At 49.8% G+C, this 69,121-nt stretch overlaps 6 protein-coding genes and 1 long non-coding RNA gene across 9 annotated transcripts in view; 5 read left to right on the top strand and 2 right to left on the bottom strand.

Moving 5' to 3' along the window:
* Positions 1-2,650: 2,650 nt before the first annotated feature.
* LOC100824754 (binding partner of ACD11 1) lies at positions 2,651-6,490 on the top strand. Its single transcript, XM_003560591.4, has 5 exons — positions 2,651-3,007; positions 4,551-4,654; positions 4,737-4,812; positions 4,958-5,041; positions 5,614-6,490. The coding sequence occupies exons 1-5, from the start codon at positions 3,002-3,004 to the stop codon at positions 6,196-6,198; spliced, it is 855 nt and encodes a 284-aa protein (XP_003560639.1). The 5' UTR covers positions 2,651-3,001; the 3' UTR covers positions 6,199-6,490.
* LOC112270104 lies at positions 6,334-7,110 on the bottom strand. Its single transcript, XR_002962431.1, has 2 exons — positions 6,976-7,110; positions 6,334-6,810 (listed from the first exon to the last, which is right to left on the bottom strand). It is a non-coding gene; the product is annotated as an uncharacterized LOC112270104 (long non-coding RNA).
* Positions 7,111-8,607: 1,497 nt separating this feature from the next.
* On the top strand, positions 8,608-9,916 carry LOC100826594 (mitogen-activated protein kinase kinase 9). The gene has a single exon (XM_003559450.3). It carries the CDS (start codon positions 8,783-8,785, stop codon positions 9,806-9,808), a length of 1,026 nt encoding a protein of 341 aa, XP_003559498.1. The 5' UTR covers positions 8,608-8,782; the 3' UTR covers positions 9,809-9,916.
* A 2,023-nt stretch (positions 9,917-11,939) lies between these two features.
* LOC100829053 (6,7-dimethyl-8-ribityllumazine synthase, chloroplastic) lies at positions 11,940-16,188 on the top strand. 2 transcript variants are annotated; one of them, XR_730328.3, is made up of 9 exons: positions 11,940-12,433; positions 12,515-12,639; positions 12,908-13,003; positions 13,555-13,650; positions 14,332-14,410; positions 14,867-14,913; positions 15,383-15,442; positions 15,523-15,710; positions 15,873-16,188. XR_730328.3 is itself a non-coding variant. In XM_003560599.4 (8 exons), the coding sequence occupies exons 1-8, from the start codon at positions 12,313-12,315 to the stop codon at positions 15,559-15,561; spliced, it is 663 nt and encodes a 220-aa protein (XP_003560647.1). In that variant the 5' UTR covers positions 11,940-12,312; the 3' UTR covers positions 15,562-15,756. The 2 variants fall into 2 exon arrangements, 1 of the variants encoding a protein (XP_003560647.1); XM_003560599.4 differs by lacking the exon at positions 15,873-16,188 and having other exon boundaries at positions 15,523-15,756.
* An 18,665-nt stretch (positions 16,189-34,853) lies between these two features.
* LOC100832095 (mitogen-activated protein kinase kinase 9) lies at positions 34,854-36,294 on the bottom strand. Its single transcript, XM_003560606.3, has one exon. The coding sequence runs from the start codon at positions 36,047-36,049 to the stop codon at positions 35,051-35,053; it is 999 nt and encodes a 332-aa protein (XP_003560654.1). The 5' UTR covers positions 36,050-36,294; the 3' UTR covers positions 34,854-35,050.
* A 28,367-nt stretch (positions 36,295-64,661) lies between these two features.
* Positions 64,662-65,817, top strand: LOC100827211 (mitogen-activated protein kinase kinase 9). The gene has a single exon (XM_003559451.2). The coding sequence runs from the start codon at positions 64,694-64,696 to the stop codon at positions 65,726-65,728; it is 1,035 nt and encodes a 344-aa protein (XP_003559499.1). The 5' UTR covers positions 64,662-64,693; the 3' UTR covers positions 65,729-65,817.
* A 322-nt stretch (positions 65,818-66,139) lies between these two features.
* Positions 66,140-69,121, top strand: part of LOC100834865 (pinin) — a 4,621-nt gene continuing 1,639 nt past the window's right edge. Inside the window, exons 1-9 of one of the 2 annotated variants that reach the window (XM_024457417.1) lie at positions 66,140-66,299; positions 66,399-66,494; positions 66,575-66,634; positions 66,731-66,880; positions 66,985-67,101; positions 67,748-67,819; positions 68,577-68,660; positions 68,768-68,868; positions 69,019-69,088. In XM_024457417.1, coding sequence (XP_024313185.1) covers positions 66,225-66,299; positions 66,399-66,494; positions 66,575-66,634; positions 66,731-66,880; positions 66,985-67,101; positions 67,748-67,819; positions 68,577-68,660; positions 68,768-68,868; positions 69,019-69,055 — 792 coding nt within the window. In that variant the 5' untranslated portion in view covers positions 66,140-66,224 and the 3' untranslated portion in view covers positions 69,056-69,088. Of the gene's footprint in view, positions 66,300-66,398; positions 66,495-66,574; positions 66,635-66,730; positions 66,881-66,984; positions 67,102-67,747; positions 67,820-68,576; positions 68,661-68,767; positions 68,869-69,018; positions 69,089-69,121 lie in introns of those variants that run through there. The other variant, XM_003560612.4, reaches the window with a different exon arrangement.

The raw sequence follows: 69,121 nt of genomic DNA on the forward strand, positions 1-69,121 counted from the left end.
TCAAATATGTAGTATCGAATGAGATGCAATCAGAATAAGCGTCTTCATATGCTTTGCGGGCTGCACCATCTACCCATAATAAGTTCTGAACCCTTTGTTCCTCGTCCAACAAAACACTAAAGTAAAAGTCTGGATCATCAAGTCGCTTCTACGTAAAATAGGATATTGTTTCAGCCATATCACCACCATGGGTTTGTGTACGCATCCTAGACCGGTAGTTACTTATCGCCTTTGTTGTATAGGGAACAAGAAGGCTAGATCCATAAAAAGATGACATTAGTTGCATCATTCGCCCTGCAAAAGGAATCAATATCATGCATAAGAGAAGGCATTTTTTCTGACAAAGTAGCTAATGTTAACCAACAAATTAGAGATAAAAGCAACTAGCGCACACCTGTTTCCAAGTTAGAATCGTGCAGTATTCTCAAGAAGTTTTCTTCCTCTTTGGGGATACCCTGGTGTGATCTCAGGTATTTAGTCAAGGATGGTCTGGTAATCAAGGGGTGGTTGTGTTTTGCAATAAAATACACCACTTGCCATCTGCTATCCATCAGCTTGACAATCAATCTTGCCTTGCAATTTGTGCCCTTAATTGTCTCACGTCTTCTTTGCTTTGGAGCTTTTTTACCTATAGGAAAATCCTCCTCTCGACCAGTTTCCTCTCCACTGCCTACCTCAGAATCTGAGCTAAGATCATGAGCAACTTTAGATTTCTTAGTCATTTCACCATCAACTTTAGGCTTCCTGAACTTATTGCAAACAAAAAGCTGCTTCTCCACTTCATTTGTGTACAACGATCTCCTAGAAGTGCTTGATCTTATCGAGAACCCATTCACTAGCGCGTAAGCATTGTAGTGATCTTTAGCGCATGATAGCGTGTCAAATCTCATCCCTAAATAAGGCTCATGTGGCTGTGACAAAACTTCATCTTCTGGGAATTGCTCATCAGTGTTGTCATTGTCAGGTATAGTTGTTGTCTGCAGATTTAAGTCAGTTGACTCACATTGCCCAATCTGGTCCTCATGCCCAACAAAATGCATGCTTCCATTATGCGAGGAGCCAGCATTGGCTTCACTGTGTATCACTTCTCTTACTTCTTTGCTAGGGGCGGGCTGAGTGCAATACGATGGGTACACAGTCGTGGCAATTCCTTCAACAACTTCATCAGTAGGCAACTCATTAAGCTCCAGTAAATCCATCTGCAATTAATAACAACCAACAAAGCTAATTAGGCAATATCCAGTCAACAAATCTATCTGCAGGTTCATCGGTAGTTTTTATGTTCTTTTTTTTTCATTTTTGAACTGCCATTTGCAGCAGCATATTCGAATTCGACAATTTTTTTGTCTCCTGACATGTTGTCTATGTGTATTTTTAAACTGCAGGTGGAGTCTTTTTCCTTAAGAGATGCTTTTGTACATATGGCACAAGGGAGGCAAATCAAAAGAAGGGGGGAACTATCCTATTTTGTTCTGTACATGGGAGAAATAATCGTCTGATGCTGCTAACTAGGGAATACTACTACTGGGGGTGGGCTGAAGCTTTTTGTTGCCAGAGATTCAGTCGTTTGCTTCTGCTTTTTTTAGGGGAGCACCACTGTAATTCTACACTATTTGTTGCTTCCTAAAACACTATCAACTGTTGTTTCTTTGCTTGGAACTTGGGGGAGAGAAGCATTGAAATCAGCCACGGGGGAAAACCACTATGAATAAACTGTGAAGTTTGTTGCTTAAACCTGTCCAGTTTCAAAGGTGCCTGAACTACCAGCACTTGTGCTTTGCGACAATATAGGTGCTGTTTTTTTAACCTGTTTAAATTCAGAGTTGTCTAGGTTCAGAGTTGCCCTGAACTACTTTGTGCTTACTGTTCAAACACAGAGGCATGTGCCCAAATTCTTAACCCTTGCCAGATTTGCAATTCTGGACATGGGGATCATGGCAGCATGCAATATTTTTCTGGTGTGTGGTTTTCAGGGATTTGATTCATGCTGAAATCAATTCTATCCTAATTCTGCCTACTTATGCAGATTTCTTGCCTCTGCCTCTCTTAAACATGATCAGAAATTTGCTTTGTTTATACTGAATTTTGCCAAAAAATCTAGGGGGGGGGGGGGTTGGGATTGATGCGTTTGTGATAAGGAGATAGGGAATACCTTCAGATGGAGAGGCAAGGCAACTTCAATTTATTGCTTTGTAATGCTCCTGGTTCTTTTTTGCTTCTGGGATGGCTTCCATGGGAGGTCCAAACAATGGGGAAAGTTGGGGAAGAAGAAGGCATCTGGGAGAGGAACGAGATCGGATCTAGGTTGGGGTCTCCTTTTTGCTTGCCTTTTTTTTCTTCTTTTTTTTGCTTTTTGCCCCTGTGTTTTTGCTTGCATGGGGGGCAATCCTTCGCAAAGGCAGCCGGGGCGAGGGTGAGCGAAGCACGGGTTGGGACCACAGCGCGCGCGAATTGGGGTCGGGGGTGTCGGGGGGACAGCAATTTCCTTTTTTGGAAACCGGATCTGGGACTTTTCATATTGGGATGTGCACCCTGCACCTCTAATACACATGTACCCTCTGGTCCCGTAAAAAAAACAACAACAGAGAGAGTAAAAAGAAAATCCCAGATCCGAGGCGATCCAGGCAAATGGCAGCCGAAGGTCGTGCGTACGAGCCGACCAGATCTCCTACTGTGCGGTCGGTCCACCCCCACTGCCGTGCAGCGCCCGCGCCGACGCGCATCGCCGTCCGGCCGGGCGCCGGTCGTTTTAAGATACAACCCGCACGATTCGTCGCCAAAACTTGATGAGTTGAGCCCAAAGAGAGAGCACCTACCGCTACCGGAGCCAACTCCTCGTCTCCCGGCCAAGTCCACTTCTCCTCTTCATCGCCACGCGCTCCCTCGCCGACACACGCGCAGGCGTAGCGCCAGATTCCCCCAATCCCCTATCCTCCTCGAGATTCCCGGCCGCGAGGCGGGCGAGCCAGCGAGCGAGCTTTGCTCCCCGCGAGATCCCGCAATGGAGGTGCGTGAGTTTTCTTCTTCTAGTTTCATCTATGTACTTCTTCGTGGAAGCGCTATGCTCTGTAGTGCTCCATGGCGTCGGTGCTCGCGTGGTGCCTCGGGGCTCGGATGTGGTTGGGTCGGCCGTCTCTCGTCGGGGTTAACCACCGTGCGTGCGTACCAAAACGCCGGGGTGGGAGTCATGGGAGATTTGTCTCTGCGACGATTTTTGCTTGACTTCGGTTGAATTGCTGGTTTCTGCTAGATTTCGTGCGCTCCCTCGAACAAGGCTACCACCGGCTTAGCGTAATGCAGGTCAACGGTAAGCTACCTCGGTAAGGCCGCTGCAATGCTGAGGGACTCTGATGCAGAAGAGGACATGTGCTCCAATCGGCGCTTTGTTCCAAATTCTGCTGCTTTTGGTGCAATCGGTTGGTGGAGAATGTGGATTGGGTGCCTTTTGTTCGGATCGTTAGGTTCTGAATCGAATTGCGCATCTGATTTCGTGCTAGTATTAACTTTTGAGGGGCCCGGCTTAAAAATAGACTGCTGGATCTGGTCTTCAAGTTTTTTGTGTTTAATTTCTGGTTTCGAATTTGCTGCCGTGATGTTTCTTTCAAGCAATAGATGATCTGTGTAATGGTGTTGGATACCAAACTACGGATTGCTACATTTCCTAGTTGCAGAAGGGCGTCATATGCTATTTTCTATCGGACAATGTCATACTATTGCTTAGTGTGCCCTGACTTGTGTTCGTTTGTTTGTTGAGAGAATTCCATATTTGCCACTGAGAATTTGCTCATATGCCCAAATGCCACTGAGAATTTACCTGTTCCAAATATGCCACTCAAATTTTACATGGGGTACAAATATGCCACTGCCGTTAGTTGACTGCTAGTTGACCGTTAAGTCAATTTTATATTGACAGAAATACCCCTGGTCCACAGGTCAGAAAAAAACAAAAAGAAACAAGAAAACTAAAACACCCTCTCGGTCTTTCTCTCCACAAATTATGATGAGTTTTAGTCTATTAATTTGCTGAATCTATTATGACTTTTGTGATGTTAATTAAAATCAAGGGAAGTGCTGTTGAAATTTTCCAGTTTTTCATGCTAAAATCATTATTGCTGAAACTTACTCAGAAATGGTATTACGGGTATCTTAAAAACCTTGAAAAGCTAAGTTTTCTAAAATGAGTAATTTGTTGTTAACGGAACATCAACATACTACATAGGGGCAAAATTGTTTTTTCATCTTCTACTTAACGGTCAACTAATGGTAGTGGCATATTTGTACTTATATTGTTACTTTGAGTCATTTTGTATTTTTTAGATGAACAGGGATTAATGAAACGAACTGCCCCCAGGTTCAGAATCTGGTCATTTTTTGACCATAATGAGCTTGTTCTGTAAAACCTGGAATTTCAGGCATGCTGAAGTGACTCGACTCTGTTATCAATGAATGCACAATTACTCAATTACTACAATCGTGCTCCTTATCCCCTCCTCTGTTAAATTATCCTAGCAATCTCATCCCATTTGCTCATCTTTGATATTCTTTTGCAGGTGAGAACAGTAAAAGTTGGCAATATATCGTTGAGTGCCTTGAAAAGAGAAATCACAGAGTTCTTTTCTTTCTCTGGGGATATAGAATATGTTGAAATGCAAAGGTAATTTTTCATTACTTGTTGCACTGCCTGTTTGTGTAGGAGTTGAAGAGTATTAGTTAAATATTTTCTTGTTTTTCATCAGTGAATCTGAATGGTCACAACTTGCTTACGTCACATTTAAGGATTCACAAGGAGCAGACACTGCAGTGCTTCTGTCGGTACGTTCAAGCTCCTGTAACTCATTTCTTACCCTTAGTAATTAGGGTTTCATTAGGAGGACTCAACCATTTGTTGCATGCTATTTCTGTCCCATATTCTTTATCTGAGATATGGCTTATAGTCATTTTGATTGCTAATCTGCAGGGAGCAACAATTGTTGACCGTTCTGTAATCATAACTCCAGTCGAGAACTATCAGTTGCCTCCTGAAGCTTGCAAACAATTATCGGTAAGAATGTTTTAGAGTACCCATTATTCAAGTTCCAACATGCCTGGTGTTTCTTTAGTCTTTTAAACTGAAGAAGAGCTTGATGAATATTATAATTGCTATACAGTCAAATTATTCCTGTGAGGAAAGCATTTGGATTTTAGACTAATTGTTCACGTCCTTCTTGTTAGCAATAGTATTTTGTTTTTATGGTTAGTAGTGCTTACTTGGAGTAAAAGGATTGACTTTTTATTCCTTTTACTGTTGACTTTCTATAGACGTTGTTTCCCCACCAGATTGGTGTTTGTCCATTTTAGCAATTTAACTATAAATTCTTCTGCTTCTTACCATTGTAAGTACATTACAAAACTAGGAATTCAATTTGAATCAGGTCGTTAGGTCAATGACAAGAGAAATATAGATGCATGCATTGCCTCTTAAATCAGCGTGCTGCAGTTATCTTACAGTCAATTGGATGATCATTTTATCTACAAAATTAGTCTCTGTGCTGATTACTTTTGATATTTATATATTACTGATATTTCATATTTCACTCCTATGGTTTGTGTGCATATCATCATTGGTACAAAAAGGGAGAAAAATCTCTCTCTACTGAATCTGCAGTCAGGAAGGCAGAAGATGTCGTGAGCAGCATGATAGCCAAGGGTTTTGTCCTCAGCAAGGATGCTCTCAACCTGGCAAGATCTTTTGATGAGCGTCACAACATCCTCTCCAATGCTACGGCCACTGTTGCATCTCTAGACCGGCAGTATGGCCTGAGCGAAAAGATCACCCTGGGCCGGGCTGTTGTTGGCAGCAAGTGCAAAGAAGTGGATGAGCGTTATCAGGTTTCAGAACTCACGAAGTCTGCTCTGGCTGTTGCTGAGCAGAAAGCCAGCATTGCAGGCTCTGCTATCATGGGTAATCAATATGTCTCAGCTGGTGCTTCCTGGCTAACTAGTGCATTTGGCATGGTAACCAAGGCAGCAGGTGACATGAGCACAATGACCAAAGACAAGGTAGACAGGGCTGAAGAGGAGAGGAAAGAAATCATGTGGGAAGAGAGGAATGGCCTGGTGAGTGAGTATGCAAAGATACATCTTGATGAACACTCTTCATGGGAGCCCGCAGTTCTTCCTTTGGAATCGGTCGATGAGCAGAAGCTCCAAGCTGTCTGATCCAGCAAATGGAGTATGGCCGCTTCGTCCTATGTGCGTCATTTGTTAATTCTTTACTCATCCAATATATAGAAGATCGTGTTTAGCCCCTGTGCTGGGGCAAAACAAGGTGTTTATGGCCAATAGTAATGTAAATTTTAGAGTGCTGTCCTTGCTTTCGTGTCAGCTTTGTTATACTAGAACACTGAAAGGTTTTCTTGTTTTCTGCTATCCTATCATAGAATGTGACTTTACTCGTTGGATATACTTTCTGAGAGATGAATTGTGGCAATTGAAGTTGCTTTTTCATTAAGCCCTGTTGCAGTTTGAGAACATAATTCCATGGTTTACCTGTTTAGAGTCTGCTTGAAAGAGAAATGCAGTAAACTATGTACTCCGTATTAGAGTTCTGTGTGTTGTCTTCAAGCAGAAGTCTGAAACCCTGTGGCACTGAGAAAAGATGAATAGATGATAGCCCGAGTGGTTGCATTTATAATTTCCTTTGGAACCTGCTACCATTCATACTGCTGGGAGAATTAAGCCCAGACAAAATTGATGCACGACGGCTAGGCAAAGGCAACTGCTGAATCCTCTGTGTACTGCACCCTGGCAGATTGTACGTCCTCCCTTGTGCTGCACACAAGGGCGATTGACCATTAACTTGTGGCAGCTGGCTGTTCGATGATCATAACTGAATGCCTTGGTGCTGTCGATGCCGGTGGGCTATGCTATTGGCTAGAATGCGATGACGATGTGGATTGACTCAAGGGAAATGCAAAGCATCAGAACAAAGCGTACCTTGCACTATAAGCTTCCTGTGCACACAAATGAATGGAAATTGACTATCCAATTGCATTTCTCGAAGATTGCAGCTGGCCATCTTCGCTTCCGGTCACTTTAGATTGTTGAAACCGTACTTATCGTTGACCTGCCATATATAAAATTAATGGTCAATTTTACAGTTTTTTTACACCACGTTTAATACCTAAAGCGCCCTCCGTAATCGCAGCATCCTAACACGTGCGACGAACACAACCATGATTACTAAAACAAAAACAAAAAATAGATCAAAACCATGACCTGACTCACAACCCAGCTGATGATCTCGGGCCAACATGGTGTGCTAAATTAAGTGTGGGACAGTCGTGAGCGATGGCCTACGGCACGCGCACGCACCACAGCGTTCTTCAAGGTTGTGCTGAGCCCGATACGATCTGCTGACTGCCTTGACTCCATGATGGTCCAACAACACCGGCTTCTGTCAGTATATCCTCTATCTCAGTCTTATGATCTTATCTATCATGGTCTTATTTATTTATCCCTGTCTGTCTCTCTCTCCAGCAGTCTGCATCTTACTCGTAAATATCTCCCGCATTTCCCTGAAAAATATCCCCGGCATTCCGTCTATATTTTTCTACAATGCTTACCGATCAAGAAGTACAAAGCCACGTCACACCAAATTAAAATGCCAAATGTTCGTTAGCGACGGCGGTACTTCCAGCTCCCCAAGGGCCTTGGGTTAATATCGAATCAGATTTCAGTTCGTTAATTAATCCAAGTGTGCCGCACTCCAAAGATACAGTGCTAACTTAACAGAGTGGATAACCGTCTAGCCTCGCTTGATTCTAGTCTAGCCCCACACTTGATACCAGTGAGTCAGTGACTCGTTTGGAGCACATCAACCAACTTTTCCTTTTGAAACCAGCAACATGTCCTTACTGATCAGGTAAATACGCTGGAAAAAAAAATATAAACACGAACAACAATAAATCTAAAATTTACACCAGAGCCCTCTAAATTAGCTCTTTTGTTTGTACATTGTGTTTATTAATACTTCCAATGAAAATACTGCAGAATGCAGATGGCCAATCTTATACAATCTGAACCCAGATCCTTAAGATTTTGAATAGCCGCATCAGTCGTTTATTCCAAGAAATAGAACAGCTAAGAACGTTCAACATTTTGTTGCATAAACATACACGCCCTGACAACGAAGACCATCAATTCACTGATTCGTCATCGTACTCTCGACGGAGGACCAAAATCACGAAAAGAAGAAACGGGTGAACCTAAAGCCAAAACATACTCGGCTTAACCAACAACATCACTACCGCCAAACAGGCCGAGACACCATGGCGACCATCTACCACATTAGTAGTAGTCATTCCACGGAATCAGAATATCACTTGTACATAATTTGCTCTCTTAATCCAAAATGTAACGATGGTGCTCCTGACTTTTTGTTGTAGTCCTCAACAAGTAGTCTCCGTCATTCCGTCCTTCTGAATTTCTATCAAACTTTCGAACTGTCAAGTCCCAACTCAAGTTTCAGAGTATCAATTTCCCGAATATTCACTCCTTGCACCGGGTAATTAAGAAGATTTTAACAACGTTTTCCTAAGAAAGATTTTAAAAGAAGGGAGGAGGTTACACATCAAAATCCCTGCGCAGTCAGCCAAGATTAAGGTACTTGCATGCGCCGCCACATCGCAGTATAAAGCAAAACTTCTCATTCACAGAAAAAACATCATCAATCGGCTCACACACGATCAATCCGCTCAGCTGTACAAATTAAAAGCTTAAAACACACAAGGCGACCAATATAATGGCGTCTGCCAAAGAGAGGAGACTACCCCAGCTTCACCTGAAGCTCGACGTTCCCACCTGCGCCTTCCGTTGCGCTGCCCCGGCGCCGGCGCCGGCCACAGCGGCGACGCCGGCCACGTCGGCATCCCGGCCGCCGCACGGCGAATTCCGGCTGAACGACTTCGACAGGCTGTCCGTCCTCGGCCGCGGCAACGGCGGCTCCGTGTACAAGGTCTCGCACCGCCGCACGTCGGCGCTCTACGCGCTGAAGATCATCCACGGCGCCCACGCCCGCCCTGGCGCCGCCGACGAGGAAGCGGACATCGTCCGCCGCGTCGTCGACTCGCCGAACGTCGTCCGCTGCCACTCGGTCCTCCCCACGGCGTCTGGCGACGCCGCCGCCTTGCTCCTCGAGCTCGTCGACGGCGGCTCGCTCGATTCGCTCGTCGGCGGCGGCGGATTCCTCCCGGAAGCGGCGGTGGCGGATGTGGCGGCGCAGGCGCTCTCCGGCCTGGCGCACCTCCGCGCCCGTCGCGTAGCGCACCGCGACATCAAGCCGGCGAATCTCCTCTTGAGCGCCGCCGGCGAGGTCAAGATCGCCGACTTCGGCATCGCCAAGGTCGTCGTCTCCGGCGCCGGCGGCCGCGCCCGCGCCTTGGCCTACGAGGGCACCGTGGCCTACATGAGCCCCGAGCGGTTCGACTCGGAGCGGCACGCCGACGCCGACCCCTACGCCGCCGACGTGTGGGGCCTGGGCGTGACGCTCCTGGAGCTCCTCATGGGCCGCTACCCGCTGCTCCCCGCGGGCCAGAAGCCGACCTGGGCCGCGCTCATGTGCGCGATCTGTTTCGGCGAGCTGCCGGCTCTGCCCGAAGGCGCGGCGTCCCTGGAGTTCCGGGGCTTCGTGGCCGCCTGCCTGCGGAAGGACCACCGGAAGCGGGCGTCCGTCGTGGAGCTGCTCGCGCACCCGTTCGTCGCCGGGAGGGACGTGGCGGCGTCGAGGCGTGCGCTCCGTGAGGCTATCGAGCGGCGGTGTTCGTGCTAGCGAAGCACGTGCGTGTAAATGTTGAACTGTCGCATCTGACGTAGGCACCTAGGCATTTGAACATGAATATACACCGGAAGATATCCCCCACTTGGAGGGTTTGGTAAATACAACTGCTAGTACGGTGAAAATACGGAAGAGCTACACAGTGAACTTTTCTGTTACAGGTCCCCGTCGGAAAAAAAAACTCTTCTGTTACAGGAAAGATGTTTTTACACTCGCAGAACACGTACCATAACAAACATCAACGTAAGCAGCTTTCTCATCACAAAGCAGAATTCACGAGGACCAAAGCAAATACTCCTACATTAGCCTCATTACAAAAGAAAATCTCCGAGAAAAAAAATCTTTATTAGAAGGTGTGCCTATTTTTCAGCTGTTTGATTTTTTAAGTAAAAGCTTAAATCAGATTAATATCAAGGCTCATCTCCATTCTTCTCTCTTTCACGTGCCACCGTGGGATTAAGATCCGACGGCCAAACAGTTAACTGATATCTAACTTAAAAAACATGCAACTTCTCAATAGTAAAACCGTTAGTAAAAAGCTACTAGTCATCCCTTGGGAGTACTTGCTACAAGAAAAGTAACCTCACTGACAAAACACACCCAGGACAGAATATAACGAAGCCAAAATAAGGTTCGAGATGTAAAACTATCCTTTTGGTTAATTTGATACATGTCACTGCCTTTTTTTCAAAGGGAGAGAATTGCCGTGACGTTTTCCGAATCCACCAAAATTGCAGTGACATATATCAAATTAATCCTTCTTCCTACATCTCTTGAATGCTTGTCATCGGTTTAATGTCTTATTTTTACATCGCCTGGTGCACAATTATTTTTTATATACACAGGCAATAACTTGATCATGGTCCTCTTCTTTTCAATTTTTGTACAAGCTTCTAGGTCCCTTGAAACCATTTAGGTTGATTTTCACAAATCTTCATAATAACACCCTCTCAGACGCAAGCCAAACCGACTGATTCTCAGTTTTGGAAGGGTCTTATGCGGGTTAAAGATGACTTTTTAATCGCGGTGATTTTATCCTAGGGGATGGGACCGGAATTCGTTTCTGGGAAGATACCTGGCTTGGAGATTCGCCACTTGCTCATCAATATCCATCCTTATTCCATATTGTGCAACTTAAAAACATTTCTGTTGCCACGGCTTTTGCGACAGTTCCTCTAAATATTCGTTTTAGACGGAATCTAACTGGTGCCAATTGGACGAGATGGTTGCATTTGGTACAACGCTTAATGATGGTTGATTTAACGAATGAACCCGATAGATTTGTTTGGAGTTTTACTTCCTCGGGTGTCTTTTCTGTAAAGTCTATGTATGCTGACTTTATGAAGGAGCAAACGGTTTTTCATCGAAAATACATTTGGAAGTTAAAAGTCCCATCCAAAGTCAAGATTTTTATGTGGTTCCTCGATCGCCAAGTCATTTTATTGGCGCATCATTTTTGTTTATTTCAACCTTCCACCTCCGAGTTCAGTCAACTAATATGTTTGGTAACTGGCTTAATGGGATGGAAAAAAATTTAAAAGCTCATGTTCGAATGGGAGTTTTGGCTTTCTGTTTGGGCTATCTGGTATTGCAGAAATGATGTTATTTTTAATCGATCAAGAGTCCCTCATTTTTTGCAGGTTATCTTCAAAGCCACACACTGGATTCGACTATGGGCTTTTATGCTCCCTGCGCACCTGCGGGATCTTTTGGCTACTGGATGCAACCGGCTGGAGATGGTATTTCGGGATATATTCAACCGGGCTGGCTGGCAGTGTACTAGACGCCTCGTAGCATAGAGTCGCTATGTTTATTTTTTTTCGCTGGCTTATTCTTGTATCCACGATTGCCGATCAGTGAACTGTACGACTTGATATTTTAAAATCTGCAATAAAAGTTGGCTGTGTGCATCGATCGATGCAGATGCGGGGATCTTTTTCCTTTTTCGAAAAAAAAGGTTGATTTTCACAAACAAACTACGGTAGAACAGTTTCCCAATCTTCTAAGCTCGAATTTATGAAAATTCCCCTCAATTTCGGTTCAAATCACCCCGTTCCGTTCATCGCCGCCCATCATCGGATCACCTCGCTCCCGTCGTTCCCCATCACTCCTTCTGCAGCCGGACGACCTACCTGGATGGCTGGATCCGCCTCCCGTTGGATCTGAAATTCTGAACCTTCCCTAGCTCCCCGTCCGCCGCCATCTTCCTCCGTCCAGGAAGCTGCCTCCCACCGGACTACATCGCCCTACCGCCAGCAAGGTCGGGGGCTGCGAGCCTGTGACAAGGTCAAGGCGGGACGCCGAACCACCTCGCGAGTTGGACTGCCTTCTATAGCTCGTCTGCACCGCTTTAGACTTAAGGAGCGCACTGCACCGAGCAAAATAGGCAAAGCCGGTCTGGTCTATCTGTACAAAAGTGACAAAAGGCACACATCTTTGACATCCCCACGACCGCACTTGAGGTAGCAGCAGTCAGATCTTCCTTGGCGGCGACGGCGATGGCGGCTTCACCAGCGACTTCATCCGCGACCTTGAGGGCCTCCTCCTACGCAGGGTTTTCCGACGCCCGTCTGCGTGCGCCGAGAGCTTCCGCCGTCTCGTTCCCTTCGTCCCACTCCGGTGCGCGCCCGTTACCATCTCGACCGCTGCTGCTCTTTCGGCGCCACGCGGCTTCTGATTTCTCCTCTTCGATTCGTGCAGCTCATCCGACTGCGCTGGTGGCGGATGCTCGGGCTCCTCGACTCCCCGTCGTGGCAGCAGCCGCTGCAGGGCACCAGCGGCTGATGGGGTCGCTGACGAACACCGAGGGGCTCAGGTTCGCTGTGGTGAGTGATTGTTCCTATTGTTGCTACTTCTTAGTTTATGCGCAATCAATCAGGCCTGCTCGCAGTTATGCCTAATCGGAAACAGTGGTTAGTGGTTCCCTAGCTATGGAATCATTCGAGATGCAATTTTACTGCTTTCCCGTGGCAGTGCTAATTGCTGAATGTGATGCTTTTTCACTGGAAGGGTCTTGCTGACTTGCTTCCCTGTTTTTTCAACAATATTTAGCTTTGAACTGTTCTAACTCTCTGGTTCCTTGTCAACCTGCAGGTTGTGGCACGGTTCAATGAGATAGTGACAAACTTGCTTCTGCAGGGGGCTCTAGAGGCATTCGAGCGATACTCCATCAAGGGAGAAAATATAACAGTGCGCAATTTTATTCATCTTCTGAAGTTACTTCACTCTTGTTCGATGACTTACCTACTTGAGTCGGTTAATTTGTTTTCTAGACTAATTATTCATTTTCTTGTTCTTTCTTGGACAACATATATAGGGTTACCTGTTTATGCATTATATTGAATTCTTGATCAAAGCTTTCACTTTATATGAACTTTTGACATGTGGCATGTATAATGGTAGAGGGTCACTAATATAACTAATTCTTACTCTCTAGTACTCCCTCCGATCCATAAAAAGTGTTGCCCATTTTGTACTAAATTAGTACAAATTTTGTACTAAGTGGGCGACACTTTTTATGGATTGGAGGGAGTAGAATTTTTAGGAAATACTTGTATGCAAATAGGAATGTTTTCCGTGCAAAACCCCTGTTAGTCCATTACAACTCTCAAACATAAAAGAATCTATATCATATACAGTACATTGATACTTCATCTGCCCAGTGATTGAAAATAACCTTACTCGTCGAGAAGTTTTACAACCAATTTTCCATGCATAACTCTAATTTGATTTCTCTTTAGGTTGTCAGTGTTCCTGGCAGCTTTGAAATTCCTGTTGCAGCACAGAAGCTTGGGAAGTCTGGAAAGTTTGATGCAATTTTGTGCATTGGGGCTGTGGTAAGGCTTTTCTTTCGTATAACCTCCATATTAGATATTCGTTTTATCAGGTTTTACATTCCTTTTGCTTCTATTGGTAATGTAGCTTGTGCATGCCCCCGAGGCAGTCTTTGCGCTACAGTTGTTTTCAAGATATGACATGTAGGTCCCCATGTAGTTCTATACTGTCAACCTGGTGAACTTTGTCAGATGAGTAATTATCAAAAGCTTAAGAGACATGTATTTTTGTATATTGTGCTTAAAACAATATAATTTACCCTTTTCTCTTCTACTTTTAATCAGTTACATAATATCATATTTATCTGTAGTTTACAAATGAGAAAACTTCGATAAGAAGCTGGATAGCTATATGCAGCTGAAAACATGCTTCTTGCTTGTATAACCATCGTTAAGGGTGGAGGCTTCCACATATATCTTCTTGTCTTTAACATATGTTACCTTGGTTCTGTGCACTCTAACTTGTGTGTAGTTTTCTATCAAACAACAGAAGGCTTAGATTATGCTGCTCATGTTGCTAAGTATGTGCCATTTTTAACCCGGGCAATTTTTTCGCCCCTTTTAACCCTAATCGTTGTGATGCTGTTAGCATAGTACCTATGAGAACCCATACCTTGCAAACCCATAGTTATCAGTAGCTGATGCTATTTGATTTTGAAGGTCTTCTTTCATATTTATTTGCAGATTAGAGGTGACACAACCCACTATGATGCTGTTGCAAATTCTGCTGCGTCAGGTGTACTTAATGCTGGATTGTCTGCCGGTATGTTGCTTTCATCTCTTAGCCTCCGGATCACGCCTGTAGAGCTGTGGATAACTTATTCTCAAAGGCCATTTGGGGTAATTCTTTTTAATAGCTATCATAGGCTTATTTAGAGTGGAAACTTTTTGATAATCTTTGATGCTCAATGAACATACAAAGCTAAGTGGTTACAGATAACTACTCGCAAAAAAAAAGTAGTTACAGATACCTATGCACTTCTCATATAACTTACAGCATTGTACTTCCAGTGACTAGCGAGAGTAGGTTATTGGGTTCAAAATGGCTATAATATACCCCTATATTACTTCATTTCGTGTTCCTGGAAGTGCTGCAACATCATACAGAACTTTCTGATATTCCCATCTTGTTTTATCTTATTGTTTTCTGGTGACTACAATTTACAGCTAGTTAAAATCCATATTTCGGCAGATTGATTTTGTAAAATTGTTGCCACAGGTGTCCCCTGTGTATTTGGTGTTCTGACCTGTGATGACATGGACCAGGTAATTCTTGATTCAGTAACATATATGTCTTGCCAAATGTTCCGTAAGACCATACTTCTGGATCCTGCTTGGTCATCATTTTCCACCCATTTCTTTAGGTTCTCGAGGTTAGCTAATTAATACGTACCATGAATAGTAGTACCATCAGAAGCATTACTCTCATTATTTTTTTTGCGGGGAATCAGAAGCATAACTCTAATGTTATTGTTCATGTTCCCAAGCCATATGCCAAAACTCAAATTGAAGATGCCTCTCCATTCAATTGCCATGCACGTCCCATAAAGTAATCTCAGCTTTGGTCCAGCAAACGTGGACTAGTGATGCAGAAGTGTGAAGTGTCATACTTGCTTTGTGATGAAATTGCGGTCCACATAATGCGATCGTTTGTGGATTATCTGTCTACTTCACAAAAGCTTCCAATATATGCTTCCCTGCTGTGAAAATAAATGCAAAAATCACACCCTTGCAGGCACTAAATCGTGCTGGTGGCAAGGCTGGAAACAAAGGTGCTGAAACTGCTATAACAGCTGTAAGTACCATCTATTTGGCAAGTGAACTTGACCTGGGTCTGCTTTTACACTTCACCTGACAAACTCCCATTCCCTGCAGATTGAGATGGCATCGTTGTTTCGCCATCACTTAGGCTGACACGGAGTACTAGCCAACAAGATTTCCTCCCATCTATGGCTATTGGAGTTTTTTTTGTTACTGCAGGCTAGTGCTTGATTGTTACAAATTATTTGGATCTGTACTCTGATTGCATGCTCAACTGGGACACACTTGCCTGAAATAAACTTGTAAGTCTAGAGCATGAATAAAACTGCATTCCACTTTTTTCTTCAATCTGATTATTACTATATAGTGTCCTTTCTATTAGATTAGCTGCCGCTAATTTTGAAGAGGTAATTTATTGACATCTGATTTGGTGAAAATCTCACTTAGTTTCTTTGTTTGTAAAGCAAATAAAGGGTTCTCTATTCAAGATTGTGGGAGGTCATAACAACCATAGTTGATAGTCATACCATGAAGCAAAGCATGCTAACTGTTGGATCTGTTCGCCTTCCCCACCATAGTGGCAGATGCATTCGTTATTTTTATAGTAATCTGATTGCATATGCATAACAATTCTTATCTGAGTATTCCATTTTGCAATAATCAGTGTAAAAGTAAAGAGAATAGTTGATTTTGTTCTTGGTGAATGCTTCTATCTGTAGCCTCTTATATGAGCATGCCTCTTTTGAGCTTACAGCCTTACACGCTGTTTATTTGATCCAATTTGCACAATTAGCCATATGTTACTTTCTTGTTTTGTTCCTAAGATATTATTTGCTTATATCAGATAAAGAATTTCCATTTTTTAGGTCCCTTGATTATTATTGTGATGGCTAACAATGATATCCTTCTCAATAATTATGTATTGATAGTCTTCTCAAATGACGTTTTTTGCATATCTAAGTTCATAAATTAGGGTAGGGGGGTTTGCCCCCTTTCTTTTTTTAGAGAGAGACATTTATGCCTGATTTTAAGTTAATAAAGTTCCAAACAGTCGAAACAGAGTTTTAAAGTGCTGGGGTTACCGGTTTACAAGACTTGACTTGGTACTTTCTCTGATCCATATTACTTGTCTCAAATTTGTCTAAATATGAATGTATATATGTTTAAAGAGCGTGTAGATACATGTAATATTTCGACAAGTAATTTCGGCGACCATGAAAACATAAATCCAAAAGGGGAGAACCGAAGCGAAGCTCTACTCCGACGGGAAAGCGAACTCCGAGGAAACGAACAGGGCACCTGCTAGTTCCAATTCTCGTCCACCAAGTTCTTGGCTCGTCTATGTACCATTTTTTATTTTACTAACTGAACAATTCTCTCCTGCTAATTAATAAATCGAGACGATTTTCACCTTCAGAAAAGAAATCCAGAATTCGAGATACTCCACGGCCTCGCAAGTCGCCCAGATTTTCCGGGAAAAGTTTCTCGGCAGAGCCGAGGCTGCAATCCTAGGAATATAGTTGGATACCACCGACTAAACCTCTCCCTAACGAGTCATACGAGAGTCTATATCACCGCATAGTACGCATCGTTTCGCCGTTGATAGGTTGTGTGCTGCTCTCCCGTTTCATAATTCTTGTATCAAATTTGTCTAAAAATGATATATCTATTCTTAAAAAGTGTCTAGATACATGTAAGATTTCGACAAAAATTACGAAAGAGAGGGAGTACTTAAATTAACTGCTAATTACGTACGTACTTCATGTCGAGTTCTTCAGGTAAGCAGCATAGGTTTTAACAAGCATCAGTAGAATATGGAGCTAAAATTAAGGCGATGCGTGTGTGCAAAGTATCTTGCAAGTTCCTAATATATTATGACAATTTTGTAGTGCCTGCAGAGAAATGTACATTCAAGTAACATGCATGCTCAGTTCAAGGCTGCTATCTCAGTATACCATGCATGATTAACGATCTGAACATTAAGATTCTATCTACTCTTGTCTCGGTTGTTTGAATTAACCGGTGAGGCAAAACCAATGTTATGTACGCGTGGATAGCGACAGTGCGGGCCGAACAAGTTAATAATCAACAGCTTTGACGGCTAGGATCTATCAACAATGTCGCAGTCGATCGGAAGACAACGTATCGACGGCCGCCAGCGACAAATCCGTACGTCTGTGCAGGTCTCCCAGGAGAGTGAGATGTGCGTATACATCGGGCTATCGGCTTAGCCGTCGATGACGCATAGTAGTACGTGTCGACAGCGACGGTAAAAACGGCTCTGTCAGAGAGCGTCTAAATCAGTTCCGTTGGGGGTCGTCAAATGGAGTATCTATAGTTGCATTGGTCTCTGCGTCATCCTTGGCTCATCTACCGGATTACTCGGAGTTGGCGGCCAGCAATTGCCGAGAAGGCGAGGATCAGTGCTATCCAATGCATTGCGTTGCGGTGAATTACAACTGTTATTGATGTTGTTTCTCTGGCTTCCTGATGAAAGGCAGGAATTTCCCCGAAATCTGCAAGAGTTTTGCTAGATATTTAAGTATAGTTCAATACCTTCCAAAATACCTTCATGAATTATCTTATGTTACCGCGGACGCCCCAGATGGTCCGTCCATGAAGTGCTCTCTCCGATCCATAGTAAGTTTCCTTGTGTTATACTAAATCAGTGACATTTATTATGGATCGGAGAGAGTAGGAAACACGCATAATCACGTCATAATCGTAGGTACCTTTGACTATCGTACGTAGATGACGCATTGTTTGATACGAGGGCTTAGGGCGTGTACAGCCTTTTCTTAGCGATGCCACATAGGATAAAATCTGATGTGGAAGAGAGAGAAACTGTTGTTGTTCTAGAAAACAACAGGAGTATGGGGTGTCAATGCTCGATGGCACAAATGCGAGAATAATATGTAGGGGGTGTACGCCGGCCATATAGCGAAGGTCGCCGTACACTTGGGACAAGTTGACACGTCGATATTTTTTGAATAGGTTCGGTCGATCCTGCGGGTACGACTTAGTCCTATGTTAGGAGAGACTTCGAGGGGGTCGTTACCCAAGTGTTTGGCCGAACTGGTCTTCCCAAATCACCTACGGCGAGAGATCTCTAGGGGCCGCCTCGGACTTGGGCCGAACTTGTCTTCCCAAGTAGCGAGGTTGTGATACCCTCGAGACTCTAACCCGATCCCTCTACTTCGAGTCGGGGTCGTACTAGACGGCCCAGAACCTCGAAACTAGGCTTCCCAAGTCGCGTCCCCGAGGTCGAGTCAAGACTAGGCTCGACCCAAGCACTCGAGAGCGGGCTCCTTAGGTTGCTCTAGCTCTCTCCCCTTTGATCTTATTCCAATGGAGAGTGAATGATACATGCCCCTATGGGAGGGTATTTATAGCCTAGGGGTCCATGACAAAAGACCATGGCTACCCTTGAGGGAGAGTGAAAGTAAGGCCAAATTGGTAAACTCATCCCTACATTTTTCTTGGTCCCTACTCAAGCTCCTCTTCTTCTTTGACCATGGCATGAGAGGTTTAACTTGTTGACTCCTTTGACCGGCGCGTAGTTGGCATGGCTGTGCCTTGTTGGCAACTTGACCGGTCTTTGCGATTTGTTGACTTGGTCGTCGCCACGTAGGATTAGGGCCCGGCCCATGTAAGGATTTTATTATATTACAACAGTAGCCCCCTTGACTCGGAGGCATTGGGAATGCTTTCGGGTCAACTTTGACGTCGATGGCGTGCTGAGATTCTTCTTCCGACACCTGGATCCTAACTCTCCTTGGGACGAGCCACCGGCTAGGTAGGTTTCACGAGGAAACCGGGCCTAGGTGTGCTGCCTGGTGAGATACTTGTAGCTCCGGAAGTTTTCCTAGTTGACTTGAGACCTTCGAGGCATTGCATTGGGGGTGCCACCGGGTAGGTAAATTTCCTTCGAGGAGGAAGATAGACCTAGGTGGGCTTGTCGCACAAAACTCGAGGTTTTGAGATTTTTGGCGCATCCAAGTGCTCCTGGGAGTTTTCATTTTTTGGGTTCTTCCTCGAAAAACCATGGCTACAGGGACCTTTTTCGCAAAATCGTGGGTCCGAGGGATCCCTTCTGCAAAATGGCGAGGTCGCGAAGGCTCGCTTGTGGAGCTCCGGTCTCCCGAGGGTTTTGGCGCGAAACTCCTGCACGGCGGACGACTGGTGCGGAATTTCCCGCAACTCCAGGGGGCTTTCTGTAAAAAGGGGCAGAACCCTGGGTTTTTTCCCGCGTGTGCGAGCGTCGTGCGGGGCGAATCGGCCTTGTGGGCCTCCCAGACTCGCGGGTGGAGCTCGACCAGGCCCAAGAGGCCTTTCCTCCCCCTTTTTTTTTCTCGGGCGGGGAGTGGGCCGAGGCCCACCTAGCCTGGTTAAGCCCGCGTAACGGTTTGCGCTTTAAGTGATCGAACGAACGATTGTGGGTGTGCCAGAACCCTAGATCCGACGACGCGTGGTCGTCTTCTTCCTTTGTACGGGATGAAAAAGGAGGGCGTTCTCCTTTCCTCTTCTTGGGGCGGCACCGTCACCGGGGTGATGCCGGCGGCCGTGCAGCGCGGCCAGAACGGCTAGGGGCTGGTCCCTTGGCCTGGGCTGCCTCCTTTTCCCCTTTTCCTCCTCTCTTTTCCCCTTTGCCCTTCACCCTTCGTCCTTTGGTTGGTTGACCCTTGTCTTGTTGCTATGACTAGGTCAACTAGCAAGGGGACGGGCCCGGACGCCGAGGGAGGCTTTGTGCCTATAAAAAAGGAACCATGGAGCACGGGAGGGGCATAGCCCACTCTCGTTTTCCTCCCCTCTGGTGCCGAAGACGTGCTTTGGCGACACCCGAGGACGGAGACAAGACCGGTGGCTCGTAGGTGCCCATTGGGGGTGTTTAGCCAAACCGATTCGTCGCTGCAGGTGTTGAGGGTCGTTCGGTCTTCGTGGGGGACGAGATTCCGGCGAGCTCTGGGTTTCGATAGGTGTCGCCGTTGCTTGCAGTTTGAGCCGAGGTAGGGCGGCGCCCGAGAACTCCATTGTCCCTGTCGAGGTGAGCCGCGGTCGTCGCTCTTCCTGTGCCCTTGTTCGTCGAGCATGTGAGGTGGCGCGGGCGCGTTTATGGTGCGCGCGGCGTCGGCGGGTAACAGGTGCGCCGCGTTAGGCGCGGCGGGGCGTGGTTGTTGCCACAGCACGTGCGGTGATGGCGGGTAGCGCGTCGGGAGCGGCTCCGCCCGGCCTTAGCGTGCGGCGATGGCGCGGTGACAGGAGCGGCACGGGCACGCCCATGGTCTGTGCGGCGATGGTGGATGACCGGTGCGTCGGGAGCGGCATGGCACGGCTAGGGTGCGCGGGGCGACGGCAGGTGACCGGTGCATTGGGAGCGGCATGGCGCGGCGATGGTGTGTGATCAGTCGAGGCGAGGGCGCGACGGGGACGGCGTGTGCGGCGCGGTTGGAGCGGACGCAAGGGGCTGGTCATAGGACCGAACACCTTGCGTGCACGCGCCCCACCCTCTCCTCTCTCTTTTTTTTTGTTTGGACCAGACCGGCATCGGGGTCGCGGGCCTTGGACTGCTCCCTGGGAGTTGGGCTCCCTCTTCTTTGTTGTTTGGGCGTCTCGGGTCGGCGGTCGTGTGCACAGGGCTTTCGGGCCTGTCTCTCCGTGGGCCAAAGTAGACCAGAGGTTGGCGGGCCACGGGTGACGGGGGGAGATGGGCTCCCCTTTTTTTTTTCTGTTGAGGCGGATTTGTCGGGCTGGGCCGTTTCTGGGGGGATTCCCCATTTCTCCTTTGTTTTACCGACGGTTGTGCATGACCTCGCGACTTAGATTTTCCCTAGTTGCTTCCTTAGGGATTTTTTGCAACTTGTACTAATCTTTTGGCGTCTTTCTTGTAGGCGAGATGACGGGATCCGACGTGGAGCGTCGCGACGGTGCCAGCGGGAGCGTCGAGAGGGAGGCTTCCCACGGGAGCGGGGGCGAGGCGCGGACGTCGGGAGGCAAGCCGCGGAGGTCGAAGAAGGTCACCCGCCTGGAGAGAGGACCTCGGCCTGAGCCGTGTCCGGCCGTGCCGGGACAGGTTCCCGACATTATTCCGGCGTCGGTGACGACCGAGAAGGACCTGTCAGACCTCGTGGAGGCGGGCTACTTCCGCAAGGGCCTTGCCTCGCTTCCTGATGAGGGTGAGCTTCGACTGGAGCCGCAGAGGCGCCGAGGGCACATCGTCGTGTTCACCAGGTGGTTCCACGCCGGACTGTGCTTGCCTGTGCACCCGTTCTTGCTGGAGTTCCTGGATACCTATTGTATCGAGTTGGCGCAGTTGCTTCCTTCGGTGATCCTGCGCATGAATGTGTTCAGGTGGCTTTGCGAGACCGCCTTGAGGGAGCCTCCGACCATGAGATTGTTCTTGTTGCTGTTCACCGTCCACGTGGAGGAGCGTCGCACCCCCGACGAGAGCACTTGGAGTGCTTTTGGGTCGATTGCCGTGAGGCTCCATCCCGGCTTTCACGACGAGTTCCCTTGATGCCGGCGAAGAGCGCGGTGTGTCTGTTCGACGGGTGGGACTCACAGTGGTTCTTACTCGACATTTTGGAGACGAGCGTGCGTCACTCCGGCAGGCTCCCTCGACACTCTGGGCCTGGGGGGCTTCGGGATGTCGTCCGTCCCACAGGCACGTCCTTGGTTGAGAAGTGGGAGCTTGCCGGGATCAAGTCGGCTCGTTCGGAGCGTAGCTTCCGCGACCTTCTCGAGGAGATGGTGATGGCGGGCCGCTTCATGATGAGGGCGCGACCACAGGCAGAGCTGGGGATCCCCTTGGCCTTCTGTCACCCACGCCGCGCGGCTAAGCGTGAGTTTTGTGATACTTGAGTCGTTGCTTGAAGTATTCTTGTTTGCTTGACACTAACCCTGGCTAGTGCTTGTGCTTGTTTTTCAGCGGCTTTTTCTCGAGAGAAGGCGGCCGAGTGGGCTTCCCAGATGGTTGGGCCGTACAACTCGGTGGAGCATCGGGCTTACGTCGATACCATCAGCGAGGGAGGATGCCACAACGTTGTAGCGGCGTGCTTCGACGACTCTGTACCGATACGCCCGGATCCCAAGTTCGGGAAGCTCATCAAGGCCGACAAGTGGTACTCTCGTCTTGCGACTCCGTCGATGATCGCCATTGGTTCTCACCTCAGAGATACTTGTGGGAAGGTGAAGCCTCAGGTCGTGCTTAGGTTGGGTGTACCGGTGGCCCCAATGCCCAAGATCCCTTGTTCTCCGAGTTCACGCAAGAGGAAGCTCATAGGGCTTGGCAACCTTCTCCCATATGGCGTGGCTTTGTGCCATGATGTATGCCTATATCTTCGCCTTCCAAAACTGAAAATCAACACTATCGAACACACAGGGTTTGGTAAAATACCTATCCATATCTAGCAAATCTAATCAATCGGTTAAGATAAATTAAAGAGACCTTGCTCTGATACCAATTGTGAGATCAAGATAGGCAATCAGAGGGGGGGGGGGTGAATGATTGCGCGGAAGCAAATTAAAACTTTTCCCGAAAGTTCAAACCCTAAATCACCTTTCTGTCCGTGGTAGTAAAGAGACGTAACTTTTGATTAGATGAACTAAAAAATACGTACGAGTATGCAAAAGAAAGGTATTGAAATTATCTAACCAACGCAACAAGAATCAGCTCAATCGGACGTACCAATCAAACGATACGATGAAAACAGTAACAACTGATAGAAAGTTACGAGAATTAATCTATAATCAATTTCGAGGAAGAACAAGAAAGATGAAGTAATCACGATCTTTCCTTGATCTCGTGATAAACCTGCAGCAAAGTATTATGAACTCGTGGTAAATCTGCAGCAAAGTGTTAGAAAAATTTAGCATGAATAATCCACGAAGATCCGAAAAGAGCAAAAATGACACCGCCAACGAATCTCTTAATTGCAACGATGTCGATCAATTTTAAAAGATGCAACCATGCATCCAAGAACTCTCCAAAAATTGATTTAGATCCAAAGCTCTGAGTTCCCTCACGTCCTTGCTAAAACCCTAACTAGGACGCCCTCTATTTATAAGGGAAAATTCGCGACTCTAAACCGAGTCCAAATCCAACACCAACTCCTCTGTCACGGTCAGTATTCTGCCCGTGGGGCCCGCATACAACATCGGATTGAGATGAATCCAAAAGAAAAATTGTTCGTCTCGACGACGCGCACAACTTTCATGTGTACCACTTTTCCATCAGATGCAATCTTGATGACGCTACTGTTTAATCTTTAAACAGCTCTCAACCAGCCACGGCTGGATCTACATGTGTTCACGTCGGTGACAGTCGATGCCACTCCATGACATCAACTCTTCTTGTGATGTCTTCAAAACTTGACCATCACGTGTCAAATATCTCCAATACCGTACATCTTCGGTATAAACAACGTACGACAAACCGGTGCCCTCCCGGATCATCGTAGCCTTCACTTTCATTGTTCTTTCGCACGAACGTCCCGCATGAACTTGATCCCTCGACCTTAGCTTCTCCCAAACTTTGTCCCTCGATCCCGTCATTGACTACGTTCCTCTAGCTCCGGCAACTCCTGAAAGCGAACACACAAATAACTAGTACAAGCACAAGTCCACGACTTGACTCAGGGTAAGTTCCAACACAAGATACATGTCATGTTTCCACGTAAAAAACTAATGGATCAGCACACCACTAGCAAAACACTAAGTCCAAACAAGATACAAGTCATCATATAAGTATCCATATTATCCAAAGTATCCACATTAATGTTTCACCTAAAACACTTGCCAATGTTACACATCACCTATGATTTCACAAGAGTCCATGGACATGCACCTAGCCGGGAAGATCGACATTGAGAAGATCCTGCCTCCGTCGCCTCACGAGCGTGCGGTTTTCACCCAGAGGACCGGGCTTCAGCTTGTGGTGGATACCTCCTCGGAAGCCAACGGCGCGGGTGTTCCTGTGTTCTCTTTGGCTCGTGGGCCTGCGGAGGAGGAGCTTCCCGTCACCGGTGAGTGCACGCGTGTTGAGCGTTTTAATTCCCTTTCGGGAATGTTCTCACGGGGTTTTCTTGTCTTGTTTCAGGTACGGAGCCTGCGGCGCCTGATGCTCCCGTGGCCGAGCCCCCGATTCCGGAGGAGGGAGAGACGCTTCCGAGGACCGAGCGAGGAGTGAGAGATCCGCTCGAGGCGTTGGAGCTTGTGAGTCCACTTTCCTCGTCTCCCTTCTTGCTAGGTCCATTTTGCCGGCCAGCGCTCACAGTTTTTCTTCCTTTGCCAGGTGAGAGGCTTGGTCGAGGCCGTGGCCACCCTTCCTGCTCTCAAGGCTCAGGTTGGGGTGCTTTCGGTGGCCTTGGATGCCGAGACCTCGAAGGCCACCCTTGCCCTGAGTGAGTTGGCTCCGGAGAAGGCGCGGCGGGAGGCCGTCGAGACCGAGCTTTCTCGGGTGTCGGCGGAGCTTGCGACCATGGAGGCGAGGGCTCGCCTTGTCGAGGAGGGCTAGAAGGATGCGATCGCGAAGACCCGTCGTGCCAAGGAGGACTTGGTGGTGGCTAGCCTCAACGTGGAGCACGCTCGAGCGGAGATTTCCTCCCTCAAGGTGGAGTTGGAGGATGCTGGGTTCGGACCGGTGTTCGCCCCTCGTGCTGGCGCCCCCTCGGTTAGCTGTCCGGAGGTGGTCTCGCTCCTGCTCGCCCAGGCTTCGGAGATTCGAGAGATGATACTCTGTTTGAAGGGCTCTCCTCAGCCGGATCTTTCCCAGTGTCGTACGACGGATGAGGTGAGTAGGGTGCTTACTTCATAGCTGGAGCTCCTTGAGCCCGTCGTGAAGAGGTGTCTCCTGAGTACGGGTGCTCGACTTGTTTCGTCGGCAGTCACGGCTGTCCTGGACGGCGGTGCCGAGACGAGTGGACTTGAGGGTGAGATGACTCACGGGGCGAAGAAGTTTCTGGCGGACCAGGGAGCTTCTCTTCGCGCCGTGGCTTGAAGCTTCATGCGTATCCTTGAGCCCGCTCTTCAGGAGAGCGACGGTGGGGCTTGAGTCTTGTTGCCTTTCGAGGCGACAAGGTACCCCAGCTGCTTACTTATGCGATGTTGCATATCCACTTATGACATAGCCTCATGACTTGCACGTTCTAGGCTTAGACATAGAGGTTGTAAGGCATCTTTTTTGATGTGTTTCATGCTTCGCTATGTAGTCAATATTGTCGGAAATGTCAACTTAGCCCGGCATGTATTTTCTTATGTTTTCACCATGTAGTCAACATTATCGGAAATGTTAACCTGGCTCAACATGTGTTCTTTGGAGTACTATATTTCCTTCTTGGCGAAGTACTATATTTCCTCAGTTTATACAGCACGCGATCGTTCGCTATGATCACACTTTTGCGTAATCAATTGCTGTCGCCGTTGGGATACGACTTGGCTTCGGTGCCTTAGGCCATGGTTATGAGCCACGAATCCTAGTACCCTTGTGGGGGTCGCTATCGATACGCCGGTAGTGATCCGGACATTTCGACGTGCCATTCGAGGAAATTCATGCGGAATTTTTCCTCTTCGGAATTCAGGAAGCTATGCTTTCCCGCGATTATTATGGAGCCTTAACTCGGTACTATCATGCAGGCCCATGCGTGACGTCTCGCATGCGGGTAGCATGGTTCTCCGAGGCAAGTAAGCTCATGCATAACTCGCTTATTTACGTTTCTCCTTAAATGCGTTTTAAGGAGCTTCCGGCCCTCGGGGGACTTGGTTCTCCTTGGCGGATGGCCTCGAGGCACGCTAGGATCCACCAAGAAACGGGTCCCTGGTGGCGACTTATGTCTGAGGACATTTTTAGGTGATGCCTGAGCCAACGTAGGCCTTTCGACGTCCCTTGGTGAGCGGCACTAGGGCAGCGACTCGGTTTTGGGGATCGTCCCTTCGTGACATGGCTGCTCGACGGGGTTCCCTTTACGACGGTGGGTTGTATGAGTGTCTCGTGTCACTCTTTATCAAGGACTTGTTTTTATTGATCCCTCGCTTGCTTGTCTTAAGGTATGGCCCGATGGGCACTTACAAGCCTTATGTAGACGTGGCCTCGTTGGCGCTTACGATCCCCCGAAGTTTCGTAGAGAAGTGGCCGGTTGGGCGCTGATAGTCTTCTTTCTGGAGTGGCGAGGGTCGTCCTTGAGGTTCCTCCTTAGGCGTAGAAAAGTCGGAGTTTGTCGCCATTCCAGGCATGGACGAGGTTTTTCCCTTCCATGTTCTCGAGGTGGTATGCACCATTGCCCAACACCGTGGCGATGCGGTATGGTCCTTCCCATTTAGGGTCGAGTTTGCGCTGGAGTTTTGGGTCGACGTTCTTTTTCAGCACGAGTTCTCCTTGGGAGAAAGCTCGTTCCCGCACCCTCGTGTTGTAGAAGCGTGCGACGCTCTGCTCGTAGATGGCGTGCCTCATGAGGGCTTTGTCACGAGCTTCTTCCACAAGATCGATGGCCGTCTTGTGATGCTCTTCATTTTTGATGAAAGCGAGTGGAGTAGCTTCTTGGAGTCTTTCGACCCGAGGTGAGCGGAACTCTACCTCGGCGGGAAGAATTGATTCGGCGCCATGCACCAAAGAGAATGGTGTTCGGCCCGTGGAACGGCTTACGGAGGTGCGTATGCCCCAAACCACGCTGGCGAGTTTGCCCCCCCATGCTCCTCTTGCCTTGCTGGCCGTGTGTTCTACCCTTCGGCGGAGTCCTTGGAGGATTAGTCCATTGGCTCTCTTGCATGCGCCGTTGCTCTTAGGGTAGGCCACTGATGCGAACTGCAACTTGATCTCGAGGCATTCGCATAATTTAATGAATTCCGCACAGTCGAACTGTTTGCCGTTGTCCACGGTTAGCTCTCGTGGGACACCATATCGACATATGATGTTTTCCCAGAAAAAATTCTGGATGGCCTGTAACGTGATCTTGCCGAGTGGCGCAGCTTCTATCCATTTGGAGAAGTAATCAATCGTCACCACGAGGTATTTGCAGCCCCCGATGCATGCGGGGAAAGGCCCGAGAAGGTCCATTCCCCAGCGTGCAAATGGCGAAATTATTGGGATATTCTTCAGGGTCGTCACCGGCGCGTGGATTGACTTAGCCATTTTTTGGCAGGCTTCGCATCTTCGCAGTATTGTGATTGCGTCTTGCACTATGGTGGGCCAATAGAATCCCTGTCGTAAAGCCTTCGCCGTGGTGTCTCTTGGCGCAAGATGATGGCCGCATACTCCGGAGTGGATCTCCTGGATGAGCTCAGCCCCCCTGTCGGGGGTTATGCACTTGAGTAGCGCGGCCGCACCCTTCTTGTAAAGGATGCCGTCGAGGAGGACGTACATCTTTGCTTTTCCAAGCAAAGTTTTGGTGCTTGGGCCTTCCGCCTCCTCATCCACCTCTCCTTTCAAGGCGCGGATGATTGGTGTCATGCAAGAGTGTGGATTGTCGATGATCATGCTGGTATTTGAAGTTTCGTCGGAGTCATCGTGTCGACGCACGGTGCTCCGACACCGGGGGCGTGCGGCCACGGCCCCCTTTTAGGTTCGGTAGGGGCGTCTGGGCAGAGCCCCGGCGATCGCCGGCACGGCCGATGAGGCCCTGCGGGGCGGACGATATGAAGCGCTAGGAGTGCGCGCTAACCCAAGAACAGAGGCGCGCACGTTTTTACCCAGGTTCGGGCCACCCGGAGGTGTAAAACCCTACGTCCTGCTTGTCTGAGCTGATATTAATTGCGGATCAAATATTTACAAGTTGCCGGGCAAGCTCCCAGGTTTCCTCTCAGTGGCTAGGTACTCCCCACTGCTCTCTGTTAGCTGTCTACTGGAGCCAACTAAGCTTCTGTTGAGCCAGATTGAGTGAACTTACTGAACTGAGCCAAAGAAAAATGTGGAACCGAACCACCGTCCAACCCCCTGACCTTTGGCATGGGTCCTCCTTTTATACTCAAGGGGATGCCACAGGTGCCACGGTGCATGGGCTACAAGTGTCCAACGGGGAGTCATACAACTCCCCCCGGTGAGCTGGTGGCGTGCATGGGTGCCACCTCCGCTGCTAGGGGCCTAAAACCCTAGGGTAGGATTGGACAACCACTGTTCCTTTGATTGGACGGGTAACTACCCCGGGAAGCACCTGAGCCCAGCGCACCCGGGAACCTCCCCCGGGAAGCAGCTTCCCGGGAGGTGCCCAGGCGAGAATGTTCACCGAAGCCCCACTAGCCCCTTCTGGGCTGGTAGCTTGCCGGGGAGCTCATAGACGCTCCCCGGGACGAGACCTTCCCGAGAACTTGGGAACGGGGCCCACACATCGCGCAGCGGTGGTACCCCGGGTGCCGCTGGTGCGACACATCGGCTTCTTCTCCTATGGATGGGGCACGGATCACCTCGAAGAATGCACCGGGTGGCAGAGGCTCCTCGGAACCTGCCGTTCGGGCCGATCTGTCGGCGAGGTGATTTTCTCCTCGTGGGATGCGTCGCGCCTCCATGCCCAGGAAGTACCGTTCCATCTTGCGAACTTCTTCAATATACTTGTTCATCCTTTCATCAAGGCATTGATATGATTTATCCATTTGGTTTATCACCAGCTGGGAGTCACCTTGGATGAGAAGGCGTCGAACACTCATGGCCTTAGCCAACCGTAGTCCGAGAAGGAGTGCTTCGTACTCCGCCATGCTGTTGGTTGCGTTGAAGTCGAGGTGGGCGGCATACTCCAAGATCTTCCCTTCGGGGCTGACGAGTACGACTCCAGCCCCGGCACCGTTGAGGCGCTTGGAGCCGTCAAACCTCATTATCCAATGCGGTTCGGGGGGCCCGGCCTTGGGTGACGCCTCTTCGGGCGGGGCTTGCGGCGCATGCTACTCGGCCACGAAGTCAACGAGGACCTGGGATTTTATAGTCGTTCTCGCGGTAAGCTCTAGCGAGAAGGGAGCCAGTTCCGTTGCCCATTTGGCGATCCTCCCGGTGGCTTCCTTGTTGTCGAAGACTTCTTTGAGGGGAAACGTCGTCGGCACCATGATGGTGTGGCCCATGAAATAATGACGGAGCTTTTGAGAGGCCATGAGGAGGGCGTACGCGATCTTTTCGATCTGGGTGTATCGACCCTTTGCTCCTCCCAAAGCTTCGCTTACGTAATACACCGGACGTTGCGACCCATTTTCTTCCTTCACAAGGGCTGCACTCACGGCGAACGGAGTCGCGGCGAGGTACAACAGCAAAGGTTCTCCCTGCTTCGGGTTCGTGAGGAGTGGAGGAGTGGACAAATAGGTCTTGGGTTCCTCGAAAGCCTTTTGAGCTTCGCCGGTCCACTCAAAGTTGTTGAGGCCCTTTAGGACTTTGAGAAAAGGAAGACCCTTCTCGACTGATCGGGCGACGAATCGTCCTAATGTCGCCATCCTCCCTGCTAGGCGTTGCACATCTTTGACGTAGCGAGGAGGCTCCATCTCTAGGATGGCCCAGATTTTTTTCGGGTTGGCCTCGATCCCCCGTTGGGAGACGAGGAAACCCAAGAGTTTTCCTCCTCGAACTCTGAACGTGCACTTCTCGGGATTGAGCTTCACGCCCTATTTGCAGAGGTTGTTGAAGGTTTTATTGCAGGTCTTCGGGATGGGTACTCGCCGCTTGACTCTTGATGACGGCGTCATGAACATAGACTTTGGCGTTTCTCCCCAATTGCCCTTTGAGGATAAGGCTGACGAGGCGTTGGAAGGTCGCACCGGCGTTCCTCAAACCAAAAGGCATTCTGCGATAGCAGAAGGTGCCAATGGGAGTGATGAAGCTAGTCTTCTCCTCGTCTTCCTTGGCCATGGGGACTTGGTGATACTCTGAATAGGCGTCCAAGAAGCCTAACCTCTCGCATCCCACCTTGGAGTCGACTAGTTGGTCGATCCGCGGGAGAGGGTAGTCGTTCTTGGGGCATGCCTTGTTCAGGTCGGTGAAGTCGACACACATCCGCCACTTCCCGTTGGCTTTCTTCACCAAGACCGGATTGGCCAACCACTCGGTGTGCCAAACTTCTCGGATGAGTCCGGCCTCGGAGAGCTTTGCAATTTCTTGCTTGATGACCTCGCTTCGCTCCGTGGAGAGTTTCCGAAGTTTTTGCTTCACGGGCGCCTTGTCGGGTATTACGGCGAGCCGATGCTCCATGACGCCGCGTGAGACTCCTCCCATGTCGGAGGGAGACCAAGCAAAAAGGTCAGAGTTCTCCCGGAGTAGGTCGATGAGCTTCTTCTCGAGTTTGATCGAGAGGTCGGCTCCGATCTTCACGATGCGCGTGGCGTCGTTGTCGGAGACGCGTATCTCCTTAAGCTCTCCCTCGGGAAGGGGCTTAGGGATGTAGCATTCCGGGTGATTGGTCTTGGACTCCCCTGTGCCCGAGAGCATGTGGACGCTTTTGGACGCTTCTCCCTTCTCGGCGCACTTAGTCACGTGGCGGTATAGCGTCTTCCTATCGGAGGATTGCTCACCACGGACCGTGATCACGCCTTTTGGGCCTGGGATCTTCATGCAAAGGAAGTTGTGGTGGATGGCAACGCAGAGGCGGTTCAGGGTCGTCCTGCCAAGGATGGCGTTGAAGGAGGCCCCCATGTCCACCACGTCGAAGCGCACTCGGAAGGTCGTGAGGAGCTCAATTTGGCCGAGCGGCTGGATGGACTTGTCTGGGGTGAAGCCGGTCAGGGGGTAAAGCGACGGTTGCAAGGAACCGTTCTTGTATCCTCCTCGCGGCTCCATCATCTTCTTTAGCGTGCTCAGGTACAAGATGTTGGCGGAGCTTCCGCCATCCACAAGTATTTTCTTGAGCTTGCAATTTGAGACGATGGCTGTCACGAAGAGGGCATCGTCGTGTGGGAAGTGTATCCCCTTAGCGTCTTCCTCGGTGAAGGAAATGGGTACACTTGCCCACTTGGGCAGTGTTGTTGGAGTGAAGGTTCCAACGACGTTGACTTCGCGCGCATACTCCTTGCGTTGCCTCTTTGACCCCCGGCCTATGGCGGAGCCCTCGAGTATCACCCCGATATGGTGAGCAGGTTCTTGAAATGTGAAGTTCTCTTCCTTGGGCGCAGGGTCGGCAAGGATGACGTTGGCGGGGCGCGGGGCCTCGGGCGCCTTCTCGTCCTTGCGTCGGGCCTGCATTCGTGCTTGGAACACTTCACGAGCTGCGATGAGGGTATTGCATTCTTCGGTGCTGTGGCTTGCCGAGTTGTGTATGATGCATCTCCCGGCGCCTCCCTCGGCGGGTCGAGGAGGCTTCTTGGGCTGCCAAGTCTTTTGGGACGAGTTTTGCCTTCGACGGCAAAGATGTTTCGAGCTTGATCGCCGGGCGCCTTCTTCCCTCGCCTCCTCTTCCTCTTGGAAGATGGTGCGGATGCCTGGGGCTGATCCGATGCAGGAGTCCCTTCGGGCATGCCGCGTGGCGTGTCCTTCTTGGCGATGTCTCCATCTTCGCCCCGAACGTATTCTTGCAAGATCCGGTAGAGCTCTTCGATCGTCTTTGGCGGGTTTCGACTTAAGCGCGATTCACTTCGCCTTGCATAAGTCCTTGCATGCAAGCATCGATCACGGTCGTTGACGGTGGGTTGGCAATTTGGCTTCTGACCTTTGCAAAGCGATGGAAAAAGCTTCGGAGAGACTCTCCCGACCTTTGTTTCACGAAGTAAAGCTCGTGAGCTTGCACGGATTCCTTGAAATTTCTTGGAAGTTGGTGATAAAGACCTCCTGGAGGCACTCCCACGAATGCACGGAATTTTTCCGCAGGTTATAAAACCAAGTTTGTGCCATCCCGGTGAGCGCGAGCGGGAAAAGGTTGCACATGTCGGTGGGGCCTCCACCCGCTGCTCATATGGCGGTGGAGTAGACGTACAGGAATTGAAGAGGGTTGGACTCTCCGTCGTATGGCCGTATCGTCGGCGGCTTGAACCTTGGCGGGAAAGCCACGTCTTGGATTTCCCGCGTGAGGGGGTTACAAGATGGTCGGCCCTTCTGGTTTTTCCGGCGACGAGATCCTCCTTCGTCGGGGTCGCTCTCATCGCTAGAAGGATCACTCGGAGAGGGATCTCAACGTCTTCTTGGAGGGTCGGAGCGTCGGTGAGGATTTCTTTCACCCCCGACAAGGGCTCCGGACTCCACCACTTGCTCGTTTCCGTGCACGCTGGGATCTCGTTCTCCGCGAGGCACACCTTGAGGCGGAGCTTGGTTGCCACCTTGTTCGGCCCTGGCGGGGGAGCAAGGGGCACTTGCGGGGCACTTGCAAAACGAGGCTGGTTTGGAGCGTGTGCGACTTGGAGAGCACCGTGCGGCGGAAGTCCCCAATATGGGTGGTACCAAGGAGCTCCATGGACGATCGCAGCGAGCGCCAATGGAGGTAGTCCTGGGTTGGAGGGGTCGTAAGCCGGGACTCCTTGGTTTTTCGGCACGGATCCTCTTGACGCCACAATGTTTCCCCTCGTAGGCTCCGAGGGCAAGGTTACTACTGGTTGCAGGGGAGGCGGCACGAAGCCCATTGAACGAGGCATACCGAGTTCCGCGTCCCTTGCGGGGGCGGTAACCGCGGGTAGCTTGCCGACCCTTGCCACCACGTCGGTGAGGACCGAAGGACCGCCTACGACGGTTCCTAGTGCTTTGGCTCCTTCGGGGACGGCCAGGAGCAGGGGTGCGGCCACGACCTCCGTCGTGGTGCCCATGCTTGCGGCGGCGTCCAGATTGGTGAGAATTTCTCCTTCCTCGGGAGCCTCTGAGGCGCTTGCTTTCTTCGTTTGTAACCGTGTAGATTTTGCGGCAAGTTGGACACCTGACGAAGTAGGCTTCGTCAGTGCCATCAAATCTTCAATTGGGGCGAGGGTTCCCCACGGTCGGCGCCACTGTCGTTGTTCTAGAAAACAACAGAAGTATGGGGTGCCAATGCTCGATGGCACAAATGCGAGAATAATATGTAGGGGGTGTACGCCGGCCTTATAGTCAAGATCGCTGTACACTTGGGACAAGTTGACACGTCGATATTATTTGAATAGGTTCGGTCGACCCTGCGGGCACGACTTAGTCCTATGTCAGGAGAGACTTCGAGGGGGTCGTTACCCAAGTGTTTGGCCGAACTTGTCTTCCCAAATCACCTACGGCGAGAGATCTTTAGGGGCCGCCTCGGACTTGGGCCGAACTTGTCTTCCCAAGTAGCGAGGTTGTGATACCCTCGAGACTCTAACCCGATCCCTCTACTTCGAGTCGGAGTCGTACTAGACGGCCCGGAATCTCGAAGCTAGGCTTCCCAAGTCGCGTCCCCGAGGTCGAGTCGAGACTAGGATCGACCCAAGCACTCGAGAGCGGGCTCCTTAGGTTGCTCTAACCCTCTCCCCTTTGATCTTGTTCCAATGGAGAGTGAATGATACATGCCCCATGGAGGGTATTTATAGCGTAGGGTCCATGACAAAAGACCATGGCTACTCTTGAGGGAGAGTGAAAGTAAGGCCAAAGTGGTAAACTCATCTCTACACTTTTGTTGGCCCCTACTCAACCTCCTCTTCTTCTTTGACCATGGCATGAGAGTCTTGACTTGTTGACTCCTTTGACCGGCGCGTAGTTGGCATGGCTGTGACTTGTTGGCAATTTGACCGGTCTTTGCGATTTGTTGATTTGGTCGTCGCCACGTAGGATTAGGGCCCGGCCCATGTAAGGATTTTATTATATTACAACAGAAACGAAGAAAGGTACAAGCCTTTTTTTAATTAAGAGATGATCTATTCAAAAAATGATAAGGCAGTAATTTCTTCACAATACTGGATAGTTTAAAATTAGAATAAAGATATCGGATGACTCTAATTAAAAAACATCTCAACCAACTTGTACATTTTTATAATATTGGTATAGATAAGTGTATTTATTAAGTTATCGTGGTATTTTGGAAGTAAAGTTAAAACTTGATTTTTGAAAACACCAACTTTTGCACCAAAAAGTTATACATAATTCAATTCTAATGTCATTGATATCAGGAGAAAATCACTTGGCTGCTGAAAACTCCGTAAAGACTTGTGTAAAAGATTTTCAAAAAAATACTTCATGTTACAATATAAAATTACCATATCACATAATTTAAAGGGATTTTTTTTGAATCAAAGCTCAAGAGACAAAGACAACAAATTCTCCTGATAGTTTTACTGGACCGGATTTGTATATAATTCCTGCTTCGACCGGATAGAATTACAGAAGAAGCATTTCTTGGTGATTGTTTTCAGCCTGGCGTGCTCTAGGTGCACTGGATATCCGAATGCGTCACACCTGACTCTGACACGATTGCAGCTGGTGACAGAGGAGCCGGACACGGACAGATTTATCTTTGCCACCATCCAAACAAACTCATTTTTCCTATCCCTTTCAGTAAAAAAAAACTAATTTTCCAATTGGCCATTGATTCCGTACAGGAAGCTGACGCAATGTTGAGTTCGTGTTCGTGATGTCTCGTAGGCAATCCTCCTCGGTGATGATTTTCATTCATCTGTTTATCCACTTGTCAATCCCTAAACTTTCCAAGAGAAAGATCTACAGACATACGAATGCACAAACTAATCTACTCCTACAAAATCATACATGCTACAGCTATGATTTGTCAACAGCTAGCTACTCGTAATTGCTAATTAACGTGCCAGCACCAGTTCAAGCTCCGGCCACCAGCCGCCGGAGCGCGAGCCTGGACGCCGCCATATTCCTCCCGGCGACGAACGGGTGCTTGATAAGCTCCGCGACGGACGCTCGCTTCGTGTGATCCTTCCGCAGGCACGCGGCGATGAATCCCCTGAGCTCCGTGGACGCCGCGCCTTCGGGCAGAGCCGGCAGCTCCCCGAAGCAGATGGCGCACATGAGCGCGGCCCAGGTGGGCTTCTGGCCCGCGGGGAGCAGCGGGTAGCGGCCCATGAGGAGCTCCAGGACGGTGACCCCGAGGCCCCAAACGTCGGCGCCGCGGGGGTCGGCGTCCGCGCGCCCCTCCGAGTCGAACCGCTCGGGGCTCATGTACGCCACGGTTCCCTCGTAGGCCGCGGCGCAGCGCTCTCCGCCGGCGCGCGAAGGGAGCACCATGGCGATGCCGAAGTCGGCGACCTTGACCCCGCCCGCGCCGCTGACGAGGAGGTTCGCCGGCTTGATGTCCCGGTGCACGACGCGGCGCGCGTGGAGGTGGGCCAGGCCGGCCAAGGCCTGCGCCGCGACCTCGGCCAGCGCCGCCTCCGGGAAGAACACGGACACCCCGACCCCGCGGCGGACGGAGTCGAGCGAGCCGCCGTCCACGAGCTCGAGCAGGAGCGCGGTTTCGCCGGATCCGGACGCGGCAGGGAAGACCGAGTGGCACCGCACGACGTAGGGCGAGTCCGCGGCGCGCCGGAGCACGTCCGCCTCGGCGGCCGCGGCGCCGGGATCCCCCCCGCCGTGCAGCACCTTGAGCGCGTACTGGGCCGAGGTGCGGCGGTGCGCGACCTTGTACACGGTGCCGCCGTTCCCGCGGCCGAGGACCGCGAGCCGCTCGAAGTCCGACGCGCGGAACTCGCCCGACGTCGAAGCCGTGGCTGCCACCGGCGGGTTCGGGCACCTGAAGGAGCACGATGGGAGGTCGAGGGAGATGTGGAGCTGAGGGAGTCGCCTCTGCCTGACCGTGAGAGCCATCTGTGTAACTGTGTTATGCTAAGCCTGATTTACTCGCTCTGATCAGCGCTTCTTAATTTTTGAAACACCTGTGATTAGCACTCGGTGCACGCCTACAGAGCTCCTTAAATACATTGGGGGCAGGGAATGGATGAGTGGCGGCTCATGTATATTCGAAGCTAGGATTAGTTTTATCTCTTGAGCTGATTGTGCTTAGAGAGTGACCTGTAACCGTAAGTTTCTCTCAGGTGTGTACTTACTCTCCCTCTTCACTTCCCTGATTACTATCTTTGGAAAAGGACGTGGTAGTGGTAGTACTTACTTTCTTCAGTATACTTCCTAGTAACAAACTTCAACGAGCGATTCTTCCCACTTCCCTGAACTTGGTGCACCGGAGACGACCTTGAGCGAGCAGCAGGTGAAGTAAGGCTCGTGGCTGAGGTCCATGAAGACCCGACACACGGTGGTAGCATCAGGGATATCTCGGACTCCAAGCACCTGGGGGGGAGTTTTTTCTTCGATTAACACACGTACGGTTACCATTTACCAAGCTCGATGTCTCCGCCGTTACCGTACATTAGAATAAAGTCGCCTTTCTATTAAGAGGAGATCCCCGGATAATGATGAGAAGATACGCGGGCGATTATTTAAAGAGAGATTAGCACGGCGTGTTAGCTTTTTTTGAGAGAGAGCAAGCACGGCGTGTTAGCAGGTGCTGCTTACGTGGCTGGCCCGATCCACAGAGGTGGGTGGGGGGCCGCTAAGCTTTAGTGCAGCGCGAATCAGCGGTCAAGGAAGCCGATCGGGTTCGTGTACGTGCTGCTTGACCTGATTTGTATTAGTACCAGGAACGTTTAATCGTGCGCCGTGTGCCATCAGTCACGACCCGACCCGGACCCTGGATTTAGTTGAAATCGGCGTGTGATTCTTTCAGATCTCTCAAAGGAAAGAAAATATTTGTTCTGCCTGGGAAGATTAAGGCAGTCTGTTTGCGGCAGCTGGGTTTGGAGTTTCTTGTATCTGTATTAGCTTACGTGAGAGCGAACGTCATACTACTTTCTGTTATCGGTTTCAATGATGAAACGGGACTACAAGGAGTCGACGCCCAATATAATTTTCTGAAAATTATCAAAGAGTGCATGGTAATAGAAAGTGTTGGTAAACTTAGAGAGAATCACAAATATATTCACAAATAGGAAGCTAATAAATACTGCATACACTGGAGCAGAAAAAAATCATGTATGCATATAAATATAATAAATGCGTGATATCATGTTATTAATTGTTGCCAAAATTATCTAGGCAACTTGGCTATAAAAACTAGTCAATCTAGACATCTACATTGACCACCACAAGGCAGTTAGAGGGAATCGAAAACAGGAACCCAACCCATATACTCACCAAGAAGCACTAAAGTCTTCCGAAGAAGGATGAGGGCTACGTACATGACGATCGTTGGTCTTGTCCTTTTGGTGCTAGCCTCCGGTATGTATATGTTATACCTTTTTCACGCTAATGTGCATCAACGACAAATTATTTCTACTTTTATAAGTATAACTTATGAGGCATTCTTTGATTTTCTTTTTTCTTTTTGGTAATATCTGAAGATATGGTGGCAACATCATCAACGACAAAGGATGGATATCTTACCTCAACGAACTGCATAGTTAAAACACCGATGCGTTGTGATGAAATCAAGAGATGCGTGGATACGTGCAACTCTCTATCACGTGGGAAGCCTGAGATTAGCTGTGTTGACGGGGAATGCATTTGCAAATTTTGTTGATTATGGAACTATAGCGTGACGCTTATTTCCTCTTCATTGAATTAGTATTGGCAGCCGATGTATTAGGAGTAGCAATACAGTGATCTGTACCAATATTGGCGATCCATGTACTAGCAATGTGTATCAATTGTTCACACCAATAAATGACATAGGAATATCAACGGATCGAACTATTCATGAGGTAATCCATGTGTTTTCAACCAATAAATGAACCTCTCGTTACTTCTTTCCCGCTCATTTTTACCGTCTGTTTCCACTCCTTTGGTTATATGGTTGAGTAACTGACACCAAGGTGATCCACACGCCACGTTCCTATGATCATGGCACCTGCAACGACCAGATTCACACTGGTCCCTGACAACGTGGGTGTCGAGAACTCTAGAGTCCACCTTCTTTAGAAGAAAGCTCGTTTCATCTTCTTGATGCTAGTTTCCTCATAGCTGAACGATCCCTCCACTCGCTTACCACATCCTACATTTAGTTGCAAACCCTCACACCTCGCCGACGCTTGATCCTCCAATAGCTCATCTTGTGTCATCTTGCTCCGCTCACGGTGGCCTAACTCCACCCATATAGCCCTCAACGGTGAGGAGAGTGGCCATGAAAGATGGGACTTGCAGTTGATCCATGCTGCGATATAATGAAATAGGAGTTTGAAGCCCATTGTTGGATATTTAGGCCCGGCCCAATATAATTTCTGAAGATTCTGAAAGAGTACATGGTAATTTAAAATATTGGTAAAATCATAGTGAATCAAAAATTAAGACGCTTGCTTAGAAAAGAAAATCACAAATAGGAAGCTAATAAATACTCGGATTTCAAAAGAAAATCACAGATAGGAAGCTAATAAATACTCGGATTTGAAAAAAAAATCACAAATAGGAAGCTAATAAATACTCGGAGCAGCCAAAAAATGCATATGTATAAATAAGGCCAACAGAAATAATTAATGTGTAGATATCGTGTTATTAATTGCTGCCAAAATGATCTTGGATAGCTTCGCTATAAAAACTTGGTCAATTTAGTAGACCACCGGAAAGTGGAACAGAGGGAATCGCAAACAAGAACACAACCCATGCTCAAGTAACAAGCATACTAACGTCTTGTGAGGAAAGACGAGGGTTACACTACTAAAAAACGATCTATATGCAACGGCACATCAGTAACGGGTCCGGCGCGACCGTTACTGATGAACAACATCAGTGTCGGTCGCGGCCGTGACCGTTATTGATGAACAGAGCGGGGTCTGTCCGTCCCCGCCCAGCTATACATCAGTGGCGGTCGCGCGAGGCGACCGCCACTGATGAACCATCATACCTCGCGAGATACATCAGTGGCGGTCGGTAAAAAGACGACCGCCACTGATGAATCACGCATACCGTTACTGATGTACCCCCTATTATCAGTAACGGTCGCCCAATTCCCGACCACCACTGATGAGTATCGCGGTTTAAATACGAAGAACAGAGCCGCAGCTGGTCGGGTTGCGCGTCGTAACGGACCAGCTGCGGCCCCTTCTTCTCCGGCGACGGCGAAGAGCTGCCCGCGGCGCCATGGCCGTCGGCGAGCCCCCCAGGTAGCCCCTCCTCCCTCTCCCTTCCTCCTCTCTCCCCCCCACGCTGGCGGCCGCCGTCTCCATGGCTGGCGGGCGGCCATGGCCGCCGAGCTCCGATCTTCAACCCCGAAGCTTCCCTCTCCCTCCCGATCTATCTCGCCAGCTTCCAATTTCTCTCAGAAGTTCCCCAATTTCAAAATTTTGAGCTCCGGCCGCCGGCCAAAATGCGGCCTCCTGTCGTCGCCCGGAGCTTCCCTCTCCCTTGCGAGCTCTCTCTCCCTCCCGATCTTTCTCGCCGGCCTCCAATTTCTATTCGAATGTCTCTAATTTAAAAAATTTAGTTAGCTCCGGTTAATTAACACCTTAATCCCCTTGTCAATGATTAGGCAAACTATTTTGCTTTGTTTGTTGTCTTGTGTATTGTGTTGTAGATCGAATGACCGTTCTTGGATGTACGCCAAGGAAAGAATCAATGCTCGTTGGATAACCGAATGGACGGTCTTTTTTGGACTCGCGAAAGGTGATATGGAACGAAAAGGACTTGTGATGATGTGTTGTCCATGTCGCAAATGTGGAAACACATGCATGATGAAGCCTGAAGATGTTCAGATTCACGTGCTGGCATCGGGTTTTGTGAAAGGTTATTCTCGCTGGACTTGTCACGGGGAGGATGCGGTTGATGTCGGTAGCGGTAGCGAACATGATGATGTCCTGCGATATGATCTGGCGAATGATTCCGAGGAAGAAACAAGGGTCGATGAGGAGGCTAATGTGGAAGGTGAAGGGGCTCCACGTGACAGAATTGCTGAAATGCTAGATGAACCGTACCTACGGGAGCAGCTGGAGGACCCTGAAGATGAGGCAGAGTCTGCTCAGTTCAAAAAATTGTTGGAGGACGCAAACACACCCTTGTATGATGGAGCTGGCGAAGAAAACAACGTGGTCGAAGTGACGCTCGAACTTTTGAGGCTGAAGGCAGCATCATGCTGGTCAGACAAGGGCTTCACGGACTTGTTGAGTTACCTTGCTTCGGTTTTTCCATAGCCAAACAAGTTGCCCAAGAGCACATACGAGGCGAAGAAGATTACATGCCCGCTTGAATTAGATTGCGTGAAACATCATTCATGTCCAAACGACTGCATGTTATACATTGGAGAGTACGAGAACCATGAGAGCTGCCACATATGCGGTGCATCGAGATACAAGAAGAAAAACGCAAGAGCTGGCGAAGACTATGGGGAAGAAGTGATGAAGGGCAGGCCGGCAAAGACTGTCTAGTATCTTACGGCAGGTGGCCGAGTTGAGCGTTGAATGCAGAACGTTAAGGACACGAGGTATCTCGTCCATCACGATCCGGCGCAGGCTGCATTCGATCCTGACGGGCACTACCGTGTGGAGGATTCTGGCGTCCTAAGACATCCTGCCGATGGGACTCAGTGGAGGAACTTCGACACGGCATTTCCTGATTTCGGGGCAGAGCCTAGAAACCTGAGGCTCGGTCTCAGCACTGACGGGATAAATCCTTTCGGAAACATGAACAACAAGCACAGCACATGGCCAGTGATCTTGTTTGTCTACAACCTTCCTCCATGGTTAATCATGAAGAGAAAGTACATCCACATATGCATGCTCATACAGGGTCCAAAGCAGCCGGGAGCTGACCTAAATGTGTATCTGCATGAAGTGACCGTACGCGGGTTCGATCTCTGTGCTTTTAGTGCTAGTCCCTGGATCGACTAACCAGCACACACAGTTTCAAGATGTAATATCATAGAACAAAAGTCTCAATATTACAACGCATCATCCAGAATTTAAAAGTACTTACAAGCTCGCATAACCTCATGGGTTAGTTGGAAATAAAACAATTGTTTAACAGCGGAAAAACGGAAGATACAAGGGTTACATCAACACCATGGTGAGAGCGTGTTGGAATATAGGCCCGTAACCCAAAGAACCAGAATGTACTTTTACTCTTCGTCGGAGCTTCCTGCATCATTAAACGATGCAGCCACTAGGGTCAATACATTGAATGTATTGGCAAGATCAATAGGAGTTATATCAGAACCTACCAAGTATATGCATAATGTGGCAAAGTGGGGTTCAAGGCTATTTGCATAAAAGCTTAGTTGTATTGTCCTATCTTTTAATCAAATATAATTTTATCACTATTGGACATGGGGTAGACACATCCATGCTCCTATTAACCTAAGGACATTGAGTAGACACATCAATGCTCCTAAACCCAAGATCAAACCATTCATTTTATTTGGAAATTAGAATGAGTGAGACTTTCCTTACAGCTCCATATCCAGTTGCTCAAAGTTTGTCCATTACCGGGGACACGGCTAAGTACTTAGTTTTGACGCTCTCGAGAGTTTATACACATTCCCTACAAGAAACCAACGGGTTAATCCCTTGATGTCCTCAAGGTAGAGTAGCAACGGCGTCGATTACGAGATTTTCAGAGGTAATTTCCTAAACCACGAGAGAATCACGCTCCCCCTACACATTCTACCTCAGTACAATTCCTCGGGTCTAGGTTCATACAACTTACTCTTGTCTCGCCAGAGCCCATATAGCATTGTGGTTGTACTGGAAGCTACTAAATAGGAAACTACTCCAGTCTCGGTTACCCCAGGTGGCATTCCACAGCTGCAACGTAGGCGCTCCCCGAATCCTCGGGAGAGATGTCCATGGACGATCCCTTCCGAATCCACAGGAAGTCGACTCAGAGGGACCCATATAAATGGACCTGACGCCGCTAAACCTCAAAATCCTCAAAGCCGCCCACCCAGGATGGTTCATTAAATTAATTGTTTTGCCTTACTCTAGCAAAACATTTCATTTCTCCATAGGCATAACAGTATCATAATGTAATAATTTCCCCCACGATACTACCATAGCCTAGCATTCAACTACAATCGATGGCAATTTGGTAGAAAGGTAATGGTAAGGGTAAACTATACTACCTGGGATTTATTGCTAGCATAGAGGTACGAGTAATATTCCTAATGCATCTAATAAAACAACCAGTGCATAGTAAAAATATTTGGGAGATGATTAAAGTGAACTTGCCTTGTCCAAGGTTGTGGTAGTTCTTGCACTCTTCGCAACAACAAGGTTCACAATCCACACAAGCTAAAATAAAAGAAAGCACACACACAATAAACATGCCATTCAATACAAAAACATGCTATGATGCATATGTCATGACGATGCACACATAGGTTGCTTCTAAATGTGACTTGTTTAGTTTTCTGTTTTCAAAAGCTTCACAAAAGATTTGGACAGATTATACAATAGCAAAGAGGTACTTACTTTGTATGAAACAAGGATGGGTTTTAATTAAAAGCTTATATGATTTTTGTAAAGCATGGAGCAAGATTAAATCTGTGTGGCCATATCATTTACAAAATAATTTCCCTTTTGGTCCTAATGGACAGAGAACATACTCAAATTATTTTCCAGCAAGCTAACATGCTCCAAACTAGTTTGAAATAATTCATTTGAATACTAAACCATAATTAAGCATTCTGTAATTTGTTTCTGGTAAAGTTGTTCAAATTTAAAATTAGACTATGCCAAAAGATTCTTCAGGTTGTGAGGATTCCAGAAAGGTATAGAACTTCAAATTTGGCCAAACGGTTTGAGAGATATGATGGTTTGTAGTTCCAGGGGCTTTTCTGCAAAGTTACTTTTTAATTCGGCCGAGAAATAAATTTTAATTTTATACGGGACACGTGGCGCTATCCTATAGGCTGGTACCGGTTCGGTTAGGGTTTTAATCTCAGCCATTCATGGAGATCCGACGGCAGAGAGTGGAGACGGCTCACCGGGCGGTGCTAGGGTTCACCGGAGACGAGGAAGACTGCGGCGGCGGCTTCGGGCGGCGACGGCGCGGCGACTCGGGCGTTGGTTCGGTTTGAGGAAGTAGGGGAACGGGTGCGGCTCGGCGAAGCGGTCCCGGCGGGGGTCGCGGCTTCGCTCGGGGAGCTCGGACGCGACGTCAAGGACGGCGAAGGGCAGCGGCCGACGGCGACGGGCTCGGGCGGCGACGGCCTCTGGTCTGCGGTGGTCCATTACAGAAAACGACCGCGTCACATGGTGCGCGAGAGAGAGAGGAGAAGGAAGAGGGGGTCGGCCGTGCGAAAAGCTCACCTGGACGACGGCGACGGCGAGGAGACGGCGGCAGTAGAGAGCTTTCTCCGGCGAGGAATTGCGACAAAACGAGGGCAAAATTGAGCGTGGGAGTTGGGGGAAAAGTGAGAGAAAAGAGGGGGATTCGGGGTTACGCACACAGGTTTGAGGAAGGGGGCTCGTGCGCGGAAGAAACGACGCGGAGTCGTGGGCGTGCTCGCGGGTCGTGGCCGGAGATTTCGGCCGGGTGGTTGGAGAAGATGACGGGCGGGGCCCGCATGTCAGCGGCACAGGCGGCTCGGGCGCGTGAGGCGGGGCCGGTTTGGTCCGGTTGGGTCGGTTAGCAGGCCGGTTAGGCCCATTTGGCCGGGCCGGCCGCAGTTTTCTTTTTTTTTCTTTTCCTTTATCTTTTTCTATTTTCTGTTTTTGAACACCAAAATTAATTCAAAGCTCCAAATCACTCCAAATAAATTGCAACAAAATTTGTAAAATCATATTTTCATATGATCTAACTTTTGGGACAAGAATTCGCTCAAAATAAAATACTTAAAAATACCTTTGCGTATAAAATAGCCTTTAAGGCCTTTTAGACTATCAAAATAATTTGGTTTTCAAAACAATTTCAAAAGCCAAATTATGGGATAGCTATATATATGCATTAAATCCCTTTTTATGCCAAAACCCTCATGGGTTAAAATGCAATTATTCAAAAGCAAGAACAAGGGCCAAATTCAAATAAAAGTACTTTTGTAAAAGGGTTTTCTGGGTTAATTTTAGGTTTTTTAAATGTGGTTAAATGCAAAGGTGGCATGATGCTTATGAAATGCGATGCATATGAAGAGTTTTGAAAATTGGGATGTTACACTGCAGCTAGTGAAGGATGAGCTGAAGCAGCTTTGGAGCCCTGGTAGAGTGGTTTTGGACGCAAACAGGAGGGAGTACTTCACGATGAGAGCAGCGCTTCTGACCTGCGTGCATGACTACCCGGCGAATGAAAATACTTCATGCCAGGTGACACATGGCTACAAGGCCTGTACAAAGTGCGGAGAAAACACGACATCGGAGAAGTTGCCCGCTTGATCCAAAATTGTTTACATGGGCTACCGAAAGTGGTTGGATGCTAAAGACCCTTGAAGGGATGACAAGGAAAGGTTCAATGGGAAGAAAGAGCACGGGACAGCCCCGAAGGAGAAGTCTAGTATGCAAATTCTCGAAATTGTGAACGATCTTGAGGTTGTCCCTGGAAAGATTGCTGCGAAGAAATATAAGGAACCTGAAGGCGTCGTGTGGAAAAGGAGGTCCGTATTCTGGGACCTGGAGTACTGGACACATTTAGAATGCCGTCACAGCATAGATGTCATGCACGTGGAGAAAAATGTATGCGACGGCGTGCTGGGGTTTGCTGATGAATATTGCAGAGAAGACGAAAGATGGACCCAATGCATGGAATGACCTGGAACTCATGTCTATCAGAAAAGAGTTGTGGGGCAAAGATCAAGTGTCGGCAGCCAACAAGAATGGTTTTGTGATGGTGACCACGCGGTGTCGTCTTGCATGTTACAACCTGTACAAAGACGAGTTGCATAGGATGTGCCAGTGCCTGCAGGGCATTAAAGTCCCATCGAACTACTCGTCGAGCATCAAACATCTAGTTGACATGAAGAGTCACAAGCTATCTGGCATGAAGTCTCACGACGACCATGTCATACTCACTCAGTTACTTCCAGTTGCAATCAGAGGTATCATGGAGCCGCACGTAAGGGAGACAATCATGAAGCTTTCTGACTTCTTTGACAGCATCTCGCAGAAGTCAATCACCGTTAGACGATGCCAGATACTGAAGGATAGTATGCTACAGATTCTGTGCGAGCTCGAGATGTTCTTCCCTCCATCATTCTTCGATATCATGGTCCATCTAATGATCCACATATGCGATGAGATCTTGTCCCTAGGGCCCACGTTCTTGCATAACATATATGGCCCTGAACGATACAACGGGGTTCTGAAGCGCTACGTTCGTAACAGATCACGTCTGAAAGGTAGCATCGTGGAAGGTTTTAGGTTACAAGTGTGCATCGAGTTCTGCACGGATTGGTTGGCCAATCAGAAATCAATAGGTGTTACCGAATCACAGCACAAGGACAAGCTCGATGGCGAAGGTGGCCTTGGACATACATACCTTAATGCCTATGGAAAAGGAAGGGAAGCTAACTTTGAAAGAGCACATTTGGTTGTGTTGCAAACTGTCGATTGCTACCGGCCTTATCAGGAAATGCACATGGAACAACTGCGAAATGAAAACCCTAAAAGAGGAGAAGTCTGGAATCACTAGGAGAACAATAAAACATTCGCAGCATGGCTGAAGAATTATTGGTACGGCAGGGAGACGACCAATGTATCAGAAGAGATGGTTGCATGTTTCAGATGAGTATATGCACACATCAGTAACGGTCGGGTAACAAGACGACCGTTATTGATGTTTTGTTGAGCATTGCTCACTTGAGCACATCAATGGCGGGCGTTTTCTTCCGCGCCCCTTACTGATGATTGAAGGAACATCAGTAACGGTCGCGTTCCTTACCCGCCTGTTACTGATGCATATATGGTATATAAGGGAACACGCCGAAACACTTAGTCTCATTCTCGCCTGCGCGTCCTCCCCTAACCCGAGAGACCAGCAGTGGGCACTTCCGTAACCCTAGCAAAGCGCTGCCGGATTTTCGCGCCGCCGCCGCCGTCGACCCCGCGCTGCCTCGAGCCCGCCGACGGGCTCCTCGTCCTCGCCTCCGCGCTGTCTTCCTCGTCCTCGCCCGGAGCCCGCCGCCGACGGCCTCGTCGTCCTCGTCCCCGAGCCCAAGCACCGCCACCCAGCTGTCATCCTCGCCCGAGTGCCGCCACCCCGCATCGTCCTCCTCCCCGACCCCGCGTCCTCGTCCTCAAGCCCGAGCGCCGCCACCCCGCGTCGTCCTCGCTCGAGCGCCGCCACCCCGCGCCGCCGTCTCCCTCCTCACCGAGCCTGCGTCGTCTCCCTCCTCACCGAGCCACAGGTGCGCGCCTCTGCCTCCTTCTCCTCTGGCTCCCTCCCTCTCCTCTGATTTAGCTTGATTTAGGGTTAGGGTTAGGATTTGTTCCTGTTAATTTAGGGTTAGGATTTGTTGCGGTTAATTTAGGGTTAGGTTAGGATTTGTTGCTATTAATTTAGGGTTAGGATTTAGGATTTGTTGCTATTAATTTAGGATTAGCATTGTAGTTTGTAGTAGTAGATAATTTATATCAAATTAGATGTACATTTCCCACCACACACCAGGGCATGCATACATTGTGAATTTGATATAGTATTGAGTTAGATGGGCACACATATTGTAATACTAAATTTGTAACATGGATATTGTCGCACCAGTGGTACCCAGGGTACCACCGTTCCATGACGCGTGGGCCTCGTCACCGAGTTCCCAGGAGGATCTCGTCTCGGGCGGCAGCTACAAGCAGCCCGGCAAGCTACCAAGCTGGAAGGGCTAGCGGGGCTTTGGGGAATATTCCCGCCTGGACACCTCCCGGGGAGCCACTTGCCGGGAGGGGGGTTCCCAGGTGCGGTCAGGCCTAGGCGCCTCCCGGGAAGTCCCTTGCCGCGAGGAGGGGTTCAAGACGAGAACCTTTGATAAGCTCAAAGGCCACGGGAAACACTGGGTTGAAGAACTCCAGCTCGTGCTGTGGTCAATCAGGACCACACCTAGTCAGGCAACGGGCGAAACTCCTTTCGTCCTTGTCTACGGGGCAGAAGCGGTGCTGGCCCTCGAGCTCAAGCACGGATCTCCCCGAGTACGCGCGTACGGCAACCCCCGCCAACACGAGCAAAGGGTTGACGATCTAAATTTCATCGAAGAGCTCCGATGCCGAGCTGCTGTGCGGGCCGCGCGCTACCAGCAGGGACTCCGTCGTTACCACGACAGGCGAGTCAGTCCGTCCCCGGGGGCTCGAGAACGGAGACCTTGTCCTGCGCCGGATACAAGGAACGAAGGCCGGGAACAAGTTGACTCCGAAATGGGAGGGCCCCTTTAGGGTAGTGCAAATGACCAGACCGGGGGCTGTCCGGCTGGAAACCGAAGATGGCTTGCCGATGCAAAATAGTGGAATATTGAGCACTTGCGCAAGTTCTACCCGTGACGTGGCGGAGCCCGACCCTCAGGTGATGCTGCCGATGCATAACTCTCGAACTAGTGTAGCCAGGCAGCCCTCATGTGTAAACCACTAGTTATTGTGAATAAAGATAAGTGTTTCTTTCCTGAATTTCAAAGTTGCCTCGTTTATTTGCGTGTTCCCCATTCTTCTGTCTCCTGCTTTGGGTGCACGGAAGTGTCTTTCCATACTTGGTTTTGAGCAGGAGCCTGCTGGAGCCTCGAAGACAAAAACCTGTTGCCGGACCGCTCCAGCACGGGGCATGCAGTTGCCGGGCTTCCCGCAACGTGCATCACGGAACATGCAGTTGCCGGGTTTGCCGCAACATGCATCACGGGACTTCCAGTTGCCGGGCTTCCCGCAACGTGCATCACAAGGCGTGTAGTTGTCGGGCGCCCCTGCAACGTGCACCACGCAGTCGCTGCGTCTGGGAAATAAAATGCTCACATCCAAGCTTGGCGTCGACCTTTCCGTGCCCGAGGGCTGGGAGGCAGGAGATTACCCATGTTGCTTTCTGTATTTTCGTGAATTTCGAAAAAAAATTGCAGCACCTCAGGCCTGGTAAGAATCTAATCTGCAGGAAAAAGTGGAATCTTACGCACTGTTATACCCGTGGGCCACCCATGGGTCGCAGCATGCAGCAACGCCTGGTGGTGCGGAGCGACCACACCACGAGGGACTCACCGCACTCCGAGGCTCTTGACTCAGGAGGGGGCCACCACGTGTGCCACAGCAACTTGGCATCCGGAGTGGCGAAGACTGTGCCGCACTTCAAGGGGAGGGGTGCCACGACTACTGCGCTGATCCGTCGCGCGCGATGGCAAGCCCTTCCCCCGCGCCTATAAAAGGTGCTCCCCAGCCATGGAACGGCTCAGAACGAAGTCAAGGAAGAGGCTATTAAGGCGGGCAGTGCCGCAGAGGCGCGATGGGGGTGCATACCATCAGCGCTGAGCGCCGGCGGGTGCACTGCCATCGCGCCCTTGCTGCATCACCCCATCGAGCCCACTCCGAGGGCGTCGCAGAAACACGGTGGTAGTGCATGCCAGAAGCGCTCCGCGCCGACGGGTGCACTGCCGCCGTGCCTTTGCCACGTCTCCTCTAGCGAGCGGCTCCGGGGCGAGGGCTGCCGCGGAGACACTATGGGGGCGCATTCCATCGGCGCCCGCCACCGACGGGCGCACTGCTGCAGTGCCCCTGCCACACCCCTCCAGAGAGTGTCTTTGCAAGGAGCGAGGGTTGCCGCGGAGACACTATGGCGGTGCATGCCATCCGCGCTCAGCGCCGACGGGTGCACTGCCATAGTGTCCTTGCTGCACCCCTCCAGAGCGTGCCTCCAGAGGCGAGGGTCGCCGCAAGGACGCTGTGATGGCGCCGGTGTCGGCAATCGCCGTTCGCTCCGGCCCGCCGCAACGTCCCTGTTGCGGCCCTCAGGCAGGTTTTCTCCCAACAGCGAGGGCTGCTGTGGGGATGCCGTGACTTCCTCGGCATCGCCGCTGAACGCGGGCGATGAACCAGAAAGTCATGGTGTCCCTGCCGCATCCCTCCGAACAGGCTCTTCCGAGGGCGAGGGTTGCCGCGGCGTTCCTGCCGCATCCCTCTATCAGGCATTTGCAAGGGCGGCGAACCAGGAGTGCACCTCCGACGAACGCTCCTGGCGAAAGGACTGAACGAAAAGCTAAGTGCTGGCACCTAAATGACAAATCCTCCAAGAACTAAATGAAGTTGAACGCTGCTTCGCCAAGAGTGGCCTCAGAACCTGCGCATGGCCGGAGTGTTAGAAGGACGCTTGCGGGGGGAGTGCGCTCCCCGTGTGGCTCCCGGGTCCGTCCCGGGAGGGCATGGCTTGGAGTAGTTACCCCGCAAGTGAAGTGGCTCGCCGCTACCGCTTGACCCCAGGTCGGCACTGCGGGTCCGTCCCGGGTCCCTGGTCCGGTCAAGGGTGAGGCGTGCGAGTCCTCGGCAACACAAGGCACAACACGCAAAGGCTAAGGGAGCCGTCCCGCGAGGCAGCCCCAGGAACAAGGAACAAGAATTAAGCAAATTAAAGAGCTTGATTAACTAAGCACTGAATGATTACATGAACTGACGGGAATGTAATTGTTCAAACGGCGCCAACCGCCACACTTGCTGGGCAAAAACAAAAGAAGATAAACAGAAAAGCAGCGGGGACTGGCAGAAGGCTGCGGCGGCTAGTTGCCGGAGTCTTCCGCCGGGGGCTCCGGGTCCGGCTCGGGGTCCGGCTTCCGCTTCATCCGCTCGACCACCTCGTCGACGAACCCGCGCACCGCTTGGGTGTGGGTAGGCTCGTCCTCACTATCCGACCAGGCGTCAAGCAGGGACTCGAAGGGGAACTCCGGGTCCCGAAGGTGTATCCTCGGGAGGATCGTCCCGGCAACCTTCCGGGCATAGTTGGCAACCTCGTTGGTGCCATACTGAGCGATCCAGACGTCGAGCGCCCCAAGTTTCCCCACCAGGTCGGAGAAGAAAGGGATCAGCGTTGAGACATCCGTGCCGTCCACCGCCGCGGCTTGCAGCTCGAACCGGGGCAGCAAGTCGCGCAGCGCCTGGGCGATCTTGAGCAGTTTCTCGGTCTCCATATGCCGCTGCCCGATCAGCGTGCCATGGTGGAGCCGAGCATCATGCGCAGCCTTCTTGGCCTTGCGGAGGTTGCTCTCCAGTGCCGCAAGCTCCGCGGTCTTGACCGCGATGTCATTACCGGCCATGGCGAGCTCCTCCCGGACGGTGGCCAGATCGGCTTCAAGCCTGGCCGCCCTGTCCTTGGCAGAGCCAAGCTAGATCTCATGCCGGGCCGCCGCCTCTACCGCGCCTTCGGTGGCATTGACCTGCACCTCCAGCTTGACCCGCAGGCCCTGGATCTCGCCGCGATAGTTGGCGATCAGGTCGCTCTTCTCGTCAAGCCAGGCCTGGGCTGCCGTGAGCACCCCGGCGTGCTGCTTCTTGGTTTCCTCGAGGGTCGTCGCCAGCGAGTCCAACGCCCCCTGAAGCTCAGCGCGCTGAGCCTCCAGTCGCCGGTAGAGCTCAGCCTCCGGGATGACCGGTTCCTCGGCGTTCTCCAGGGCTTCTCGGGCAAGGCGCGCCTCCTCTCTGGCAAGGCACGTCTCCTCGCGCAGCCGGGAGAGCTCTCGCCGCTCCTTCTCCACGGCTTCCTGCACCTCGCCAAGTTGGCTCTTGGCGAGGGCGTGGTGCTCCCTCACCTCGTTGAAAGAGGTAGCGAAGGCCAGTTGCTGGTCCTTGACGGCGTCCAGGAACCGGTGTCCTCGCTCAAAGACGCTCGGATCCCAGGTGATGGGATTCCAAGCCACCCCGGCGAGGGTGCTGAGGTTGGCATCGAGGGTGGCGGCCGATGACGACGAAGCCCCCGCCGCCACCGTAGAGCCGAGCAGGGGGTCGTCTGCTTGTTCCGGGGCATCCTGTCGCCGTTCCCCGGCAGCCTCCCCTTCACCTGCGCCTGGGGACCCCGGGGTTGGAGAAGCCACCTTGCAAGACCGTTGGACTCGCAGGGTGAGCTTCCCCCACCTCGTCCGTCCCGGCGGGAGCCTCCGAGGAGACAGGATGGAGCCGTACCTGTTGCCGACACCACCTCCATTGGAGTTGGGTCGCCGGCGGGTGCGATGGCGGTGCTACAGGCCCCAGCGGCTCCGGGGTCGGTAGCGCTGCCGGTGTCCGCGCGCGCTTGCTTGCTCGGCGCGGCGGGCGGGGAGTCGCCCCTCTCCCTCTTGCTGCCACTCGCCGGCGAGTCAGTCCTTGGGGGGTTGCGCCGGAGCGCGAAACCCCGGAAGACCCCTTGAGCGGGCGGCGCCGTGGGTACCCGCAGGGTTGCCGGGACCCGGGAGGTCGCGGGAGTGGGCGACGAGGCTGCCGCGGCGCCGGGGGCTGCCCCCGATGTAGGTGCCGTCGCGGCCCCGGCAGCTGCTGCTGAGGCAGCCACCGACGGGCCGCTAGCAGTCGTCACCGGGGCGGTCGCCGCTGTGCCCCGGACACTACCGCGGTTGTGGTCACCGCCGGGTTGCCGGCAGACGTCCCTAGGGCGGATGTCGCCGCTGGGGAAGATACCACCGCAGCCGCCGTGGAGGCAGCCGCGGCCGCTGCGTACGCCCTCGATCTCCGCACGATATGGGGCGCGTCATCACTGTCCTCGTCGTCGTCGTCCACAGGGATGATTTCCTGGGACACCGCAGGCTGGCCCGCCTCGTCGTCCAAGGACTGGAGGGAGGGCCAGCTGATCTCCGACTCACCCCCGCTCTCCTCGAGCACCTGCTTCCCGCGAGGTGCTGGTGGGTGAGCGCGAGGGGTCCGGGTGGGGGTGTTATCCATCAATCCCAACTCGTTGCAGGGCGGGACGGCGGCGACGATGTCGTTGATCCCCGCAACGCCGGCGTGAAGGGAGATGACCCGCGGCAGGAACCCCGTGGCGGGGAGGTTTTCGTCGGCGATCCCCCTCACCCACACCTGGAGGGATTCCAAGTCCACGCCTTCACGGTGGAGGCGTGTCCTGTCCTCGGCACCCGTGTACATCCACGTGGGTTGGGAGCACAGTTGGAGCGGCGCGATGCGCCGGGTGATGAAAGTACGCGCCACATCCACGTCGGAGAGCCCCGCCAGCCGCAGTGCCTTGATCATTTCCACGATGGGGAGGAGATCGGCATCGCGGTGGTACCTGTGCTGCAAGGCATCTCCGTGGGCGAGAGGATGAACTCCTGGGGGTCTTCTACCCAGACCCAGCACCAGTCTCCCCGTCACTCCTTCTCAATCTTCTTCCCCAACCGAACGATGAACTTGAACTTCATCTGGTCGCGGGCGCGGAACACTACCCTCGACGACATCGCTTTCGCGTTATCGATCCGGGGGTAGAAGTAGTGGCGGAAGAGCGCCACCGACGGCATCACCCTTACGAACGCTTCGCAGAGGAATTGGAAGGTGGCGAGGAGGAAAGAGCGACGTGGGGTGGAGCTGCGCCACCCAGAGCTGGTACGACTCCATCAGCGCGTGGAGGAACAGCGAGAATGGCGGCACCACCCCGGTGAGGAGGAAGCGCCCGAACACCCGGAAGTCTTTTTCCTGGTGGTCGGCGCCCGCGGGGAAGATCAAGGTCTCCCCATGCTCATTGAACCTGGAGGCGACGGCGTGCCGGATCTTGTCCAGCGCCTCGCCGTTGTAGCCGGGCCGGTAGAAGGCGAGCGTGGCCCTCATCGCCCGCTTCTTCTGATCCTTGTCGGCGGCGACTTGGCAGCCGCCTCGCTTTTGCTGGCCACCGCTTTCTTCGGGACCTGCACCTCTTTTCCCTTCCTGGTGGTGGGGTCCGCCATGGGGAGCGGGGGCGGGGGCTAGCAAAAACACTTGGGCGCAAGATGCGAAGGAGGTTGAAGACGAAGGCTGCGGGGAGCAAAGTGTTTTCCCCTTGCAGCGGCAGTAAAAACTTTATAGCGCCCGACCGTTTGGTAACGGCCAGTTCCGCACCCTACGGGTGCGCGGGGATAACTCCTAATCAAAAGAAGTAATGCGAGGATGGCCTTAACTTCCCTGTTTAAGGGAGAGGTTATGGCGGAAATCACGCGTCCACTACTCCGTCTGTAACGGCGTAGTATTAGGGGGAGCGAAGGGATGCGGGCCCGAGGCGAATCGGGGCCCACGCGTCGGTTGGGGCTTAGCCCGGCAACCGACCTGGGGAAAGCTCGTCCGGGAACAGGTGTTGCCGGCCCACGCCCGGGGGCTACTGTCGCACCAGTGGCACCCGGGGTACCACCATTGCACGACGCGTGGGCCTCGTCACCGAGTTCCCGGGAGGATCTCGTCCCGGGCGGTAGCTACAAGCAGCCCGGCAAACTACCAAGCTGGAAGGTCTAGCGGGGCTTTGGGGAATATTCCCGCCTGGACACCTCCCGGCGAGCCACTTGCCGGGATGGGGGTTCCCGGGTGCGGTCAGGCCTGGGCGCCTCCCGGGAAGTCACTTGCCGGGAGGAGGGGTTCCCGGGCGGAGGCTCCCGCCACGAGGGTGGGGCCTAGCGGGAGGAGCAACGGCGCCACGTGGGCGCGTGCCAGGCGCCCAGTGCGCAGTCTCACCAGGGCGAGGAGTGAGGCGCCCGGCGCATTAAGTGAGCCGACAGGAGGGGAGTTACCCGTCTAGTCAGGTAAACAGTGGATGTCCAATCCTACTTGTAGGGCTCTAGACCCCTAGCAGCGGAGTTGGCGTTCATGCACTCCCACCAGCGCACCGAGGGGGAGCTGCCCTATCTCCCTGCTCGCCACTTGTAATGCATGCACCGTGGCACCTGTGGTATCCCCTTGGCTATAAAAGGAGGACCCCCGCCAACGGTAAAAGGGTTCCAGGTTCTACGGTCCCGCAGTTCGATCAGTTCACAGTTAGCCTCTAGCATTAGTAGAGAGTAGTAAGGAACTCTTAGCCAAAGTGAGAGAGTACCCGGGAACTCACGGCAACCTGTAAACACTTGGTTTTGAGGTAACGTGAGCTTAGACAAGCAGGACGTAGGGTTTTACACCTCCGGGTGGCCCGAACCTGGGTAAAACGTGCGTGCATGTGTCCCTGGCATGCATGCATTCCAGGTGCACCTTTTTGAGGGTTACATACGCCATCGGCCATGCCGGTGCTCGCCGGAGCGACCCCCGACGCCCTTGCCGAACCTAAAAGGGGGTGTGCCAACACACCCCCGGTGTCGGAGCCCCGTGCGACGACAGATACATTTTATTTACCATTGTGAATTTGATATAGTATTGAGTTACAGAGCATTGTAGTGAGCACATTTTACATGATGTTTTATGCATTGTAATATATAGCACACATGAGTATATGCATTTGATAATATATAGCACACATGAGTAGTTTTTTATATGCTATATACATGATGTTTTATATGCTATATACATGATGTTTTATATGCTATATACATGTTGTTTTATATGCTATACATGTAGTTTTTTATATGCTATACATGTAGTTTTTTATATAGCGGTTTTATATGCTATTTTGGAGAATTGAGTAATGAATTGTGGGTCCGACCATCGTGTCTGGTCATTGGAGAAGGGGCCGGCCATCGTGCCGAGGGGGTACATATGCGGGTGGGTTTTTATGCAGGTTTCGAGCTCCTAGTAGAGAAAAATTGCTAGTTTTTTAGCATAGGTCATGCCGAAATTTTCGTCCGATATATATTTGATGGTTTTGATGGCATAGGTACGAAATGGGCAAGAGTAGCCAGAAACCAGTCCTTGATCGGGAGGAGGTAGATCGTGTCGATGAAGAGTCTTCATCGGGAGAGCAAATTGCCAGCTCTAACTCAGGTAGCTCTCGTTCAGAAGAGCGCGACAACGAGCAACAGGTGGAAGAGAGTAACCCACAGCCAACTGAAACTCCCGCTAAGAAGCTAAGGAAAAAGACGCCGAGGGGGAGCCACAACTTGCAGGAGTTCTGTTACGTGGTCACCCGGCACTCTGAGAGAGGCCGTCCGGAGTCGCCTGACAGGGCACAGAAGGCCTTCGCAACGACCTGTGGAGCCGTTGCACGTAAATATTGCAAGATCACCAACGAGTGGGGTGACATCTCCGAAGTTGTTAGAAACACGTGCATCGCAAACGTTGCAAGGAGGTTCCAAGTCACTGACGAGTGGCGCGAGCGATTCCTAGCGGCCGTCAACATAGCAGTGCGCAATGGACTTGCTAATTGGAAAACCACCGCTAGAAAGTGGATGGACAAACCGTATGAGATCATCAAGAAGAAATGGCCGTCGATAACTGATGAGACCGAATGGGACAAATTCAAGAAGGAATCGTCTGACCCTGCCTTCATTGCGAAGAGTGAACGTATGAGGGCGTTGCGCGCGAGGAAGCCCTTGAACCACAGGCTAGGGAGTGCAGGGAAAGAGGGGAAGAAGAAGGTCTGGCGCAAGCAGGACCGAATTCTCGAGGCGGCAGGCAGGGTGCCTCCAGTGCATGACATGCTGGAGGACCAACGTGCTACAGAATATGCACGTCAGCACATGACACCAGAGGAGTGGGCGGGCATTGAGCCAATGCAGCCGCCTGTAAAAAAAATTACGGCAAGGGTTCACGTGCATTTATTTGTTTTCGGCGTTAATTATGACACTCCTGATCCATATAGACTCACATCCTGTCTTATATGATAACGGGAAAATGCCCACAAATGGGAGGAGAGCAAGAGGTCAGAAACATCCGACAACTCCGTGCAGAGCAAGAGGTGGGAGTTGGCTGTGACCGGTGGCTTGCAAAAGGCGAAGCACACGGGCCGTGTTCTAGGAGAAGGCGAAGGGGCCTGCTGGGGTTGATTATTTCCCGCCTGCTCCGAAGCGAAGCAGGGTCCATAAAAAGCTCCCCGCTTCTGCTGAAATAATAGAACAAGCTAAGGCGGAGGCGCGAGAGCAGGCATCTATCGTGTCTCAAAAGGTGTCGCGAGAATATGCAGTGCAAGCCGTCCATCATTTGGCATACTTTTCAAACTCTTTTTCACTCCTTACCTCCATGAATAAAGATCTTACGCACATATGCCTTCTTGTTACACGCAGGCACCGGTGAAGTGTCGTATCCACGTAGACAAGCCTGGGAAGCCTGTAGGCGCCATTGGCCGCCTGATGCCCAGACAATCACCGCCACTGGTGCACGGCATTCTTATGAACGACGCACAAGTGAGTGTGATGGTGGACTCCGTCGTCGACGGCCATCGTGATTATGCTATCCCGCTAACTCCGGAGGAAGGCGTGGATATTCTAGGCGGTTGTCCAAACTACCGCATTATGTGGCCTCGAAGAGGTATCTCTTTACAACCAGCGCCGGCCCTCTATGACTCCATCTCCCTCCGCCCACAAAGGTACTTCTCAATCGCCGCTCGGCCTTTCCCCTAGGATACTTCCTCCTGTCGATGCCGGCGGAGATGAAGAGCAGGCAATGTCGATGCCTCCACAGCTCAAAGATAGCCAGACCACAGGGTCGGCACAGGCTGGAAGCGTCCCTCCTACCTTCTCTCTCTTGGGTGCCGCTGAGTCCATGGGTGGCCGCAAGATCGATGACAAGTACAAGGCAGAGGAGCAGAAGGCATGGGACAATAAGAGGAGGCATAAAAAGAGGAGGCACGGCGGCAAGACCATCAAGGAGTCCTCCAATGTCAATCAAGATGAGATGCACTATGTGCCTGACATAACTGGAGTCTGTGAGGACAATAGGCCTGACATTCTCATAAAGAACCCCCGTCAAGGCCAGAGATTCGAAGACGGATCCTATTTCGTGGCTAGGGAGTTTGACCGGGTGCTTCTTTACTATCCTGGAAGACCGATGGTCACCGAAGATTCCCTGCATGCCGCGTCCAGAGAGATGCAAGAGTTTCATCAGTTTTACATGCAAGCATCAGCTGGTTCTTAACAGCATGCCCAACAAATCAATGTTCGAATCCCAAAAGACTATGGCTTTTTTTGACCAAGAAACCGGGAACATTCATGAACGTCCTATCACCTTTGGTGTGGAGTTCAGCGAACTGTTCCACCTCTTCAACCGCCAAAAGTTTGATATCAACCTCTTAAGGTTGTGGTCTGCCTACCAAATAAGAGAACTGCGGCGAATGGAGGTCAAAAAAGTAGCCATTCTAGACCCCGCGATGTTCAACTACGGTGACATCGGTCTTGAGCCAGAAAAGGATCCATCAAGAACCCTGGCATCTAAATACTTGGTGGCATGTCTCGAAAAATACGCGGACCACGACTTTATCCTCTTCTTCCTTAATTTGGAGTAAGTTCAATTTTATATATGGAACCGTTTGTTTTTTCTAATTCAGTCTTTCTTATACACCCTTAGATACTAAAGTTTCTTTCTTTTGAAAACAGAGACCATTAGGTGACACTACTCATTTGTTTGACTTGGTCCGTGGTGTACTACTTCGATTCATTACTTCCGAAGAAAGGTGTTCGAGGTCGGTTCTAAAAACCTATCAAATCACTCATTAACACTGCCTGGAAAGTGATGACCAAGGGAAAACTAGCTGGTAAAAGCTATAAAGACGAGCCTCACCACAACCACAGGTTCCCTTGCCAGCAACAGCCGCCCGTCAGTGTGTTCTGTGGCTACTACTGCTGTCACATCCTTATGGAGAATGCTAGCATGTTCAAGCCTGAGTGAAAGGGGTCAGTCGCGACGATGGAAGAGTACTGACGGCCCCGAATGACAATGGGACATCAACCTAAATGGGTCGTGTATAACATTCAAAGGGAGTTTGCCCATCTCATCAACAATGAGGTCATCAAGCCTAGTGGGGACATCTACGAACGCGTGGAACAAGTGGTGTCTATGGTTCACCCACAACAATAGCTTCAAACTTGAAATGAGATACATTTGTATTTTTTATATGCTTTTATGAAATTTTGACACTTTGTAATCAATGTCGTGAAGTGAGATACTTTTGTATTCTTTATATGCTTTAAATGATGCGGCTTTATATACATTTGTATGCTTTAAATGATGTGATGTGATATGATGTGATGCGGCTTTATATGTATTTTTATGTATTGTGCTGTATATACATTCTGTGTATTTCCTGTGTATTTTCTGTGGTTTTAATTACTTTTTTAAATACCGAAAATGTATCAGTAGCAACCGACACTGATGTGGCAACGCGACCGTTACTGATGATATATACATCAGTAACGGTAGGCTCGGCCAGCCCGCCACTGATGATATATACATCAGTAACGGTCGCAGCGACCGTTACTGATAATACACATCATCAGTAACACAAAGTTAGTAACGACGGCCCCGACCGTTACTGATGTTGTTTTTCGACCGTTACTGATAACATTTTCTGTAGCAGTGTTAGCTACATGACCATGGTAGGTCTCGTCCTTCTGGTGCTAGCCTCAGGCATGTATAAGATTTATTTATTTTTCGCGCTGATGTGCATCAACGGTAAATAATTTGTATATAGTTGTATACGTATGACTTATGAGGCATTCCCTTTTGGTAATATTTGAAGATATGTCAGTGGCATCACCGACAAAGGATGGATATCTGACCTCAACGGACTGCATAGTTAAAACACCAATGCCTTCTGATGAAATCAAGAGATGTGTAGAACTGTGCAACTCTATGTCGCGTGGGAAGCCACAAATTAGTTGTGTTAATAGTTGTGGAACTATATCGTGATGCCTATTTCCTATGTACCAGTATTGGCAATCCATGTATGTAATAGCAGTGTGTACCAATTGTGTTTTCAAATAATATATGCCATAGGAATATAAGTCGATCAAACCATTCATGGAGTACTAAATTCAATCTTATTTTTAGGGAAACTACATTCATGGTGAGTCAACTTGCCTTTTGCATGAGCTCATCACAGCGAATGGACCAAGTCTCCATGGGCCGAAAGCATGAGAGAAATAAAATCCAAATTCAGCATTGTCGGGGATCGAACCCGAGGCGTGAATACTTATCACTATGATAGACGAATGACCTTTTTGTTTTTTCATACAAACTAAATTATATATATTTCTGCATCTCCCAGTTTCGTCTCCGGTAGTCATATCACCCAAACTCTCATTGGGGAACCATTTTGACGCTGCAATGATGAGCTCAATTGCCGAATTCAGCTGCATGGTATCATCTTTCATCCATGCTATCATCTGCAAGGAATATTTTTTGGGGGTGCGAGAAATTGATATTCATACAAAACCTGCAATGTCATTAATTTACGATATCAAAGGAAAACAGATTGTAGCTACCAATGCAAATGTCAGAGATGTAACCCTCTTTTCGAAAAGAAAAAAATAATACTCTATTCAACCCATGGATCCGCCGCATCTACATGACATATTTTCTCACAAACTGTTGTGCAGTGGCCTCTCAACTTTGAGCATGGCTCGGTTTCAAAAAAGAAGTTTGAGCAGTCAGGTTGGTTAATTTTCCTCTTAATTGCAGTATAAGAATACTTCCTTTCTCTGCTATTCAAATGGAAAAAAAAATCCTCAGAAAAATCATGTTGAGACAGTGCACTAAAACCGACTTGTTTATAGATGGAAATAACTAATAGATGCTTGTACATGATATCTACTGCTGTTTATATATACACGTGCATTTGTGGTGACTCACTCTATCTTTAATGTTCTTTTCAAAATAATTGAGTACTTGGTTTGCAACGTGGTAGATTATTTGTGTTTAGTCAGAATTCTCATGGATCGAATGTTAACGAGGACAGAACAAATTAAACCTCCTCTCGCCTACCAATGATTTTCATGCGATCAACTTTACACTCTAGCTTAGGTCCCTCAAATTATGTTACTATAAAATAAGCTAGACTACATGGTTCACCCTCTCATTACTTCTTTACCGCTCATTTTTACGAACTGCTTCTAGAGTCCACCCTTTTTACAAAAAATATATATATATCTCATTTCATCTCCTTAATGCCACTTTGCCATACCCAACGGTTACTCCACTCCACTATCTTACCACATCTTTGCATTCTAGGTGCAAACCCTTGCACCTCGCCGTCGCTTGATCCTCCACCGGCTCATCTCCTGTCACCTTGTTGGATAGTTAGGCCCACCAAATATAATTTCTGAAAATTCTCAAAGAGTACATGGTAACAGAAGTATTGGTAAAATCATAGAGAATCACAAATAAGAAACTTACTCGGCAAAAAAAATCGGCAAATAAAGCTAATAAATATTCAGACTACCAAAAAAATGCATATGCATAAATAAGGTCAGTAAATATAGTTAATGCATTTATATCGTGTTATTAATTGGCGCCAAAATGATTTGGGTAGCTCCCTATAAAAACCGGTCAATCTATAGACCACCAGTAGATCAGAGGGAATCCCAGACAGGAACACAACCCATACTCAAGCAACAAGTACACTATCATCTTGTGGGGAAGGATGAGGGTTAGCTACACGACCATGGTAGCTCTTGTCCTTCTAGTGCTAACCACAGGTATGTATATGCTTTATTTGTTTACTCGCGCTGATGTGCATCAACGGCCAATTATTTCGTATACAGTTCTATATGTATAACTTATGAGGCATTCCCTTTTGGTAATATTTGAAGATACGACCACGGCATCAACGACAAAGGATGGATATCTAATCTCAACAGACTGCGTAGTTAAAACACCAATGCCTTGTGATGAAATCAAGAGATGCATAGATACGTGCACCTCTCTGTCGTGTCGGAAGCCTGAGATTAGCTGTGTTAACGGGGAATGCAATTGCAAATTCTGGTGATGATGGAACCACAACGTGGTGCTTATTTCCTTATGGTTGAATTAGTAGTATTGGCAGCCAATATTGGCAATAAATGTACTACTAGCAATGTGCACCAATTGTGTTTAAAAAAATGAGTGAATAAATGACATAGGGATGTCAAAAGATCAAACTATTAATGGAGCAGTAAATTCACATCATTTCCGAGGATCGAAGCCGGTTCACCCACGTGACATGCGGGAATACTTATCTCTATACTACTATGACCTGGTTGTTTGTTATTCCCAACTTAAGGTATATTTTCTTTTTGCATCTCCGAGCTATCGTCTCTAATAGTCGTGTAACTCAGACTCTTGTCGGGGGAACATTTTGACGTTGCAATGTGCTCAACTGCCGAATTCATCTGCAGGGTATGATCTACAATCCATGCTATATCCTCCGTAAGGAACATATTTTTGGGATGCGAGAAATTGGTATTCACACAAAACCTGAAATGTCAACAGTTTGTTTATTATCTTCAAAGAACACCAGACGTATATGAACCTACTCCCTTCAACCATATGACATTGTGTATCCACCGATGCAGAGGCGGAGATGTAACCCCCTTTTCAGAAAGAAAGTACTTTCTTCATTCCAAGGTTTCACCGTATTTATGTGTCGTACATTCTCACAAACTATTGTGCCGTTGCCTCTCAACTTTGAGCATGACGTCGAGGTTGGTTAATTTGACTCTTGACTACCTTTATGTTGTATAGGAGTATCCTTTATCTGGTATTCAGATGGAAAAAACCCTCCAAAAAATAAGGTTGAGACAGTGCATTAAAACCGACTTGTTTATAGATGAAAACAACTAGCTAGATGCTTGTCAGATGATAATATACAATTAATGAAATTGCAGTTACCACCGTATGATATTTGCTTGGAAAATTCTTTACCCACAGTTTTTGTGTCTGACCAATGATTTTCACGCGATCAATTTACTTCCTTAAAGGAGCTAGACTGCAAGGTTTATCCTCTCGTTACTTTCTTTACTACTTGTGTTTATGGATTGCTTCCGCTCCGCTGGTTATACGGCATGAGTAGCTGATTGTCGGGCTCTAGTGATTCGCACGCCACATTCCGGTGATCATGGACGCCTACGCCTGCCAGGTTCACTTGTACATGTGGATCACATGGGTAGCGAAAACTCTAGAGTCCACCCTCTTTAGAAGAAGAAAGAAAAAAGCTTGTTTTCGTCTCCTTTATGCCACTTTCTCTATACCCTACGGATCCTCCTCTCCACTCGTGTACCACATCATGCATTCTAGTTGCAACCATCGCACCTTTCTGTCACTTGATCTTCTTTTCAACTCATCTTGTGTCGCCTTGCTCCGAGACAGCTTCCACACTGATGGCGACCTGGGTCCACCCATATTTCCCTCAACAATGAGGAGAGTGGCCAGGATTGTAGGGACTTGAAGTTGATCAGCGTCTCTCACACCTTCTTCTCCAATCCTTGTCTAGATTTGCAACAAGATTAAATGGTATGCGAGCATCTCTACCGGATCTCTTATATAGTGATACCTGAAAGTTGTTTTAAAGGTATACAAAAACGGTTTTAAGGTATCGATTTAATGCGTTGGTCGGAACATATACCATAAACATGCACTGTAAAATTAAAAGAAAACACTTCACGCTCAAATTTAAAGACGACACTCTACATACGTAGTACTCCGTACATTCGAACGATCCCTAAAAAGTAAGATTTCTATCAAAAGGTAGACATACTCCTAACATCCCTGCCAGATTGAGGTGCCGGCAAGCTCACTCGTTGTCAGAGGATTTCACTTTGATGTAGGGCTGGAGCTCCGCTTCCATGTGCCACGCCGACTTCCGGCCTCTTGTTCTCCTCCAACAGCCGAAGGCCCTGCGCTAGCTGGTCGGCGTCGAACACCTCCGCCTCACGGTGGCACTTCGTGTCGGCGGCAGCGGTCTCCTTCGACAGCCACTTCACCCGCCGGACCACCCTTGCCTCCTCGTCGTCATCGGAAGAGACGGCCCACGGTGTCTCCGGCTACGGGTTGGATCAGAACTCAGCAGCAAAATCTGCTTGTTTATATATACGCGTGCACTTGTCAAATATATGATCTGACTCGCTGTATCTGTCTGTGTTGAATTTGCCAAATCATACGGATTGTGACTTGTACCTGTCACACAAGTCCTTTCATTTTTAATCTTCTTTTCCAACTCATAGGCTTGCGATGTGGTAGATTAACTGTGTTTGGTGAGAAGGTTCTCATGGATCGGACTGTTCTGTAATAAAAACAGAACAAACTAAACCTCCTCTCGCCTAAATATCTAAGTACAGGTTAATGTCGCCCGTCGGAGATTAACAGGCATTTTTTTACTCAAGCGACATGGAAGAATAGGTTTTTTTTGCAAGGGGACGACATGGGAGACTATGACACTGAAATTCGAAGGGAAGTACTACTGGCAATGCAATACGTACGCACGGTTAGCTCCTGCAGTGGCCAATTGGCATGCTACGTGTTAAATTAAGTGGCTAAATGGCTTGCTACGTGTTAAATTAACTGGAGCGAAAGCGAGGGAGACGAGACCTCAGCCGATCCGTGTGAAAATGGCCATGTGTCGATCAATGAAGCAGCAGCTCCCTTATGACTTCTAATTCCTCGTTTGCCTTTCTTTTTCAATTTCTTAGGACTGCTACTAATGGTAATGGGTTGCCTCTATTGTATTAATGGAGTTTTGGTTGAAGATGTTGTGCAACGTGTATCATCAGGCGTGTCCCTCCTTATTCTTACTAGAACGCAGCACGCCATGCATGGCAGCATGCGCATCTATCTGGCGCCGCCTGTTCTGATCATTTTGTTATGACGGAAAAAAGGGCTTTTCCAAATATTAAGAGACACGCCTGATGACACACGTTGAACGACATCGTTAACCAATCTGTACTACTCCCTCAGTCCCACATCAAGTGACTCAAATTTGTCTAAAAGCTGACGTATATACAGACACATATATTAAAATTCGTTTAGATACATGTAATATTGCGGTACTGATACGTGACTATACGGGATACTCCCCTGCATTGGCAGCCGTTACTCTTCCTACGGAGCTTCTTGGGTCGTGCTGGCTCTTTTTTTCTAAATTTTTTTTATCTGTCTTTATTCTTCAGATTTTGACTCGTGGGTGTTGACAATTTGGCATGCCAATTGTGATACCTGCGATCTCCCTTTCGTTCCAATAAACGGGCAGCCAGCCAAGTAGCCACTAGAGGACCTAGTCTGTTAATCACATTCACATCCGCATTGCGAGTACTCGCACTCAAGGTCATGTTCTTCCACGTCACTCGATTAAGAATGCCTTGTTAATCTCTGACGGCCGGCAACAACGAGTTACTGTTAATTAATCGAGAGGCGGCCGCTTTATTATTCCAAGAATTTCCCCCACACACATGAGAGCTAGCCAAAACACAATCTGGAATTAGCCCACCTCATACATGGACACACCGTGGCATGCCAGGCATTGCCCATTGTCTTCAACCTGTTTGTGTGTGTGACCTGGGCAGAGTCCAGTACGAACAAAGTGCAGGTAAAACTTGGTGTAAAAGCACAGGTCACGATCTGATTATGACTTTGGTGAAAGCAACACCGACAGAGATACGGCGTACGGGGTTGCGGTCATAAGCGCACAGGTATAAGTAAGCAATCTCGCAGCTCAGGGTGATCCAACCCCAAAGCAGTAGCTTCATCAGACCACTCACCTTTAGCGCAGCTTAATTACATGGCTCTGTTAAGAGAGAAGAGACTGCAGCTCTCGCTGCACGTCCCGACCCGCGCAGCCGAAGCCCTGGATGCCGTCCACCGGCGTCCCAACCCAGTAGCGGCCACGCTAGCGGCGTCGACACCGGCAGCGGCGCGGTCGAGCCAGTTCCGCCTTGCCGATTTTGACAAGCTCACCGTTCTGGGCCGCGGGAACGGCGGCACCGTATACAAGGTCCGGCACCGGGAGACGTGCGAGCTCTACGCGCTCAAGGTGCAGCACTGCAACGGCGACCCGACCGCAGCCGCCGAGGCAGAGGTGCTCAGCCGCACGGCCTCGCCATTCATCGTCCGCTGCCACTCCGTCCTCCCCGGCGCGGCCTCTGGGGACGTCGCCATGCTCCTCGAGCTGGTGGACGGCGGGTCACTCGACTCGATCGTCAAGAGCCGAAGGGCTCACGCGTTCCCGTTCCCGGAGGAAGCACTGGCCGAGGTCGCGGCGCAGGCGCTCTCGGGGCTGGCATACCTCCACGCGCGCCGCATCGTGCACCTGGACATCAAGCCGGGGAACCTTCTGGTCAGCACGGGCGGTGAAGTCAAGGTCGCCGATTTCGGCATCGCCAAGGTGCTCCCGCGCGCCGGGGCCGACGACGCCCGCTGCAAGTCCTACGCGGGCACCGCGGCCTACATGAGCCCCGAGCGGTTCGACCCGGAGGCGCACGGAGGCCACTACGACGCGTACGCCGCGGACGTGTGGGGGCTCGGGGTCACCGTCCTGGAGCTCCTCATGGGCCGCTACCCGCTCCTCCCCGCCGGGCAGCGGCCCAGCTGGCCCGCGCTCATGTGCGCCATCTGCTTCGGGGAGACGCCCGTGCTGTCTGACGGTGAGGCGTCCGCGGAGCTCAGGGGATTCGTCGCCGCGTGCCTGCGGAAGGATCACACGAAGCGAGCGTCCGTTGCGGAGCTGCTGGCTCACCCGTTTGTTGCCGGGAGGGACGTGGCCACGTCCAAATGCGCGCTCCGGAAGCTGGTCACCGAGGCTTCGACGTCACCATGATCCCGCCGGGCGGCAGCGCTGTGCACATACATAGACAGGATCAATTTTGTTAGCCTGTACAGAAGTACGTGTATATGTGCAGAGCATATCACACATTAGTTAGCTTAGGAATGGACGTAACTACGAATGTACTCACTGCTGTGCATCTGAATGACATTACGGTGAATTATGGTAATACCATTTGCCCGCTTTCAGCCACCTTTTTGTCTATTTTTATCATTCGTCTAACTAGTTTTCTATTTCCATTTTAGGATAAGAGGACCGTACTGACCTGACCCGACCTGACCTGGCCAGCGACCACGGCCCGAGACCGTCTGAGCCGCGGTTAATCTGCGGTGCACGCGAGCTTAAGTTTTTACCGGCCGATGAAGGATCCAACGGCGCAAATCGCTCCCAGAAACACTTGGCATCCTCTAGTAGTCGAGGGCATCCAAACCCCGAACGAGAACATCTTTGCCCCATCCCCGCGCAGCCAAACCCTCGCTCCCGGAGGACGATGGCCGCCGCGACGGGGAAGACGGCCGAGGAGATCCGCCGCGAGCTCCAGGAGCTCCAGCGCCAGCACCGCGAGGTCCCGCTAACTCACTCCACCCCCTTTTCGCTCCCTTCCGTAGCCGTCGAGAAATCGCCCCTGAGCTGTATGTTCCCGTTTCCCCCTCCTCTCTTGCAGATCAGCGAGCGCCTGCGCGACCCCCGCGGCCTACGACGCGGCGCTCCCGCCGCCGGTCCTGGCGCCGCCCGCCCACTCCGCGGCTTCGCGAGACCCGTGCGCTTCTCGCTCACATCTCCTTCTCGTCCCCATCCCTGTTTCCCGACGTAATCTTTTTCCGCGTGTTTCTGATGCAGGCTGCAGAATCGGGGGATCAGCCTGAGCCGAAGCGCCGGCTTCTGTCTGCTGTGGTTAAAGTATGAGTCTTCGATTATTTTTTTCCTGTCAATCCTGTTGCGGTCAGTTTGTCAAGAACCCTAACATTTTCTCTTTGTTTGGCCTGATGCACGGAGGTGGATGGCGCTGAAGTTAAGGATGATTTCGCGAATGACCCAGTGATGGAGGGGCTAGAGGACGGTTCAACTGCTGCTGAAGGTGGTGAGAGGAGGGGAGTCAGTAATGGTGGGTTCAGGAGGGATGGAAGCCAGTGGGTATCTAGGAGGGTGAGTAAGAGGAAAGAGTATCTATAGGAGATAGTCGGTTTGCTTGTGGATGTGTTCTGTGTGCTTCTTGGGGAGATTTCTTATATGGTATAGTTTGGTTGCAGGAGCTTAATAATGCACTGCCGGAGCCGCTCCCGAGGGAGTTCCCCAAAGATGAGGACCAGAGCTTGGTGAGGAGGAACAAGAGAATGCTGGGGAAGCTTCTTGTCGGCACGCTAGAGGTAACAAATTCTTCTGATGTATATTGATGTTGCCCATTTGCTAAGCAATCATGGTAATTCCTTTTTATACCAGTATCTCTTGATTGGCTATGTGTTGTCGAACATGTTAATTTAACCCACTGCTGGTTAACAATTGTTTGGAAGTCTGCAGGCAAGTGAACTTTATCCTCATGGTTCAATTTTCTCCTGCAACTTTGTAACAAGCAGAAAGGAATGTCAGTCGCTTCGTATATGTGGTCAAATAGATGGTTAACTCGCACTAGTTTGTTTGCTGGCTAATGGTAACAGCATATCTGTAACAAATTTAATGGAAACATAACTTCTTAATCAACTAGTATGAATGATTACTCCCCAAGACAAATCAGACACCGATAGTGAGTAATGTCGAGGGAGATTGACATGAGTCATGCATGCCTCATTATGCTGAATATGGTTAAGCTAAATATGTTGGTCTGGTTTTAGAGGATTGCAACTGATTTCACAATGTATCTTCATATGATATGCTGTTGTGTTCACCTTTGTGAGTATTTCAATTGGATTGCAACTGATTCCACAATCTATCTTCATATGATATTCTGTTGTGTTCACCTTTGTGAGTATTTCAATTTATCTGATTCTTGTTGCTTCCACATGTTTGCCAATGCAGAAATTTCAGCAAGAGGACAAAAAACTGTCCAACTCAGAAGCTTATATGCGTAGATCAGAGGCTCAGCTGAAGGTACCTATATATATTTATGCATTATGCGACTTGCGTTGAGAAAAAGCCACTTCTTTCAGTAATAAATAGAGCAATATGAGCTAAATAGATAATTATTTTCTTATATTGATATAATGTTGGAAGTTGCCCGGTTTGCCTACGAGCCTGGCTCCCCGTAGAATGTTTCTTGGGTCTTGGGATTGACCCTCCATAACTATTTATTGCATGATTTTAACTGTAACCTACTTTCTAGTTCTAATTTAACTTTTTGTTGCTGGTTGTCTTGCGTCCACATGGTTTTTGTTTCTGTATACTGTTTGCTTATTTTGGTTCTTTTAGTAGTAGGGACATATCAAACATTGTTATTTTAAATGTATCCATAACAATACATGTTCTGCACTGCTGCATGCATGTCTTTCTTTGGGTGGGTAGGATCAGGGTGGGGGATTTCCAGGAGAGTGTGTCATGTACTTCTCAAACATGGGTAACTCTCCCTGTAGACGTGTCCTAGCGGGTAGTAGATCCATATTATAAATATTTAACATGGGTTTCTGTTTTCACTCTAGCAACTCGTTAGCTATTCTTAACTGAACTTGGGAGCTGAGAGAGATCCATGGTCTTCTCCAATTTCAGGATTTATTTTGTTGCAAGGAAACATAATTCAGTGTTTTCTCTTGAAAGTTTCCGTGGCTCACAGACGATGCTTTGCTTATATTTTCAACACTAACATACTAGCTTCAAGATATCAGGAAACACTGAAATGATTGATCTGATGTAGGCTGATCAAAAGGCTCGTGAAGATAGTGAAAGGTTGCGACAGCAAGAGCGGGAGCAAGCAGCAGAGAAGCGCAGGCGCGATATGGTAAACTCATGTGCAGTTTTCTATGTCACCCTTCTACTTAATTTCATGCATATTAAATTGGTGTGTTTATATGGCGAATAATTTAATTCTAAGGTGCTCTTTTTTAGACACTTCGTGCTCGAGTAGCTGCTAAGGCAGAAGAAAAGAGGTTGGAGCTCTTGTACATTCAGTGGGCTGAGCATCACAAAAAGCTGTCCAATTTCTTAAGGTGACTTCATTGTTTTGCATCATTCTTCAATCTTCACTTTGATTTTATTTATGATCAGGATCCTTTTCCTTTCTGTTGTGCTGCTTAGCTTATCTATGTATTGGATTCCACTTCTGTTTTGATGAATTTGTTCTTCTCTTCATGCTGCAGGTTATTTTTATTTCTGGTCCAAAAGTGTCCATATTGACAATTAAATTGAGGGAAGATGCGTTTCTGATTGTACGCAAATCTTGATGTTTGATGCACATAGGGA

This window comes from Brachypodium distachyon, chromosome 1 (genome assembly GCF_000005505.3).
Source record: "Brachypodium distachyon strain Bd21 chromosome 1, Brachypodium_distachyon_v3.0, whole genome shotgun sequence".
In the NCBI taxonomy this organism is placed as follows: Eukaryota; Viridiplantae; Streptophyta; class Magnoliopsida; order Poales; family Poaceae; genus Brachypodium; species Brachypodium distachyon.

Bases quoted from the DNA above. Each gene is read 5' to 3' on its own strand.
- LOC100824754 (XM_003560591.4), top strand. The intron at 4,655-4,736 runs GTAATTTTTCAT...GTTTTTCATCAG, and splicing joins GAATATGTTGAAATGCAAAG to TGAATCTGAATGGTCACAAC. The intron at 4,813-4,957 runs GTACGTTCAAGC...GCTAATCTGCAG, and splicing joins ACACTGCAGTGCTTCTGTCG to GGAGCAACAATTGTTGACCG.
- LOC100826594 (XM_003559450.3), top strand. From the start codon at position 8,783: ATGGCGTCTGCCAAAGAGAGGAGACTACCCCAGCTTCACCTGAAGCTC.
- LOC100829053 (XM_003560599.4), top strand. From the start codon at position 12,313: ATGGCGGCTTCACCAGCGACTTCATCCGCGACCTTGAGGGCCTCCTCC. The intron at 13,004-13,554 runs GTGCGCAATTTT...ATTTCTCTTTAG, and splicing joins TCAAGGGAGAAAATATAACA to GTTGTCAGTGTTCCTGGCAG. The intron at 14,411-14,866 runs GTATGTTGCTTT...TTGTTGCCACAG, and splicing joins TAATGCTGGATTGTCTGCCG to GTGTCCCCTGTGTATTTGGT.
- LOC100832095 (XM_003560606.3), bottom strand. From the start codon at position 36,049: ATGGCTCTCACGGTCAGGCAGAGGCGACTCCCTCAGCTCCACATCTCC.
- LOC100827211 (XM_003559451.2), top strand. From the start codon at position 64,694: ATGGCTCTGTTAAGAGAGAAGAGACTGCAGCTCTCGCTGCACGTCCCG.